The sequence below is a fragment of the Salvia miltiorrhiza genome, chromosome 2 (genome assembly GCF_028751815.1).
Source record: "Salvia miltiorrhiza cultivar Shanhuang (shh) chromosome 2, IMPLAD_Smil_shh, whole genome shotgun sequence".
Lineage (NCBI taxonomy): Eukaryota > Viridiplantae > Streptophyta > Magnoliopsida > Lamiales > Lamiaceae > Salvia > Salvia miltiorrhiza.
In genome coordinates, this window is record NC_080388.1 from 49,031,672 (window position 1) to 49,089,435 (window position 57,764).

The following is a 57,764-nucleotide window of genomic DNA, read 5'->3' on the forward strand; positions in this document are numbered from 1 at the left end:
ATTCCAAAGCCGAAATCAGTCACTGCTGATTACACATATTCTCTTAGACCTTAGGCAAACCTCTGTTTACCTAGAAGCCAAAGGTCAAACTTGCTTCAAAGAACTTGTTCTTTGTAGTATAGTTGGCACTCGTTCAAACCTTCCCCCCAAAAGAGTGTTTGAGTGATTCGGAGTTCAGGAAGGTACTCTGACTCTGAGTGAGAAGTCTTAGCACAGGTTGTGCTGAGCAAGAGAAATCCGACGCGAGTGAAGCGCGGGTACTGAAGAAGGGTTTTCTTTAGTGGTACGGTTGTGTGCACCCGGCAAGCACACGGTTTGGTTTGCAGTGCACCTGTTAAGCACTTGCGGAGTGGATTGTTGGTCTGATCAACTGACCGTGGATGTAGGAAAGGGTTTTTCCGAACCACATAAAAGTCTCTGTGTTGTTTACAGCTTTCAGTTTTATATTCTTACTTGTGTTATTTCAATTGATAAACTGAACACTGATTAACTGCAAAGAGAAACCTAAAGACCAACAACGTGCTCCACCGAGGCTATTGATCACTAAATTATTAGCAACAAAATACCGCAACTAACACGGTGCAATTGTAGCACAAATTGGTAACCAAGTATCATATCCACAGGGACTGACACAACGAAATCACTCTAGCTATCTCCTAAACAAACTATAACAGTAGACAGGCAAACGAAAGTAGAGATTGATTTACTTAAACTAAAACGCAAATAGCAATAAATAAAAGCACGTAGACGAATTCAAATATGAAAGACAACTGATCCTAGAGTAGTAAGTTTATTAACTAAATCTACGCAATCAATCTATTAATCCTATGTACCAGTTTAATCCAGTTATGATGATAGATCACTTAATTAATCAATTACTCTCGCTAGAGCAGCAACGATCGTAGATTAATAAATTCTCTATCTCCGTTAGGTCTCAAGAAAATCTACTAACTCCCAATAGCTCCTAAGAATAGCTCCATATGATCCACCTATCTCCGCTAGGTCTCAAGGTTAAAATCATATCATACATTCCTGAATCTGCTAAACAGTTATCTCCGCTAGGTCTCAAACCGAATAGCTAAACATGCAAACTATTGATCAGATAATTCACAAGAAATTAAGCACCAGGAATTATGAATCATAAACTGGAAGGCACAAAGGTATTAACAAATAAATCACATAAATTCAATCAACTATTTACAAACCCTAGAATTAGCGAAAGGAAACTAGCCAGACATGCTAAAATAAAACATAAACATAATTAAGAAGAAAGCAATTATAAAAACTAAATTGTATAAAAACCGAATAAGAACTATTGTAGCGGCTTGAATCTTCAGTCTTAATCCAAGCCTTGAAAACTAGAAAGCAATAAAATTCTAAAAGCTAGAAAACTGAAGTATGAATGTTCGGGTTCGGGCGTCCTTGAATAGGTCAAAAGAGGACCTATTTATAGTTTTCAGATTTCCTTCGATCACCATGGAAGTTGCCATGCAAAGTAGAATTCTAATGGTAATAGAATCGTGTAAAATAAGGCAACTCTCCAGCTGGATGCGCGCTCCGGAAAATACTCCTACTCTTGCCGAATTCGCAGCTCTCGCCAGAGGAACGGATGATTTCTCTGACCTCGCCAGCGAAATGGGTCGCCAGCGGAATGATGATTTCTCTGCTCTGTCTTCGCCATAGAAATGGTGATTTCTCTGACTTTTCACTTCCCTGACTATTGAGCGCTGGACTTTACTTCTCTGATGCTGGCACTTCTCTGCAGAAGAATGGGTGATTCCTCTGCTCTGGCTTCTTGATCTCGCTGCACTGGAACTTCGCTTTTCTGACGTTGGCGCTTCTCTGCTCTGGAGATGTCGATTCCTCTGCTCTGGTGAGTTGACTTCGCTGCTCTGGTCTTTGATTTCTCTGACGCCAGAGGAATGGTGATTTATCTGCTCTGGAGACCAGAACACCTAGAAAACGCCAAAATCATCCAAAATTCTCCAAAACTGCATTCTTCCATCTCGAAAGCCTAAATCTCCTGCAAAGCATAAAATACACCATAAAATGCACCAATTTTCAGAAGATTATCTTAAAATACGCACATACAAACCCTTAAAAATAGAGCAATTTAAGCATAAATTAGCTATTGCGAAACTAAGTTTAATTTCCGCTGCGTATGATATCAGTCTGACTGATCTATCTTCTGATAGTCAGGAAGAGTGTTATCATCTCTGTTTTAGCAAACTCGACTGAAGCCCTTACGTGCATCAGTTAAGTTCCAGCAACTTAACTGATAACTCCCTACTAAAGAGTTTTCAGTATCAGTCGTCAACCCTGTTTGGTCAAAACTGTTTTCAGTTGAACAGGTGTCTTTGTTTGCGTGTAAAGTTTCGTTTAGATCTCTGTCTGAGATCCCTCTGATTGAGGAGTTTTTAAAAATAGCCCATAGGTGTATTCCCCCCCATACACCTATTCGAGACCCTCAGGACCTAACATCTCCATATGTATTTTTATTTATCTTAAGTCTCTAAGCATTTTCATATTTATTCATTCTTATTTATCTAAATCATTTCATCCCATATTAATTTTTCACCAAAATAAAACATATATAAAAGGATGCTCTTACCCTCCAAAAAAAATCACAATTAACTGACAGAGTGATTGAGATTAATTCAATTTTAATTGCATTGTTAATTTAATTTGATCATATTTATTTGGTTAAATAAAAATTTTATTTTATTTAATTTAAAAAATAAATAATTATGATTAAATAAATTATTTCTTCAATTTGATTTGGCCATAAAATATGATATTTTATACAATTTTCTAAAGTAAAATTTGGATTCCATATTGAAATTTACTAATTGGAATACTAAATAAATTGATATAATTTAAACCTCAAATCAATTTTCTCTGAACTTGGTTAAACTTCAAACGGGATGATGCTCACAAGTCAATTTATGTTATTTCAAACTTCAGATGAGATGATGCTCGAAACTTAGTTATGATATTTCAAGTTCGAAATGAGATTATGCATAAAAGTCTGTCATGATTTCTCAAGCTCTATACGAGATGATGTTTAGAAATCATTTATGATCTTACAAGCTCTAAATGATATATATAATCTCACAAGCCAACTTTGATCTTTCAAGTTCCAAATGAAATGGGATTTAGAAGTCAATTATGATCTTTAAATCTCCATATAGTGATGCTCTAAAGATTCACGCATAAAAGTAAGATATCATATTTCAAGGTCCATACGAGATGAACCTCAAAAGTCAAATGTCGTCTTTCAAGCTATAGAAGACGATTCGGCCTTATAGGGTTCAAATGAGATGATGCTCAGATGCAGTTTTAAATTAATTCTTATTCGTCAAACAAATTGTACAAAATTAATAAATATTGTCTATGTACAATTCACAACAAATGTGGCACATCAATTTCTCCATCATACCCTTCATCAAATTTTGATTTTTTTTTTCTGAACTCTTTAATCTCACATCGATCTTTTTTACAACTTCATTAAATGAAAACTTATACAAAATGATACTTCTATTATCCTAACAAAAAATCACTCCCTCGGTCTCACAAAAACACGAACTATTTGCCGTTTTGAGACGTCTCACAAAAACATGAGCATTTCCAGTTTCTCAACTGAAGAATCAGTCTTAACTGATTCATCAATGCTGGCTACGTGAATTTAGCGGACTGATACTAAATTCAAGTATCAGTTGACATTCTTCCTTGTACTGAATCTCCAGAAGTTTAAAGGAAGCCACACACTCCAAGTACAACCGCATTAAATACAGAGATACAGAGCATCGTCTTTTCTCTGCAGAGCATTCATTTTTGGTGATTACTTTTCAGAAGCGCCTTACCTCCTGTACCTGAGACGCCGTTTCTCACCAAACAAGGAACCTCGAAGATTGAAACCTCAGCCCAAATTCAAATTACTCTCACAACGGATGAATTCTTGAAGACCATCTCAGCCAACGAATCTATTCAAGACCTCTCCTATAAATAGAGCTCGAGGATCACTCAAATCTTCACCGATTCAAAAGCACAAGCTGAAACGCTGCCGAAATTGCAACTCAGCCATTCAAAGCCTTCAAAGTTTGAATCGAAGAAGCGAATTCACAAAGCCAAAATCAGACTACTAATTACCTACATTCTCTTAGATCCTTAGGCAAATATTTGTAATATCCAAAGCCTAAGTTTCGATTACAGAGAGCCTGTTCTCTGTGATCTAGTTGGTATTTCGAACCTCCTTTCAACTGAGCGAAAAGAGTGTTTGAGTAGAGCGGAGTTCAGACCAGTGTTCTGACTCCAAGAGATCTTAGCCAACCGCTGCAAAGGCATTGTGGTGTCTTAGCGTGCTAAGAGTGAGCGAGAAATCCAACCCACTGTGTTGGTACTGAAAATTTGATTTTCAGCTGTAAGGTTTGCTGTGCACCCGTAAGCACAAGCCCAGAGTGTTTGTCAGTGTGATCAACTGACCGTGGACGTAGGAACTTGTTCCGAACCACGTAAAAACTCCTTTGTCTTTTATCGCTTTTAGTTCTTACTTTCTTCTGTGTGTACAAACCTATTTTTAACTGAAACTGATTAATCGCAAAGTGAAACCTTAACCTGACAACGAGTTTATCAAAGGCTTTTTCAAAAGAAAAGTTTTTTGCTGCCAGTGTTATTAGTCTAACTAATAAATCTTCGGATAATCAGTAAGATTCATAGCACTCATCTGTTTCTAAATCAAGACTGAAGCTCTACGTGAATATCTGTTAAAGTCTCGTGCTTAACTGATATCTCTTTACTGAAGTCATCTTCAGTATCAGTCTTCAACCTTTGTTTAACTGAAGTCTTCTCTTTCAGTTAACTTCAAAAGGTTATTCTGTTTTATGTTTTGAAAAATAGCCTATAGATGTATTCCCTCCTCCATACACCTATTCTAGACCTTCCGGGACCTAACAAACTACATTCCCGAATCGACTGCAGTGCGGCAAAATCGACGCTTTGTTGAAACTGCTCGTCTCTGTTGGAGACCTAATCCATCTAATGATTTTAGGTGTCAATTTCTCAGATGTAATGAATTTGGAATTTCTCAATAATCGTTGAATTCCATATGTAGATTTTTTTTTTAATTCGGCCATGTACAACACATGTCATCTCTCTCCCTCTCTCTCTCTCCGCCCGACTCGCGCGGTACCCTTTTTGCGGGCAACGCTACGCGACTCGCGTCTGCCCAACGAGTCGTGGTGTGAATGGTCTAATTGTACCTGTTTATTTGAGGATACTATGCAGTTTCGAATATAATTTTGAAGGTGTTTTTATATATTCTTTTTATTTAAAAAATTAAAAATACACTGCCTTTGTAGACGGAACCTAATTCCACGAATTTGCCGCAATATTCAAGAATCAAAGCTTCTGATTTAGCTTATAAAATTCATTTAATGACATATACTAATACCATAGATGTTTTTTTTTTTCCTTTCCAAAACAGAAAAATAATGAACCTATGATAGGAATGTAGGATAGGAGTTTAAAATGTGACGACCTATATATAAACTAACTCATCCAAAAATATATAAATGTGTGATAGATGATAATGACGTGAGATGTACTTGTCACCTTTCACTCTTATATATAGACTATATTCCTATTTTGTGAGGAGGGATTTCCGGCAACTTGATTGAAAAATCTTCAGTTCACGCGGCATTAACACATCATATCCTACTCAATACCCATTAACCAAAATAAAACTTATGATAATGATGTTGGTAAAACAAATAGAGTTAAAAATAAATTCTGGTCATGTTCTTTATATTTTCAATACTTTCAAGTTAAATTTGTTTACTAAATTCTTTGATCAATATAAAAACGTATTTAAATATACTTTTCTGTGAATTCAAACAAATACTATGTTTTTGTTTATATTATCTTTTGGAAATAGTATAAAATTTGGAAAGAATTTGGTCAGTGTCTAAGAGACTTTGATTAAATAGTTTGACACAAGGAGACTTTAAATATATACTTGCAAAATTACGTAACATACTATTTTTGTATTAAATTTAAACATGAGAATAATATGAATAAATGATATATGGAAGATTTCCAAGTCCGTTTTGCCAGACATATCTATATCTATATCTATCTATATATGAGTTTTCAACGGATAGTTTTACCCGTCAAATTTTTCTCTCCTTATATCACTTATTTTATCACACTCTCTTTCCTACTCCCCAACTTACACGTCTCTCAGTTCTCACAAATCACAATCTATAGTATTTTTTGATATCCACCAAATTTTTTCTCCCACTTTCTTTTTTTATTCTTTTTTAAAAATCATCAAATTCTCTTCATGAAAAATACTCCCTCCGTCCCATTAAAGTTGGCCACATTTCCTTTTTGAATGTCTCATTATTGTTGGCCACTTTCTAAATAAGGAAAAATTTAACTTAATTAGAGCTACTAATTAAGTTACTAAGTAAACCCTAATTTAACCTACTTAAGTCTAATTTTCCATCATTTACACTTAACCCTGGCCGCCCACTCTCTAGGCTCTCCTTCTTGCTTCTTCCCTGGCGGCCGATACCGCCGCCGGCCTCTCTCGCCTCTGCTCTCCCTCTCTCTCTCTCTCTCTCTCTCGTTGTGTACGCGCGCGCACACAAACGTCCCCTCTGCTCTCTCCCACTTTCTCTCCGTCGGACGATTCTCTCCTCTCTCTCGTCTGACCGCCGGCTTCCCCGTCTGAATTTGTCGTCGTCTCCGGTGAGCAAAGGTTTCGATTCGCGCGATTTAGTGGTGGTTCGCCCAGATCTGAGGTGGCACGACCCGATGGCCGATGTCTCTCTGTCTGCGCCGCGACCCCATGGTCGTCGTCCCTCTGTCTGCACCGCGACCCCATGGTCGCCGCCTCTCTGGTCTGCGCCGCGACCACCGCCGACCCTTTCCCCTCTCTGAGGGTGGCGCAATTTGGGGGTGATTCGCCTAGATCGAGGTGAGGCTGATGAGAAGCGAAGTTGTCGAACTGGTGAATGACGGTGGATTTCGGGAACGGCGGTGGTGGCTCTGCCATCGCCGATAAATCAGAGAGGGTGGCGCGATTTTCGGGGCTAGGGATTTCAGACGACTGGTTTGAGGGTGGTGGTTGTTGGCTACGGTGGTGGTGGTTGTTTTCATATTTGAGGGTGGTGCTCTTGAATCTGAGGGTGGTCGGTGGTGGTGGTGCTCCGGTCGCCGGCGGCAGTGAGTTGCTGGCAAATTTGTGGTGGTTGTTGGAGTTACTAATTAAGCAATTAAGATAAATAAAAGTCATTTAAAAATATGAACCACTTAATTAACTCATAACAATACATTTCTTAATCTCCGTGCCGAAAAGAATGTTGCCAACTTTAATGGGACGGATGAAGTATTTAATATGGATGTTAAATTAAAGATCATGACAAGATCTTTAATTTGATGTAAAAATTACATAAAATAAAATTAACTCAAAAAAGTTATTGTAGTTTGAAATCATAAAATTAATTTTTTTTTTTCTCTTCCCTTCCTTCTCTCTCCTCTCTCCTATCACCATTCTTCTTCTTTTTTCTTTTGTGGTTGTTTTATTATTCTTTTTTTAAACTAATTTTATTTTATATTTTTATTATATTAGCTCATTTCAAAGTTCTTTAATTTTAAAATATTATTTTTGAAGTAGAAGTTAAAATATTTTTAATATAAATTTATGGATGAATAATTAATTATATCATCTTAAATATTAAATTTTAGATATGATTTAGATTTATTAAATTTGTAGTTATGTTTGTATTTTTTTATATATATATATTTACTTATATTAACATATCTACTATTATTATTTTTAATTAAATTTTACGTTAGATTTACGTATATATTAAGCATCAAAATGACCATTGAAAAATTATTAATCGAAGAACCATTATTGATCCTATTTAGAAATACAAATAAAAAAGTAAATTGAACGGTTTAATTTTGAAGTAGCACGTCTATTTGAATTTAAATGATAATTATAGCATGTTCAACCCCATTTTTTCCCACTAATCGATTGATGAAAAAATTATTTGTCTATAAAACAATACAAATTTAAATTTAAATGCATATAAAGATAAATGTTGTCATATTTCAATGTGTTCCACTCATAATTATCTCTTTTACTTTTTTGAGAAACATATCCCAAAAAAAACAAGTACTATCTTTTTTATTTTATTAGTATAAATTATTTATTTCTTAAAATCTGTGTCCGACCCTTATGGCTTATTAATGTGGGAAGAAGGGAGTATAAAATTAAACTTAATCAATTGAGCAATTATTATTTATGAAAATAAATCCTATCTCTTTTTGCAAAATCAGAATTTTGAAAACTTTATTTGTAAATTTTTTATTTAAACAAAATGATCGGGTAAAGATAATTTAAATATGCATTCAAAAAATATATTAAACTATATAAAAATAGATGATTTTGTAGATCTTTTTTTTGATAAATTTATATATTGTACTCATTATCAATTAAAATTAATTAATTGATATTTCAAATATTGAAAATATAAAGTTAAAAATCCATATGTTTTCGTATTCATATTTTTTTTGAATAATTGATGTGAATTATTTCACTTTTAAAAATATGATTTATATTTATTTATATTTTGAATATATTAAATAGATATACTTTTTTATTTAAAATATCATTTAATTTTGATGTTGGTCGTGCATCGCACGGGCGTGTGTACTAGTAATATATAAAAGATGATTTTTTTCTCTCTCTTTTTTTTCCACTTTTTTTTCTCTCTCTTTTCTTCCATCAACCTTTTAAATATTTTTATCTCTATTTTTTAATACTCCCTCTGTCCCAGCTGAAATGTCCTGCTTTTCTTTTTGGGTTGTCCCACTTGAAATGTCATGTTTCCTTTTTTGGCAATACACTCTCTCTCTATACTTAATATTTAAATAATTTCCACCAACCCACTTTATCTACTTTATACACATTTCTTAATCTTCGTGCCGAAAAGAAACAGGACATTTCAGCTGGGACGGAGGGAGTATAATTTAATTTTTTTCTAAATATTGTCAAATTTAATTTATAAAAAAATATTTAATATGCATTTTAAATTTAAGTTCGTGATAAAATATTTAATATGGTATAAAAATCATAAAAATTAATTTAAAATGAATAAGTTATAAATTTTTAAAATATTTTATTTTCTCTCTCTTCGTTAAAATTTTAAAAATTTTATTTACGTTTGTGTATGAAAATATTTATTTATTTATTATGACATGTAATACTCTACAATAATAATGTTTAATTTAAATTTTCGTTATCAAATGATTTAAAATTATTTAATGACTATAATTATCATTATACTTTATACTCCCTCCGTCCCACGAATCTTGACACGTTTTCCTTTTTGGGCCGTCCCACGAGTCTTGACACGTTTCCTTTTTAGGTAATAATTATTACATTCTCTCTCTTACTTTATCACATTTATTATATTATCTCTCCTACTTTATCACTTTTATTACCTTCTCTCTCCTACTTTATCAATTTTATACTTTATTAATTACACACTTAAAACACTAATCTACAATTCCTTAATTCCCGTGCCGAACCCAAACGTGTCAAGACTCGCGGGACGGAGGGAGTACATAGTTTTAAAAAAATTACATTTTTAAATTTGGAATTTTATTGAGTACTTGATGTGGGTTATTTTATTTTTTTTAAATCATATTTTACATTTATTTATATTGTAATTTTATTTAATATTTATATTTATTTATTTAAACATATTTAATTTCAACGTTCGCCACGTTGGAAGGGCGTACTAATTATTTAAAAAGTGATTATTTATCATATGAAAAAAAACTGCAATTAAACAAATGCCACAAAATTCAACAATGATAATACCTTCCTCACATGTTTATGCATAAGATAGATAATTTTATTTGAATCGTAATTCGCACGCAAACTTAAATTTTACAAATCGCAACACTATTTTGCAACTTTTACAATATAAGAACAATTAAGTCCAAAAAATTATGTGAAATTGTTTCGCTATAAAATAAATCAAGATTTAAATTCAAACCCACATTTTAATATACTGATATTATTAGATCACTAATTTATAATTATATACTGCATCCGTCCACTAAAAGCTTACAATAAAATCCACAAAAGAGTATGGAGTACTATTTTTCTTTTGGACATGACCCTATTTTTCTTTTTAACTACAATCACTCATTTTTATATGACTCTACACTCAATTCAACAACAATCATTCATTTATATTTAACACATTTACCAATTATTTTCTAAAAATTCATGTTCACCAAAAATTGTATACTATGACGACCAGGGCCGGTCTTGATAAAAATGAGGCCCTGGGCGAAATTATAAAAATTGGCCCCTAATATATTATATTTTTCAATATATTGAAAAAGAAAAAATGTCCATTATTTATGAAAAAAAATTGGTTCTCTAATTTTTTACTTGCAAAATCATCTATAACATTGTTCAAATCTATGTTATTTAAAATCTCTTTTTCGATACAGAATATTGTCAAACCATTCAATCTTTCTTGGGATATTAACGATCTCAAATACGTTTTCAACAATTTTAAGTTTTAGTAAATGTTTTTGGGGAGTTCTAAAATGGTTTAGAAAAGTAAATTCAAAAGACTATATACCTTCTCCATTCTTATTTTTTTGAGAAATTGACCAATGATTTGGAGAAGAAGAAGAGTTCCCCCCCCCCCCCAAAAGATACGTTAAAGGAGACGAGATCTTATACATTTAGATAGTTTATGATTAAATTAATGGTATTTAACAATAAATTATGTTTGATCGAAAATCAATAAACCAAATATTTTTTTACTATAATTAATAAAATATGTAATTAATGGGATATATTAAAAAAATTGGGCCCTTAAATTTTGGGGGCCTTGGGCCGTCACCCAAGCCGGCCCTGCCCCTGATGACAACTGTATCATCTTGTTGGATGATTGTATTACTTGAATTCAAATTTTTTGAGAAATAATTTTTTTTTTCTTTTCAAATACAACATACTGTATAAGTAAGTAAATGATTTAATATGTTTAATACAATGTTCTCATGAAACAAAGTGATATGAAAGTTAAAATGTGTATATTCTAGGTAACTCAATTTCAATTCACAAAACTGTAAGTCAATCGGGCCGTGTAATAATTTGCATAAAATTAAATTCAAATATTTGAAACGTGAGCGACCCAAATTGAACAAATTTCCTCAACCCCAATTCCCGAAGCTGCTTCTCTCATGCATCTCACAAAAGTTCTAATTCCTTTTCCCAAAGCAAAAAACTTTTCTTACTTATAAACCGTACCTCAAGAGAATCGAATCAGATTCTCAAAATGTTACACACAAAATAAATAATACATGTAAATATTAATTTCAATGCTACAAGTCAATTCATGCAGGCGTAACCTTGTTGCTCCCATAAATCAGTTATATTCTCAGCGAAATATTATTTTAATTTTTTTTTCAAACTTAGTTTTAATTAGAGAGAGAGAGAGAAACGCGTTTTGAGGGGTTTCATGATGACAGAAAAGCACCAGCTGTTTTTTTTTCTGCAAAGGATTAAAAGAATATAATAAATCAATAGTACTATGTTTAGACAACATTGTGCGTACTAAAAAATATTTATTGTTTTTTAGGGAGTATATTTTTATTTAATGTATATTGTGTGATGGATTATGTTCAGACAACTGAGAAGCACACTCCCCATAAGCATCCTGCAAAATCCTGGAAGCATCCTAAGTTACTCTCTCTCTCTAGAATTGCATTATTCTATACTATTATAATATTCAGATATAATGCCATGAATTATAGCCCATTACTATTAAGTACTCGGTCTAAGATATGAACCCTAAATCTCATTAAAATATATCCCACCCCATGTGACCAAATGACTCCATTGTCCACTTATGGTAATTTTTTCTTTTTACCAAGTCTTGTTCCAGGTGTGTTTTTCTATGATTCTAGATTTCTTATTTACTTCAATTACTACACATGATTTATATAAAATAATAATGTCCCCATTGTGTGCCATAAATTTTTCGATTAAATATGCTAGCTATATTGATTTAGTGGTAAAGAATAATGAATGGTGTCAAAAATCTCAATTTTGAGTGCGATTTTTAAATTTATTTTTTCATCGATAATATTACTGTAACGATCATATTATATATGTTCCTATAAGTGTAATAAACTAACGAGTTGAGATGCGACGAACAAATTGAACTTGTCCTCTAATAAGCATCCCATTTATGAATTCTATAGAAAATTGATGATGCCCAACTTTCTATTTTACCCCAATCTTCAGTGTAAATTGTTTAATTGCTCAATTTTTCAAGCAAATATTTGACGTGATGGGATAGATAAATAACAAAAAAATATATAATTGAATATTTAAATAATTAGATAATCAAACAATTTAAAATTTATCTTCACTCGTCCTTGAAATATCTTACTCAAATTAGTGGTCACAAATTTTAAAAAGATTTAATTATGTATTTACATTTTAGTAAAATTAAGTTGGGATAGTTGGTGTTTATACGGGGTAATAATTAGTGAAATTGTATTCAAAAAATGAGTAGAAAGATGTTTTGTGAACGGATAAAAAAATTAAAAAAAATGTTTTATAAATAGAGAGTAAATTAATTGTATATAAATTAAACTTTCAACAAATTCTCATTTTGCACACGAACTTTAAATTTTTTATTAAAATTACTTAATTATTAATTTTTTTCATCGTGGTGACATGAGATAAACATACTCGCTTAGCACGAATATACTTGCGTAATATAAATATGACTGTGTGAAATAAAATGAACGTCGTATTGTAAAATTAGATTAAAATGACGTCGTTTTAGGCCCAAAATTTGACCGGCAAGTGAGCGAATATGCAAAATGAGAAAAAAATAATAATTAAATAATTTTAATAAAGATTTCAAAATTCACTTGCTATCAGTTTGAGGGAGTCTCTTGGGGGTGGGTGTTTAAATGGAGTCGTGTCCTTAATGCTGACGAGTCTTTGGAATTTTTGGAACTTTGGAATTGCATTTGCAGGTTGGAGTTCGATCACAATCGACCAGATTCTCGAATTTGGGTGACTTCAAAAGATGGAATGTTTCATCCAAGGGACCTGTACTTCGCCATTGCAAATACATCAACAAGTGAGGAACAAGCTACAGATCATTGGCCAAGTTTGTGGTGGAAAGCCATTCCGTTGAAGGTTTCGGCTTTTGTTTGGAAAGCATTGCTTGATAGATTGCCAACGAAGGATAATTTGATTAAAAGAGGAATTTTACACTCGCAAGAAGACGGTGTCTGTTCTTTGTGCTGGGTTCAAGATGAATCTTCGTGCCATGTCCTTCTTATCTGCTACGAGGCACTCCTTGTATGGTCTAAGGTTTGTGGTTGGATTGATTGTTCTTTACTTTATGCGGCTACTTTGAAGGAACATTTCGAGGAGTTTGTGAGCTTTGGTGTTGGGAAAGTAAAGAAGAAAATTCTTGGCCTTATTTGGCAATGTGTTGTGTGGAGAATTTGGAAGGCGAGAAATGAGAAGATTTTCAAAAACTCAATACCGATCGCGGAGAACATCGTGGAGAGTATTAAGTTCTGCTCATGGAAATGGTTGAAGGCGCACTACCCATCTTCCTTTTATGCCTCTCTGCATGAGTGGAGTTCACATCCTATCCTTTGTATGCCGACTAATCTTTAGTCTCCTCTTTCTTTTGCTCCCTGTTTTGTTGTTTTCATTTCTCTGGTGTTGTATTTTTGAGTACTTCTAGTACTCTTCCATTGGAATGAGAATTTCTTTTACTTTTCAAAAAAAAAAAACTCTTATTTTTATTTACTTTTGTGGTGTATGATTTTTGACGACAGCATACTCTTATTTAAGAGATGTAAAGAGTAAAAGCTACTCGGTCTAAGGTGGGTAGCTTGTTCTCTAAGTCAAGAGGCCTTTAATGGTGAAAATTAATTAATTTAATTTTGCTAATATAAAGTAGTTAGGGGCTTCCGTGCTGGTTTGTGAATGCTGCATATGCTTCCACAGCCAAAAGTCTGCCCTTTTTCTGAGCAAAACTCTGTTGGCCTTTGAAAAATTCGGCATTTCTCAGCTGGCTCACCATGTTAGTAATTGCTCTAATTTGCTTCAATTGTTTCTCTTTTCACACCTCAAAAGTTCCAAAGGGAATATACCATTAATTAATGACTTTCTAAAATCAATCCCACTACTCCCATATACCATTTTGATTTTCAAATCCCAGAATAGTATTTTACCTTTCATTTTTACCATAACATTAACTCATAAGAGATAATAGCTTCTAAACTATTGAACTTGACCATAATCTAATTTTTACACGAGCCAACTTAAAAATTGTCCCACAATTATTGAAATTTTAATTTAATTTAATTTCAATAAAAATGTTGAAATCCGTCAATAATTTATTCAACAAAACACAACTAATATATCAGTAATTTACAAATGGCGTTTTAATTTGGCAAGTAAAAATTGTCAGCTGATTTGACTAGCTTAAATTTTCAAACAACTGTACCAGCATTAAATAGGGTTAGGACTTCAATTTGTTAGTAAGTTCAGATAATTTTTTAAATTTAATTATTACTATCAGACATATTTTTAAATTAATATACAAAATCAAAATATAATTCCATAATTTAAATGCTATCACCCTGATTAATAAAAGTAGGATTTCTTAGCAGTTACAGTTACAGTAGTAGTAGGCTAGAAAAGTCATTATCATGTGAAGTAAGTACGAAGCCTCTTCTCATTTTCATTCCTTTTATTAATCTCAGAATTAACACTGGCAAATATCTGTCAGCCATGTCACAATTAACTAAACCTTGACCAAAAACTATACATTATTTTTTTTTTCCTTAAAAAAATAATCTATAAATATCACCAATTCCCCCCCTCCTCCACAACATCATTATCCCATTTCAAGCAGCAAAACAAGGAAAAATACAAGAAAAAAGAAACCCACACATAGACACAACCTTAATTTATCAGAAATGGTCAAGACAGAATCCAAGATTTCATCACCATCATCGTCGTCGTCGTCGCCGCGGCGAAACCCAACCTCCCAATGCAAGAAGAGATTCAAAGGAGTGAGAATGAGAAGCTGGGGATCATGGGTTTCCGAGATCAGAGCGCCCAATCAGAAAACGAGAATCTGGCTGGGGTCCTACTCGACGGCGGAGGCGGCGGCGCGAGCCTACGACGCCGCGCTCCTCTGCCTCAAGGGCTCCTCCGCCAACCTCAACTTCCCGACCTCCTCGCACCAGAATCTGATCAATGTCGACAAAGACACGATCATGTCGCCCAAGTCCATACAAAGAGTCGCGGCGGCCGCGGCCAATGCCCAACTTCTAGAAGCTTCCAGAAACCCTAACCCTCCGTCGCCGATGTCCACGTCTTCTACCTCGAGCTCGTCGCCCTCGCTGTCGTCTTCTTCTCCCAACTCTTGCTTTCGGATCGAAGACGACCACATCTCGCTGTCGGAGGCCGCCGCCGGCGACTACGAGGTGCAGTTCGAGGAGCCGAGCATGGCGGCGTGGTACAACTTTGATTCCCCCAAGTACAATGAGATGCTTAATGGGGTGTTTTTTGATCCTTTGATGATGGAGGATTATTCGTATGAAGATGGCGATATTCGTTTGTGGAGCTTCTGTTGAAGATTTGGAGGGAAAAAAAAAATTGTTTATGTTGTTTACTATATATACTGCTTATTTATTTGTTCATTCATTGGATGATCTTCAGTTTATTTCATGAAGACATTACTGACTTAGGCTGGGAATTATACATATATATATTTTTGTAATTTATTGAATTGAGTATTTGGGTTTCAATTCGCAGGAGAGTGACATAATTCGATGCACTCTTTTAAGTGAATTTGACTGTATACTTTTGTATTTAATTGAATTTCATATCATATACATATATATGTGGGCTATATGTTGCTTGTAACTCTACATAAATATTGAAAGAAGTTGTGTTTTCTTGTGGCAATAGTTTTTTGTTTGTGATTCATATGTGGTAATAGAATCTATCAGCAGTCGTGCAGTAAAATAATTTGCGGTCGAGATATATATATGCTACCATGTTTCGATCTTTTGGTCATGTCTTACAATTATTTTAAAAATTTAATTTAAATGCACCGAGAAATCAACCGGAGATGATAAATTACGCACTTGAACAATATTTATATATGGATTAAATAACTTGTTGTGACCAAATCGAGTTTAATTTATGAGATTTTTTGTATCTAGTTTATGTAAAATAAATTAAAAACTATAGAAACGACACAAGAGTTATTTCATGTATCACATGATTTTAACACGTTTGTGTGACCAATGTCAATATCTGATCCGAAGCCGGTTTTGCACATGGTGCTGTCTATTTTTAGAGAAGTTGAAAGTGCATGGTTCCATTTCTTTTCTCTTACAATGGACTTGGTCATTTCAAAAACTAAAAAATAAAAAATAAAATTGTTGCAGGTTTCCCAAAATTTTAAATTGACCAATTTTTATCGTATTGTATTAATTGCTAGTTGGTATATAGATTTGGTAGAAGAAAGAGTGTGCACCCTAGCTACACTTTATTTCAATAGTATCCATATTCTAATCGATAATATCACCAACTTTGGATAACATATATGAAATGTTTTTGAGGCTTTTATCAAAGTAGATTTTTGAGAGGGCGATGATATGATATATGCAGTGAACATGGGATAGAGCCCACACAAGCATATTATTGGAAATTTATTCTTTGCAAACATATCATGTGCAGTGGAGCATCTATTCATCAAGAAAAGAAATACATTGTTCTTTTATATGAGTCTAGGCTTGTGATTACCATGTGTGTATCTTTGTCTTTGGGGAATCCTAAGCAGCTCTTGTGTTGTGACACATGACATCTTTTATTTCCTACTCGATCTGCAATCTAATCGACGGACATCGTGGTATTAATTCAATCTAGACTTCAATTCAACAATCATAATTGTTTGTTTATAGTCCATATGCTTTGTACATGAGTCGTATATATTGATATTCATTTGTATTATTACATGTCATATATATGAATCCAACAACTTAATTTTAAGATAAAATAGAGATGACTTGCAGATATAATTAATCTTTGCAATAATCGTCACATCTTTCGGTTTGTAGTAAGATAAATATATTCGAATTTCATTAATGAAAAATATGTAATTAAATATAAAAAATAGAAAACAACAAAGATACATACAACCAATACTTTCGAGCATATCCAAGGTGGAGAACAACCGTAACGAAAGTAATCGAGGATGGAGGGGTGGGGATGGACTACATAAAAAATCATGTCTTCATGGGTACATAGACCCCTTTTTTCATATGAAATTTTTTTACTACATTTTATAACTATTCAATTTTGTTTTTAGAGACCTCCTTACTGCACAAAAAAAATATACAAAGTGGCCTAAGTCACTCATATATTCAAGGGGTACTAAGTGGTTCAAATATATATCACTTAACATCGAGGTACACTACTTCGGTTAGGCCTAGTGCAACCCCTCAAACTCACTCACCTGTTTTCCATTATTTAGACTTGGGTACAATGCTTGACAGCCTTGAAAAGCCCCGAAATAAAAGTCACACTCATTTTAATAATTGATTTTAGTTGACCTTTTCTGATATACCTTCTATCATAGTTTACGGTCGGATCCCCTATCTTATTGAAGGGTGCACGGTGGTATTGGCCATGATTTTCAGTCGCAAAATTGTCACTCTGTCAATAAGGGGTCCGAGTCCAGTCGAGAGGCATAGCCTTTGAACAAGTGCTACATTGTAGACAACAAAAAAATGAAACATGTAAAAGCTTCGATTTGGAAATTTATGAATATTTGAAGAGTTCGGGCTGCCGAGAACCAAGTTCTATCAGAGTGGTAGCTTCAATGAGATTCCTCATTTCAGCATTAATCCATGCCACATGAGAAGGTTCCATCAGAGCAAAAAGGATGAAGCACTAATGATTGTTACTCCGGTCAGTGCACGGAGATTTCATTTGTTGGTATTGCACCCAAATTTACTAGTGATCCAGTCTCCATGATGTCAGCCTACAATTTCACGTTCTTGTGGTGTCTATGATTGAGTCATTTTCGTAGACATGAAAATCCATACTTGCTTCGCACCAAGCGTCTAGCATACTGCAGAGCCAATGCCTGCATAAACATAAAGAAAGGGCAGAGTACCAAGGAAAATAGTTACAAGAGAATAGACTTATGAAATAATGATACATGTTCTATTCCTTTGAATTTCATTGTAATTTACAGTGGCCATGATGTTTGTGCAAATATCTAGATGCCCCTTACTATCTTAGATGAAAATATGTCATAAAGGCAAAAATAGACGTCTTTCTTGATATTAATCACTATGGGATTAACCATGAAGGGTTCGTCTTCGAAGATTAACTTGTTCTGTGCAATATCAAATGTGGTTGACTGTTGTAGCAAGTGTGAGCTCCTTTTAACCTTTTTCAGAATCTTCAATCTTTTCTTCCTCTTGTAGATGTGCTTGATTGTACTTGATAGTGTGGTCATTTGATGTTTGAGTTATAGCCATTCTCGAATTTGATTTTATACCTTTTTCGTTGCTAGACACTTAAAGAAAATGTGTTCATGTATCCAACTCTATGTTGCAAAGCCAATAGAGGCGACAAATATTGAGGAGCTCAAGCTTATCAACTGTTTTCATCGACCTTAAAGGGAGAGGGGGAGAGATGTGGGGGTTTTCATATTATTTTATGCAAAAAATATTTTCTCACCTTTAGGTCTTAGAAAATCATAAACCTGTATTTTATTTTCAATCAAATCATAAAGATTCCGCTAGAATCTTTATCGATGCTTCATATCTCTGCTAAATACAAGCAAATCATCAGTAAAAGCAAGATGTTTTATTTTCAAAGTTTTACAGCGGGGTGATAATTAAATTCTCTTTCACTCGTCTTTATTTGTAGCAATCGTGGCAGATACTTCATACAACAAAGGAATAATGTGGGTGACATTGGATCCCCTTCTCTAAGTCCTCTGATCTTTCCTTGTATTAGTTCATGGTGGCTCTCATTTATTGCAATCGTGAAGGAAGTCGACGTGACACATGTCATAATCCCTTGAATGAAGGTCGGGTGGAACTTTAGACCTCTTAAGACTTCATTAAGAAATTGCCAGAATATTGAATCTTAGGCCTTTTGGAGGTCTATTTTGAGCATGCTCCTTGGGAAGACTATTTCCCTTTCATACTTTTGTTATTAATTCTTGTGCCAAAAAATATTTTCAGTGATGTTTTTTCTTTGATTGTGCTGGATTGATAAAAAAAATTAAGCACTAGAGTCATCATTTATTTGTGATTATTTTGTACAAAACACTTGTGCACGCAATAGGGCGGAAGCCGCTCGCTGTGAGGTTGCGTTGCTTCTTTGGGATGGGCGCTATAATGCTATGATTTAATTCTTTCAGAATAAAACTATAGTAAAAAAAATTCCAAAACAACCACAGTCACATCCTCCTTGACAAAAGTCCAGTTCTTTTTGAAAAAAAGCTGAGTTGAACCCATTGGGACCAGGCGCCTTTTCCCCATCAATGTCTAAAGTGTTTTTTTTGGTCTATTCTTCCGTAACCTCTTTAATCATGTCCGTACTATCTTCGAGACTCAAAGTATGTCCTTCTTCAAAGGCCTTATGGTCCGCGGGATTTTCTAGAATAAAAACTCCAAAGAGAGTTTTTATAGAATTGTAAGAATTTCATAACAATCTCATCTGCATCATGTGTTTCCATGCCATTTCTTTTGCACAAAATCAAAATGATATTTAGCGTTCTTGTCCAAGTGAGTTAAATGATGACATTTGGCTTTTTGAAGAAAGAAGTCATTTTCAGCCGCATCCAAAAACATTGTCTTCTTCCTCACTATCTTTTCTTCTTCTATGAAATCGATATTTGTAGGGTCTTTGTCACATTTTCCTTGAATGTCTTTTAGGTCAGGCTGTGCTTTCTCAGCTTTCTCCTCTATGAGATTAAATTATTTTTTGTTGAATGCTTTCAACGCAACTTCTAAGTTTTTGTATTTTTTTGCCAAATCCCATTGTGTCTTTCGCGTTGCAACCGTAGTCTAGTTCTCTTGCAAAACTTTATCAAAATCATGGTGTTTCATCCAGTAATTAAAGAATTTGAAAGGCTTTTGAACTTTAGATTTTTATCAAAAGCAAGGAAATAAAGGCCGAGTGGTTTGCATGAATCCCCCTTGTGAGGAAACTTGTTCGGCATGAATATCCTTGATTTGTCCATGCGTTGTTGATCTTTACATAGTCGACTTTGAATAGCACTTAGTTTTTGTCCATGTGAAGAAACAACCCGTTGAGATGGTGACTATGAGGCAAATCGAGGCGTATGCGTTGGCGAAGTTAGTGTACTTATTCTCTGGTGGTACCTCTTTCGGAGGAATTTCATCACATTATTGAAATCTCTAGCAACGAGAGTAGGTCGAGTTTGAGGTATATTCAAAATTTTCGACGATTGAAATGTGACTTTTCATTGTTGGCAGAAAACTTGTTTGTGAAATTAGGGCATCGTGAAAAAATTCACTCAACATTTTTTTTATCGTTGGAATTTTTTGGATGTGTCTATTTTACTACTCCCTCCGTCCCAATAAAAGTGGCCACATTTCCTTTTTGGGTGTCCCATTAAAAGTGGCTACTTTCTAAAAATGGCAAAAGTTTACTTTAATTAAGTCAATAATTACTCACTAATTTGGTCAACAATTGTAGGCCACTTTCTAAAAATGTCAAAATTACTCACTAATTTGGTCAACAATTGTAGGCCACTTTCTAAAAATTACTCACTAATTTTGGTGGGTCACACTCAATTAAAACATAACAATCACCTTCTTAATCTCCGTGCCCAAAAAAAAATGGCCACTTTTATTGGGACGGAGGGAGTACAAATTAAAAATTAGTATTATTATTTTTATAGTAATAATAATAATAATAATAATTTTCTAAGACCAATATTGAATCAGAATGGATTGTAGCAATCAATCCTAAATTACTCACAAATAGCTTTCAGTCTTTTGACAGCCATAATAAGGAGCCTAGTTAGTTCAATGTTTCGGTTATAAAATTCTAAAAGTGGGCTTTATGGATAACAAACTCAGAGGCCCAATTAGATTGTAAATGATATTTCATCTAACAACATCTAAATTAAGTCAGAAGCAAACGAAACTTATACATAAACTTTTACTCCCTCCGTCCCAATAAAAGTGGCCACATTTCCTTTTTGGGTGTCCCATTAAAAGTGGCTACTTTCTAAAAATGACAAAAGTTAACTTTAATTAAGTCAACAATTACTCACTAATTTGGTCAACAATTGTAGGCCACTTTCTAAAAATGCCAAAATTACTCACTAATTTGGTCAACAATTGTAGGCCACTTTCTAAAAATTACTCACTAATTTTGGTGGGTCACACTCAATTAAAACATAACAATCCCTTCCTTAGAGGGTGTTTGGCTGAGCTTATAAGCTCCTTAAAACAGCTTATAAGTTGTTTAGGAGCTTATAAGCTCTTGGAAAGTGTTTGGCAAATTAAGCTCTCTAAGAGCTTATAAGATGTAAAAATAAGCTCTAAGAGCTTATAAGCTCTAAAAAATAAAAGTTCCCCCACCCCAACTTATTTTTTGAGAGAGCTTATAAGCTGCATTAAATTTACTAAAATGACCTTGACATATTTTTGTATTTTCAATTATGCCCTTTCAATTTTCATTTCAGATTTCTCTACCATTTCTCAAATTCGTTTCATCTCTCCCCCCCCCTTTCTCACCTTCTCTCACTGGAATTAGGGTTTATCTACTTCAATCTCGCAGCAGAGAGTATCGCGTGTCGCGCCAGTTTGGAGATGTAAAAGGTTGATTTTCCGCCTTGATTCGTTTTCCTTTTGATTTATACTGAATCAACCTATCTATTTTTCAGATTTCTTACCAATTCGACAGCCATCGTTTGATCGGTACTTGTCGCCGGCGATCTCCTGGTAAGTATGCCTATCTTATGCCATAGCATCGTGTATTATGTGATTTGTTGTTATGGCAAACTTTGCGCATCGTGTATTTTCTGGGCTGGGAGCATTTCTCTGAAGGATTTCTTACTGGTTTTGTGACTTATAATTTGGCTATTGGAAATAAATTTCTGAACCTCTTCTGTTCTATTTGAAATTCAGTTTAGCCTGCATTTAGATCCAACCAGTCCATAATCTTTTTATCTTTTTTTGGGTGGAGGTGGGTGGGAGAGGAGATTCTTTATTATACTGAATAAATTTTAGGTTTATGGTAGTTTATGGATGAATTAATATTTATGGCTTCACAGACTAGGTTAGATGGATGTAGGATGTATTTGGTCGAGTTCAAGTATTGGGTCTCTACTCTGTCCTCAATTGAATTATGTGTTGTGCACTGAATTTGGATAATCGAATGATCGTGTTGAAGAATCAGTCCAAGAATGGGATATGATCATGTCTGTGTTGAGTGAATATATATGCTTATCTGAAATTGCTAGTTTTAATTATAGCATCTATAAATCGTGCTAGTGTAGGACTCTATCAAAATAAGCAAAATTCCCATTTTGGCATTTCCTTTGTTTTTAAATCATTTGACTAATTTTGGGTGGTTAGATGAGTTGCAACTTGCATGTGATGTGTTGACCAACAGTTAGTAATAGGGTTAGGACAACAAACTGTGAGCTAGCTGCTCAATGCTATTTTATTGATGACTAATACTACTTCCACCCCACTTAAAACATTTTACTTCTTTTTGGATACGATTAGTATGATGTAGGTAATTTAGGTATAAGGTTACTTGTTTAAATAATATTTTTTACCTCATAAAGAACTAATCAATCAAAGTAAGGAGCTTATTACTTAACTTTCTTTGTTATACAACCCTTCCATTTTCTGATTTACTTTATAATTGAACAGCAGAAAGAAGAGGGTAAAAAGAATCTGTCAATCAACAGATGATTATATATAAAAATGCCTCAGTTAATGATATTAGCCAAGATATTTGGATGCCTAATCTTTCCAAGATATTTGAGGTGGAACATAAGCTTTCTTCTTAATTTTTCATCCTTTCTGGTTGCTGGGTTTTGAGTTTACTAGAAGAAAATATTGAGAATTCCTAACTAATAGCACATAGCAGCATCTTGTTTTATGTTGAAGTATATCTTTTGCCTTTTATCTATTAGCAGTTCATCGATATATAATTGATGAGTGAGCAAGTGTAATGTAGATGTTTCATATACTTGAGTATCTTACAGCAAGTGTAATCTTACAGCAACGGTTAGACTTGAGTATCTTTCTTTAAATTTTTAGTATAATCTCCCCCCTCTCATCAACAACAGTTCGGCAGAATTAATTACAAAATGTTTATACTTGCTTGCACCTTGCGAAAATCTTGTATATTGTATATTGTATATTGTATATTGTGGGTGCAGTTTATATTCAGCTCTCAATTTTATTCATTTTCTATATGCTTAGATGGAGAATCGTGATCAAGGAAATAAAGGAATAGTTGGTAAGATCAATAAAATGACTGATGGGTCATCTTCTGCTAAGTGGAATGACTACTTGAACCGTATATTTATTCAATTGTGTGTAGAAGAAATTGGGAAAGGCAATAGACCAAATAGTCACTTCAATGTGAATGGCTGGAATAATATTGTTAGAAAGTTTAATGAAATAACTGGTAAAAACCTTGTTTACAAGCAAATTCGAAATCATTGGGATGCAATGAAGAAAGAATGGTTATCATTTAAGAAACTAATGCACAGTGAGACTGGAATTGGTTGGAATCCTTTGAAGAACTCACTTGATGCTTCGGAGGAGTGGTGGAGCAGGAAAATAAGAGTAAGTATCTACATTAAATTCTTAACGACTATTATTTTATTTTAGTTAGTAGATCTTGGATTGATTTGACATACTTGATGTTGTAGGAAAATGTTGATTTTAAGAAGTTCAAGAACAAAGATTTATCATTAGTATGGTTCGAATATGATAAACTATTCAGTGATGTTGCTGCTACTGGAGAAAGAGCACGAGCTCCTAGTCAAAGATCTGAAAATGAGTTTGATGTTGAGAATGAGATCTTAGGGGTGGATAGTGAGGCAAAAGAAGTTGAAGACCACGTGGAGATTGGGGATAGTGAGGATGTTGGACTAGGTGGGAATGATATAAATTTTGAAACTCAAGAAACAAGTAGTATGGTTGGAAAAAGTATGTTTCCATCTCTAGACTCCGTGAAAAGAAAATATTGTGGGGAAAACAGCAAAAGCAAAAAGATCTCTGGAGCAGCTTCATTGAAAGAAGATATATCTTCGCTGCTCTATTTTATGGAAAAGAAGAGCACTGCCACTTCTTCTAAACAAGAGCAGATAACCATTAAGAATGCTATGGAGATGCTAAACAATATCCCCGGATTATCTCCTATGAGTGAACTTTGGAACTATGCTTGCAACTTTTTGAGCAGACAAGACATGCGAGAAGTGTTTGCTAGTCAACCGTCAAATGAAGCACGCTTATCTTGGCTTGAGTTTAATTACGATCTATTCAAGAAGAATTTGTAGTTATGAACATATGATCCATTTGCATACTTGGGAGTTTTTTGTTATTGGTAGTTTATGCTTATTGTGTGTTTATCTTGTCACCTGTTACATTTTACTTATTATCTTAAATAGTACTATTGGACTATTGCTTATTATCTTGTGATATTTAAATAGTACTATTGCTACAACAGTTCTTGTTTTGTGGTTGTCAAGAGAAACTGTTCATGTATGAACTACCATCATGTGGGATTCAGTGGAGTTGTCAATGTCTTATATGTATATATTCACTTATTGTTTGATCTAAAATTGATATGCACCTGTTTTTATGTTTTAGGTTACACTATGGAAAAACCATGGGATATTTCGAATTGTTCTTCTATACTTCCAACTATCTCACTTGATGAAAAGGTTGATGAGGATGAACATGAAGTTCAAGACTCGGATCGGTTGGTCTTATGTCAACTAACTGCCAAGAGCATCTTTGCATATTATGAAAACTACATACATAAGACTCCATGCCGAACATCCATTCGAACAGGTCATAAATTCATAGAGGAGATCCTGAATGGAAGTGAAATAAGATGTTATCAAGCTTTTCGTTTAGGAAAATCTGTGTTTTTGGACTTATGCTACGAATTGAACCACAAGTATGATTTGGAGCCCACCAGAGGAATGTCTACTTATGAAGAGGTGGGCATTTTCTTAATGACATGTGCCCATGGTGTTGATAATAGATTGTTGCAAGAAATATTCAACCATTCTGGTGAGACTATCTCAAGACACTTCCACAGGACCCTAAAGGCTATTGCTAAATTAGCCAATGATATTATTGCACCGCATCCTGAGTATAACAAGGGAAAAGGGTATCATAAGCCTCAACACCAACGATACATGCCATTCTTTAAAGTGAGTTTACTTTTTTAATGTGTATATAATTATAAATGTATAGTTTAAATTGATTATAAACTCTTTTATGATTTTCAGGATTGTATTGGAGCAATTGATGGTACACATGTAAAGGCTCGATTACCACAAGGACAAGCAATACCATACATTGGACGAAAAGGGTACGCCACTCAAAACATTCTTGCAGTGGTAGATTTCAATATGTGTTTTACATTCGCTTGGGCTGGATGGGAAGGAGCTGCACATGATAATAGGATTTTTGGTGAAGCTATTCGTAATCCTGAACTTAATTTTCCTATTCCAAAAGGAGAAAAATATTACTTGGTTGATGCTGGATATACACATATGCCGGGATATATGGGTCCTTATAGAGGTGAGAATATAAGATATCATCTTGATGATTTTCGTCGGGCTAGGACAAAGCAATTACATCAACCGAGAAACTTAAAGGAAAGGTTCAATTATTACCACTCTTCGTGTAGAAATTGTGTTGAACGAACTTTTGGAGTTTGGAAATCAAGATGGAATATTTTGGCTGACATGCCTTATTTTCACATTGACACCCAAAGAGAAATTGTGTTAGCAACTATGGCTATCCACAATTACATAAGAAAGAAGAATATTCCGGATAATGCATTTCAGGTAGCAGAGGATGAAAATTATGAGCCAAATAATGATCGCGTTGTTGAAGCATTTGTTGAGCCTTCGGTTGTAGAAGATGCAGGTGGATCTAAGAATTCCAGTTGGATAGCCATGCGAGATTCAATTGCTATGGAGATTGCTAGTCAAAATTGAAAAAATTTAAATTGTAAGAAGTTTCAAATATTATTGCTTTATTTTGATGTTGGATGATATCTATAGATGCTATGTTTTTTTTCGTTATATATGGAAAGACCAAATATAATTATGGTAATATATTGGGGTTTATTTTTTAATTTCTTAATTATTTTATCACAAATTATGTCTTTAGTGTTTTTTAAATTTAATATTTTTATGTAATGTACTTGGCCACTTTTGAAATGTTAGATATAAATAGAGTGAAGCAGTTGTAATACGAATTAAAAATAAGAGCGAATTAATTATTAAATAATATTTGGATGTATATTCGTTCCTTTTTGGCAATACATAAAATGAATTTAAATAATAAATACCTTATTCTAATTTAAAGATGTTAAAACTGAATTCCTATATTATTAGAATAAATAAGGTATTGAATTCAAATAATAAATACCTTATTCTAATTTATATTTAGAAGTTTGGTTATATATTAGTTAAAAAAAAGAACGCTAAAACTGATTTTAATTAAAGAATAGAAGTTTGGTCATAATACCTATACAGTAAGAATGTTCATCTATTAAATATCCATAAAATTGATTTTAATTAAGATCGGCAATAATTACTATTAGAGGATGTTTAAAATAGCACTCTAATTGAAAGCTCCATAAACAATGTCCTTTTTGGTCATTACACATATATAAAGAGCTTATAATGCCAAACACTCCATCATCTTATAAGTTATTTCAAACATCTTATAAGCTCAATTATCCAAACACTTTTATAGCTTATAAGCTCTTAAGTAAAACAACTTATAAGCTCTTGAGCTTATAAGCTCTTAAAAATAAGCTTAGCCAAACACCCTCTTAATCTCCGTGCCCAAAAAAAAGTGGCCACTTTTATTGGGACGGAGGGAGCACAAAATTAATCCTTCCTTCTTAACCAAGAAAATTACGTAAAAGATTAAATTGAAAAGGAGACAAGACAAGGGCAAGGTTGAACACTTTCATTCCGGTGGAGGGTATTATTGGAAACTTCCAATATAAACAAAATGAAATATTTTTGCCCTCTCTCTCGACTGAAATAACACTGCAAATTTCGCACCGCCGCTTTGAGAAAAATCTACCCGGCGCTTCATCGGAGGAGAGATGGCTTTCACGAAAGAGCAGCTCCTTGCACGTTTACAGGTTCATTTTTATTCTTCTAATTATCACTCACATTCTTCAATTATTGCAATAGAGAACTTGTTTTTTGGCCAGTTTATGATGCAGACGATATGGACATTGAAATGGATTTTGTTGTTGTTGCGTATGCTTATGCTCGCGCGGAAATATTTATAGCTAATTGAGGGCATGCTTGATCTTGTTTGTATGTTTTTTTGGTTAATGTAGCGTCGTGGTAGAATCAGCTGGATTTATTTACTTGAGCTGATTAATTATTTCAAGGGCAGCCGTTGAGCTGGTTGATTAATTTAATTGATCTAATTGGATTAATCAAGTTGAGGATACTTGATATTTGAATGAAATGAAACCATTTGCTAATTTTGCTAACTTAGTCTATGAAGGCTACTTTATGCAAAAATACGTTAGTTATCAGAAACTGAACACTTTCAAAGACATGAATTTGCGATAGTAAGGTTTGGTGCGCGTATTTTCTGTATTATGATGTAATTTCTCCAAGTGTATAGAGTTGTGAAATGGTGTATTTTGCTCCAGTTTTAACTACTTAAACAGTTGCATATAACCTGTAGGGTCATTATTTGTGTTTATTCTGGAAATGCTGCTTTGAAGTTGGGAACCTTGTGATGTTATTGGGTCCAGTTTTCCATTAGTTAAATCCAGCCTATATTTGTCAAAGTATACTGGGTAATTTGTAATCTCTTTGCTGATTTATCCACAGGAGCTTCAAATAGGTTTCTCCCAGTACGAGCATCCTGTTGTATTGACAGTGGAAGCTCAGGTAATAGACTGTTGAAGCTATTTCTTTATTTGTTTAGTTTTCCTAATTTGAAGTGCCCTCGTTGTTTGCATCAGGCGAAGTATGTTGGGAACATGAAAGGTGCACTGAGCAAGAATTTGTTCTTGAAGGTTAGATAGAGATAGATGCTTAATTGTTTGTTCTTGCTTATGTATCTCAAAGTCCATCAATGTCAGCTCTCTGTTTTAAACAGGACAAGAAACAAAGATATTATATTGTTTCTGCTTTGGCGGACACAAAGGTAGATCTCAAAGGTATATATGCTTTTTTCATTGATCTTCTATCTGTTTCTCATAATTATGTTATGTCGTTCCACTGAAGGACTTCTACTACAAAAGTTTGGAGTTTCTGAAGAAAAGGAACTTTGTAATGTCAATTTACTAATTATGTTGGACTCTCAATTTGAATTATGCAGTTCTGTCTCAGAGACTTGGTCTGGGAAAAGGAGGTGTTAGAATGGCTCCAGAAGAAGCGCTTTCGGAGATTCTTCATGTATGTGACTATTTTTGTTTGATATACTATTTTTTTTTGTATTAACACATAAATGAGCATTTAGTACTTTTTGTATGTGAGTACCAGTGCGTACAAGGGAAGCAAATGGAGTCGTGATTAACTATTCTACATTTTATTATGTAAATTAAAGGGGCATGTTGCACCAAAAGAGATTGTAAATGTTACAAATTTAGCTATTATGCAGTGATTTCAAGAAGAATATATAGAATATCCTCAAACAAAGAAGAAGAAGAATATATAGAAGAGAAATCTTATTAGGTAGTCATGTTTAAATACTAGATTTTTTTAAAGTAACTTCTAATTTTATTTTTTAAATACAATATATTTCTTAAAATTATTATTAATTTCCCCCACGGACATATATTTCTTGCAATGTCACTGAGTAGGATATTCACCTAATTCTGTAGATGTTGTTACTGATTCTAATTATAATTGGGCTTAATATCTCTATGATTTTATTTAATTCATTGTAGGTGCCCCTAGGTTGTGTTACTCCCTTTGCTCTTGTGAATGAATCAGCAAGGTACATTTCCTTTTGGTCTTCTGGGCTCAGCAATGCATGATAAGTTTTTGCTGGCCTCTCTCTGGAATATGAAATTGCATATTAAAATAGTTCCTTTTTACTTTTGTGAAGGCATGTTTCTTTGTTGTTAGATAAAGGATTTAAAAGTCAAGAATGCTGTTTCTTCCATCCATTGTCTAATGACATGTCAATTGGTAAGTTATCGTTATATTTAGATTTTTTTGAGTTGAATAATGTTCTGGCCTATACACATTGAATTTTGAGAACTGGATTACCAAAAGAGGGATTGTCTAGAGAATATTCATACATGCAGTATGTCGGAGTGTTTGGCTGGAAAGAATAGGAGAATATTTGAGGAATTGAGTCTTGATAGTTTAAGGAAGAGGCTGATGATCAAATTTGTGATGTGGGGTGTTAAAGCGAGGATTTTTATGCATATGATATCTGTACGGTCTGGAGTGTAATGCTTGTATAATATGTTAGGTTATGCTAAATTAGTTTCGGACACATCTTACCCCGTTGATGTAATTCTGCGTAATACTAATAATAAAAAATTCTGTTTTAGAAATATTCCACACTTTCGATGAAGACAAATTAGTACCAAATATGTTAGATTCCAAATCTAGGACCCGCCAACTTTTCTGGAACCAAAAAGTTGAGTTGGCATTTGGCAATCAGGAATCTGCATGGAAATTGTGCTCGAATAAAATTCTATTGCATTTCTGCATATTTTCGGTTGCAAACAGGACTTTTTCAGTCCTGGAAAAGTGGGCCCGTCCTGTAAACTAAGTGAATTTATTGGCCACTACTAATCTATCATTATTGAAAGTGTGTGCTATATATGATAAACACATGCATACTTTGAGCTAGAAAGTGATATAAACATAGGCGAGACCTTCACCAGCATAGGCTTCAGTCTCCTTCAATGTGCTTATCCAAAATAAGTCATTAGCACTATGAAAACATCTTCGGCCTAAAATTTCGATAGTCCTTAATAGTCGATCTCAAGATCTTGTCTCTTACACTATTTATCTTCTCAACAGCTCTTAATGCTCATGATCTTGACAAGTTTCTGAATTCAATTGGAAAACCACCTGCCTATGTTGATCTGGAGGTAATATTAAGTTAATTCGTAATTAGCTTACTTTCTCAGCATTATACTCAAATTTGAACTTTGGAGCTATTTTCACAGGCTACCCCTACTGTAGGGAAGGATCAACCTCCAGATCTAGCTAGTCTTGTCCCATCTGATGCATCAGTCTCAGCAGACCCTCCAGTAAAACAGGAATCTTCTCAAGGTCCAAATAAAAATCATATCTCTGCAGATAACCAACCAGTAATTACTGCAGGTATATTTCGTGCTGCTCCTTTTCTTTTCAGTTAAAATATACAGTATGATTTCAACTTCTTCTTTTTCCCCCTCAATGCGACTGATGTACTAAGGTTTAAGTGGATTACTTACACTTCACTCTCATGGATCAGGTTAATATATTTTGTACACATCTTAGCAATACGCATGGACTAAAGCTTATAGGGTAAAGGTGCAAATTAGTCCCTAAAGTAGACCCCCCTAGAGCGTTTAGCCCCCTACACTCGACTTTGGTGCAAATACCTCCCCTATAGTACATGAAAAATATGCAAATAACCCCACCTACTAACGGACCTTTGACGCCGTTTACTTAATTTTTTTTTTTTTTTTTGAAATGGGTCTCTCTCTCTCTCTCTCACACACACACACACACACACACTTCAACGAATTGCAACGGTGGATGGGAGCTTCAAGCGGCGGCGACTGTTGTTGGCCATCAAAGGCAGAGGAGGGTGAGTGTAAAAGGGCGACGGAGGACGGTCTACGGGAAATTGACGAAGAAGGTACTTCAAGCACATTCCGACCAAACACCGCCGCTGCTGCTCCGACGCCGGCGCTGCCTCAATTGACCGCTCTGTGACTGGCTTTTAAAGCTGAGAATTGAATCCCGGACGCAGAAATCTTCATCAATGCGGTGCTGACCTCGATTCGTCGCCGTCGGGTGATCTTCGTCTCCTTCCTGTTCATCATTCGAAGACGCTAGCGATACGTCGTCGTCGTCGCTGAACTCGAAGACGTCTTTGGTTTGATGACAGGCGGCAGCCGGCAGTATGGACCTTCAGTCGAGAAGGGTCTGCCGGCGGGGAGATTAACAAGGGCAGGGGGAAGGGTCTGCTGGGGCGGTTTGGGGTGGGGGTGTGAACTGACGTGTGTGTGTGTGTGAGAGAGAGAGAGACCCATTTCAAAAAAAAAAAAAAAATTTAAGTAAACGGCGTCAAAGGTCCGTTAGTAGGTGGGGTTATTTGCATATTTTTCATGTACTATAGGGGAGGTATTTGCACCAAAGTCGAGTGTGGGGGGCTAAACGCTCTAGGGGGGTCTACTTTAGGGACTAATCTGCACCTTTACCCAAGCTTATATCAAGAACCTTTTTGCAATAACAAACAGATTCACTTAATAATTAATATATTAGGCTGCGTAAGGGGTTTTATTTTTCTATTTTTATTAGTGAGTCAATATTAGTGTGTTTTTTGATGGGAAGCTGTTGATCTTTGATTAGTCAATGTGAATGAATGACTGGATGAATAATTTCCTTTTAGACCGCAAGGGGAAATTTTTTTCTTTCTTTCTTATTTTTCTTATTTCCCCCTTAAATAGCTGTGGATCATGGATGAAGCGTGAAATTTGACATTGATTCTTAATTTTTCATAGGGGCGAAACCTGCAAAACCATCTAGTGCTTCTACAAAGGAGAAACCATCTGGTGCTGTGAATATGTCAATCACTTATGCTGACCCTGATAAATTTGTTGAAGAGATTCTGGAAAAGACTAGAACCAGAGTTCTCTCAGAGGTCAATTATAATTGTCTTCTGAATCTGTTAGGTCAGGGACTCGTCTATGAGATCTAACCATATTCCTGTACAGATAAAAGAGGACGAGAACATAGAGAAATATCGGGAGCAACTTGCAACTATAGTTTCGAACAATATAAGCAAACAACTTAGCATAGAGTTGAAGAATCTTGCTGTGAGTCTCAAATTTCCTTAGCATCCTATTACGTATAGATTATATATTTCTAACATATTTGCACTGATACCTTTCAAAGCGTAAGAGATTCAATTAATTTTTACTTGCATGCAAATTGTTGCAGATAATATTCAAGAACACGGCATATACAGAAGGCTTCAAAGCTGGTATTCATTATCAGCCGAAGAGAATGTAAAATCATCCACATTCATAGAAAATGCATAGAAACAGAGGAAAAAGTAACTGGTGAAATATGAACAGAATTGGTTGGTTGCATTTTTTCATATGCAATTCGGTTGAATGATGTGATTCTTTAATCCGACATATGATGACTTTTCTTAATTATAAGTTTCCTGTTGAATTCCTATGCCTTCTATAATACTTCATCACTGCTGATCTTGAACACCAGAACCATGGTAAATATCATTTGTCTTCTGTCTTTTGCTGCGTGCTCTACAGTATATTACACCTCCAAGATTCAGCAGCTGAAAACAGGTAGATGTAACTAATTACACGACAGTAGAATCGGGACAGCTTGATGTTATTATTGTTTTCAACTTGATATGCATTTACACATTATAGAATTTGTACAATTATTATTGCAGTCCATAGTTAGTTTTATTCGGTTCAGTTCTCACCATGGCGATGTCCGGCCCCATCTCCACGTGGACGAAGTGGCCGATATCTGGAGCGGAACGGCCACATGTCTGCCATCCTCCTCAGCCGTGGGCACCTCCTGTCTTCAACATGGATTTGGTGGGATTCATCTTCACAAGTTTGATTCGGAATCTCGAGTTCATGGCGGCATACGGGGCAAGAATTATGGAGCCTCAGCCATGGAACAATGCAGTCAGAATGGAAGATATGTTTGCATGGTAACTCTCTTGCTTCCGTCCCTATTTTTAATTCTTCCTTGCAAACGGGGCATTCAGTGTCTGTCTCCAGATGTGTTTGTGCAATTTTAATTGTCGGAATAGCATCAATAGCCGAATCTGGAGCCGGTGGCGGTCCGGGCCTGTCGTTCTGAGTTATCTCCTCGATCAGCCCTTGCAGTCCTGGCCCAGTGAAGTAGTTCCTAGGGTCTACACCCGGTGGGAGTAGCCTCTCTCTTGGCCTGTTTCTGTTTGCAGGGATATGGCCCGTGGGCCGGAGAACAATCCAGGTTCTCCCACTGTCTGGACCCCAATCGTCGTCGTCATCCTCCTCACCCAACGAAGGACCCCTTCTCCGGAACCAGCTTTCGTTTCCTCCCTCTTCTGGCTCCCTATGACGCCGTCTTCTCCGGCCATGAGCCCGTGTTTGACCCATAATTGAGGCCCGATCACTCGGGCCATCAGTTCTAGTGTGGTTGAATCCAAGTGGACGATCAAGCATGAGGGCCAATGCTTCAAGAATTCGGGCCTCCGGGGAGGGATCGAATGCGGTGAATTCAAGAACAGGTTGCGGTCTCGCCATGTCGATTTCGTATAGAAATTGGCCAAGGCACCGGGGGCAGATGATGCTGGACGGATCTTCGGACGCTATCCGAACTGTCCGATGACACTGGTAACACCAGTAGAGGGTGGAGCTCCCATTGCCGTTGGCTCTTGGAGGGCTCAAAGACATGGTTGTCTGTAAATATTATGCAGAAATGGGAAATGAAGTTGAAATTTCTGAAATTAGAAAGATAAATGAAAAAGGAGATGCATGAGTTAAATATATGGGTCAATAATCAGTTGTGTTGTATGTAGGGGAAAAGGATGGCTTATTAAAAGTTGCATGAAGAGATTCCCACTTTGTTTCTGCTTCTTTAGAAAGAAAAGCATTACACAGAAAATGGAAGTCCTCTCGTTTCAAACACATCAATTATTTTGCTTTGAAGCGTAAACAAATCGATTTGGTCGAGATTTAATGGAAATTAAGATAATATTCGCTTAACTTGATTACTGTTACTTCTTGACAAAAACTTGGGTGCCAACCCTTAATTAGGTAACTAATCTATATAATAATTAATACATAAAGGAGTTTTTTTTTCTCTCTTTTTTTTTCTTTCTCTTCTCTTCTTTTTTATTTTGATTTTTTCTAAAATTGATTTATGAAAAAAAAAAATCAATACATCTTATATTTATATTTGTGACAAGACTTTTTGTGTATGAAAATATTCATTTATCTATTATGACGTATAATACTTTATAATAATAACTAGTATGTGCCCGCTCGTGCGATGCACGATCATCATCGAAATTGAACGATAATTTAAATAAATAAATAAAAATGTTAAACATAATATATATATATATATATATATATACATATATATAAGTAAATATAAACATAAATGATCTCAATAAAAAAATAAATTATTCACAATATAATCTCAATAAAAATATCAATCTGAAAACATTCGAATTTTCAATTATTGAAATAGCAATTAATTGATTTAATTGATAATGTGTATAAATTTATAAATAAATAAATTATGAAATATCAAAAGCAAGTATAGATGATAATGAGTATCATTATAGATCATATAATATTCTAAGATGTACAAAACTATTTATTTACATATAGTATAACTGTAGTTTAATATAGTTTTCGAATGCATATTTATGAGGTCATTTTGTTTATGCTCAAATTTTAAAATAAAGTTACAATGTATACATTTTTTTTTTCAATTGGAAAGTGAAAAAATAAAGGGTTTAACATGAGATATGTGTCGTTCATTTTCCAAAATAAAATATATACAATTTCAGTAAATTTAAATAAATGTGCTACTAAAAAATTAAACTCTTCAATTTACTTTTATTTTTTATTTTTAAAGAAAATCGATAATGTTCTCTAATTACTGATTTTCCAATGAGTAATTTTGAAGCTTAAAAATTCGATTTTTAAGATATACTATATATTAGTTATTTATCTACAAATTTATATTAACATAAAGTTGACCTTTAAAAAAATATTTTTAAGCTAAAGATTTCTAAAATGAACAAATATAAGTTTCATCATTGTAATTGCATTAAACTGATATAATAAAAATATAAATAGTAAAATATAAAAAATACTGATCTATAGTAAAAACATAAAAAATAAAATAAAAAAATATGGAAAAAGGAATGAAAGAACCGTGAATTTTAAAAAATGAGAAATGAGAGAGGAGATGATAGAGGAGAGAAGAGAGAGAGAGAAAAAAAAATAATTTGGTGACTTTAAACTATAATAACTTATTGGTTTTAAATTTATTTTTTATAATTTTTACATCAAATTAAAGATATCGTCATTATCTTTAATTTAACATCCATATTAAATATTTTTTTATAAATTAAAGTTGATGAATTTAAAAGAAAATCAAATTGAATAAATATATTTGAATAGTGTTTTCTAATATTTTGTTGAATTAGTGTGAACGTGTGAAATGAGTTAGTGGTGTTAATAATTTTTTTTAACCTTCATATTAAAAGTATTATCAAAATTGTCATTCAAATCAATTTCAAATTGATTTGAAATCAATTTCTAATTGAAAACTGTTGTTTTAATATAGTATAGATAATGATACTCATACTCATTATCATCTATACTTGCTTTTGATATTTCATAATTTATTTATTTATAAATTTATACACATTATCAATTATAGATCATATAATATTCTAAGATGTACAAAACTATTTATTTACATATAGTATAACTGTAGTTTAATATAGTTTTCGAATGCATATTTATGAGGTCATTTTGTTTATGCTCAAATTTTAAAATAAAGTTACAATGTATACATTTTTTTTTTCAATTGGAAAGTGAAAAAATAAAGGGTTTAACATGAGATATGTGTCGTTCATTTTCCAAAATAAAATGTATACAATTTCAGTAAATTTAAATAAATGTGCTACTAAAAAATTAAACTCTTCAATTTACTTTTATTTTTTATTTTTAAAGAAAATCGATAATGGTTCTCTAATTACTGATTTTCCAATGAGTAATTTTGAAGCTTAAAAATTCGATTTTTAAGATATACTATATACTAGTTATTTATCTACAAATTTATATTAACATAAAGTTGACCTTTAAAAAAATATTTTTAAGCTAAAGATTTCTAAAATGAACAAATATAAGTTTCATCATTGTAATTGCATTAAACTGATATAATAAAAATATAAATAGTAAAATATAAAAAATACTGATCTATAGTAAAAACATAAAAAATAAAATAAAAAAATATGGAAAAAGGAATGAAAGAACCGTGAATTTTAAAAAATGAGAAATGAGAGAGGAGATGATAGAGGAGAGAAGAGAGAGGAGAGAGAAAAAAATAATTTGGTGACTTTAAACTATAATAACTTATTGGTTTTAAATTTATTTTTTATAATTTTAACATCAAATTAAAGATATCGTCATTATCTTTAATTTAACATCCATATTAAATATTTTTTTATAAATTAAAGTTGATGAATTTAAAAGAAAATCAAATTGAATAAATATATTTGAATAGTGTTTTCTAAGTAATTAATATATTTTGTTGAATTAGTGTGAACGTGTGAAATGAGTTAGTGGTGTTAATAATTTTTTTTAACCTTCATATTAAAAGTATTATCAAAATTGCCATTCAAATCAATTTCAAATTGATTTGAAATCAATTTCTAATTGAAAACTGCTGTTTTAATATAGTATAGATGTGTTGTGCTATTTTTCATTCTCAAATCATTTTTATTTATTTAATAATTACAATTATCAATACATTTTATACGAAGTTGAAAAATTACGTTTTCAAAATCAGATTTTTATTGAGTAATTGATGTGGATTATTTTATTTTTAAAACATATTTTGCATTTGCTTATATTTTGATTTTATTTAATATTTATATTTATTTATTTAAATATATCGTTTAATTTCGATGTTCGTCGTGCATCCCAGGAGATGACGTATTAGTTATAATTATTAAAAGGGGTTAACTAGCGGATCAATGAGGGCTTAGTAATTTATACTTAGGGTTTACAATTTATTAATTATTTTTGAATTGGGTTTTTAAATCTATGATACAGTTTATTAATCTATAATAGGGGTTTACTAATCAATAATAAGGATTTAATTAAGTTTTACTAATCAACTAAATTAAGTTTTACTTATCAACTAAATTTACAATTAACAAACCTACAATTGCATCATATTATATTGGGCTTACTTCAATAAGATCATGGATCTAGTACATGTCCAGGTATATTATAAATTTGAGTGATTCTATTCATGGCCCCGTTTGACTCTTTACAGCCCCTTTTTGAAATATTAATAATAATTAATTAAAAATTTATTATTTTATCTTGTACATAACCCTAAAATTAAATTCCTTATAATTAATTCATCATTTTAATTTCTTTCGAATCACAAGTTTTCGAGAATACCGATATCATCTTTTGAGGAGTGTTGAATGATGTGCTATTGTTACTTGTGAGCTATCTTTGGCAACATTTCAGTATGTTTCCAGTTGAGGTGATCAATTCATGGATGAAAGGGAAGGGAAAGGCTTTTGCGTTTCTTTGAAGTTTCCTAATTTTTCTTATACCTTTGTTAAGCATAGGTTTTTTTATTATATCCGGCTCTTGTTACTGAGTCAAAGTTGTCATAGCTTTTTCAATATACTTCAAATCTATTTTGTTTGAGACAGTTCTTGGAGAATAAGGTGTTCAGAAAATCGAAAAAAAATTACAGGAAGAGAGAGTTTGAAATCCATCATCCTTAAGAGAGTAATGAGTTATACCTTTTATTCGGTCATATGATAAAATAGTAAATTTTTAATTATTATTTTAGATAAATAGTTACAATTATTATTTTAGATAAATGACTGTAAAGAGTAAAATGGGGGACATAAATAGAATCACCCTATAAATTTTTCACAAAAGTTTGTAATTCGACTTAATAGCAAATTAAAATTTCAAGTTAATAGTCCAATAGAAAATAGAGTTATAGGATTGGGCCTGCATCTTTAGCCCATTTTAGACATACTAAAATATCGTATGTAGTCCATTAAGTGTCATTTAATAAGAGATGGAAATTAGGAATCTTACCTTTTTTTTCTTGCGCTCTACTTTTTGTCTGTTGAGATGTCAATATTTTTCTATCTTGAATGATCCATCAAGATTATATTATCGTATTGAGTCCTTAAACCGACATTTTTAATATTTATTTAAAATCCCTAGTTCCTGCATTTAATAGTTGTCTTCACTTAATGAATTTTCTCTTTTTCATTCGCTTTCAATAACATGAATATGTAAACTATAATGCCAAAAAATTATATTCACAAACCCCAAGAAAATTTTCTAAACAAAAACCCAATAGTCGAATGCAACAAAATAAAAGTTTAAAGGCTTTAATGCAACATAACTAAAACGTGACATTGTATAGAATAATTAATACTATATAGAGCTACCGGAAAATTATTTAGATTGAGAATTTATTTTTTTCGTTGTAAAACAGGATTTGAATGATTAATAGCAATACTTTTCCCCCTAAAATAAAAGAACAAAGGTCCGCAAGATCAAAGCTTGATAATTTAATTAGGGGTAGTTTGCTTTGCATGATTAATATCAAGTAAAACTAATTTGGATGATATAAATAATCAAGGGCATTGTGATATCCAAAAGTTGCAATCCATCAAAATAAATAAGGGATTAATTTTAATTATTATTTTTATTTATCAAGATTAATCTTTTAAAATAAACGCATTTTCAAAGAAGTTGTGTCAAAAAATTAAATGCTCCGTTGCGGAGGCAGACTATTTATTCTTCAATAATTCCAATAAAAAATAAATGTTATACCAGACTTCTCAAATCTTAGTGAAGCACAGGAACTGGACATGTATTAATTAATGGGATTTGGTCAATGGTGTCTGTGTTATATTATCAGAAATCTAACGGTTGCATGCGAGAAAATCATCACATGCTTGTGCAGTACAACATATTGGCATTAATGTTTGTGTCAAATTCTCAACAACTCTTTTATACATTATATTATTTCAATCAATTGCTTTTCACCACCGCTATCACATACATATATATGGAGCGGAGAAATTCTACAGAGAAGTAAATGTTTGCAAATAAAGGAAAAATAATTTCAATAGTTGATTTTATCTAATCTAATGGTCAATGTTCGTTCGTTTAATGTTCAACGAGAATTGTGTTGAACTTCTACAGGGTTCAACCCCCAAACGTTCAACAAAATTATTAGTATGTTCAACCACATATACTAACATGTTCAATATTTCTTCATTCTCTATTTATATATCATTCTCCATGAAAACTAACCATGTATGGAGCTATTCAAATAAGTTCATATATATGTTGTATAAATTGGAAATTTTTTAATTATAAAAAAATCTATGATGAATTCATCACTTTATTGAATAATTTTTTTCTAACGTGGAATGATGGTTTAGTTTCATATTTTATAAATATACATGATATATTATTTTTTATATTGGGACAATGACTCCAAATATGTACATAATAAAGTACTCCATCCGTCCTAAATGAAATATCTTGTTTTTTTTTTTTGACACGGTTATTTAGAAAAAATGTTAATTATATTATTAAATGGTGTGGTGTAGAGTTGAAAATGTGATGTGGGCCCTAAAAATTATACTTTTTGAGGATAATTTTTTCCACAAAAGGAAACAAGACATTTAAGTGGGATAACTTAAAAAGAAAAAAAAAACAATACATTTTATTTGGGACAGAGGGAGTAATTCTTATACTAGGAATCCGAAGGTAAAGAGTAAAAACAATATGGATATTCTTGCCTAGTTTTGCAACATATTATAGGTTACAAAGAAAAGCCGAAAGCATTTTCTATAACGAAAAAAATCGAATGTAAGTTTGCATAAATGCTTTGTGCTTGAGAACTTTCTAATTGCACTCTAACACGCACTTAAAAAGTAAGATGCACATGCTGTAATAAATACAATTAAAGGCCAATAAATAGTAGTAATTGTTAAATTTTGGTGTCGTATTATATTTATAATCAATATTTACAAATACTCCCTCCGTCCCACGAAGCGTGACCCATTTTTCTTTTTGGGTTGTTCCACGAAGCTTGACCTGTTTCTAAAAATGGCAAAAAATTTATCATTTATTCACCTTTTCACTTTTTCACCTACCACAATTAACACACAAAATATCAATTTCTTAATTTTCGTGCCGAAAAGAAATGGGTCACGCTTCATGGGACGGAGGGAGTATATCCAATCACAAAAATGATTATAAAAAAAATACTCCATAATCCATATTGCGTCGCGAAGGTAATCATAATTGTTGATAATTAATAATGAATTGCGAAAGTTGATGCAAAATATGATGATTATGGGCGCCCCATTCTCCAATTTTACTTTCACGAAAATAAATGTATTAATTTCATTGCTGAGTTTCAACACTTATCTGCTTTGAACAGTCAAAAGTTGCATGATTGGACTTACTTTGAATTAGTTAAATATAGTCCAATCATAAGGCGTGGCAATTTTGACGTGGATTAATTAGTTTCAGTTTCAGTTATACTACTTAAATTTCTCATGCGTATACACAAATTACTATTTTCCACAGATGTTCACATAGTGTAGATCATTCATGTATGTAAATATACTATTAGAGTGTGTGATAAAATATTTTATTAAAATGTGTGAGTAATTGAACGTTTATATAAAAAAATCTTATATATATTAATTATTAATTATACATAGTTTACGATAATAGACCGATAAAAATTAATAAGCCGCATGAAAGTTGGGTGGTCCATGTGGTACACTTATGTGTGATATTTCTATTCGTATAAATTTAAATGCATAAATTGCCATTACAAGCAACCAGGGGGCTTAGCCCACTGGCCACCAGGTCCTCACTTAAGTGAAGTGACCCGGGTTCGATCCCTCTTGGGAGCGAATTGGAGATTGGAGATATAAGGTGGATTTGGTGAATGGGAGAGATAAGGTGGTTCTTGGAGTGGATGGGGAACTAACTACTAACATCTAACATGACTTTGCCCGATCAAAAAAAAAAAAATTGCCATTACAAGCTAACTTCTATGAAAATTAATAGTATCATTACTATGATCCTACCTATACAAAACAACAATAAAAGTCAAAATAAAGATTTAATGATACAATCATGTAAACCTAAAAATATACTGGTAATCTTAGGTAGGTAGAAGTTCAAGAAGATGATTTTCGTGACACCTTCATTAAATAAAATCAAAATCTATTAGACCGACTTTTGTGATAAAAGTCAAAAAGAGGGACTGTGTTAGGTGACTTACCTCCTCCATTAACAAATCATTTGATCCACAAATTTCATCTATATTCATTCATTTTCTTTGCCCTAAGCCTAAGGTTTCTTGTTTCCCACTTTTATTAAGTCAAATTCATAAACTTTAGGACTCTTCAAATATTTGAAAATCTTTTTTCAAATATATAATTAATGACATATGAAAATAAAAGTCAATTTAGTTGTTTGCATTTACTGAGCCGCTTGGTAATCAGACTGGAGCATGGAGACAACATAAATGAGAGTTATAATTCATTTTCAGAGTCTTCTTAAAATAAACAATTAAATTAATAGAATAAATGAAATAATCTTTTTGTTTGAATCTTGGGTTTTTTTGTGTGTAAATATACAAACTTTCAGCGTTTTCTAATTTTTTTTTAATATTGTCTTTTTTAAAGTTTAATAATGTTGACAATTCCAAGTGGATTAATAATTCCACGTAATAAATTTCTGGCATTCCACGTCAACTTTCGGGCGCCGGAAAATTTTTACGTTACAGGACACAATTAAAAAAATATTGATAGGTTGGGTACCAATTAGATATTATCGAAAAGTAAAAACATAATCGATAATTTGACCAAACGATGAGACAGAAAATGACATTTACCCTATAATTTATAAGCCCAAAAAGTGGGTCGAAAGAGTATGCCTGATGGTAAACTTTTATATATTCTCTCATCAAATCAAAACTTATATATAAAGGAAGTGAATAATTTTTCTTTTATGACTTTTATATTATTGTATGGAATTTTTTTTTTTAAAAGTAAAAAAATTTACATTGAATACAAAGTAAAAATCAAAAGTTTAATATAATATTTTACCATGAAATTCTAAAACAAAACATACTTTCGAATTTAGAGGGATGAGTGTATATCAAGTAGTGGGCATAAAAATATAAAATGATATGGTGAAAAAGTTGATAGCTAAAAGTCAGGAATTTGTATTTTACAAAAAGGATTGACGTTAACGCGACAAATCAACAGTGAGATAAAAGAAAAAAAAAAGAAACAAAGTTAGATAGTCTGAGTTTTTCTAGAAATTAACTGTAAAAGCTAAATTTTGTTCCCTCCAATTCGGGATGCGCATCGGTTAAACTCCAAATCAAATTGAATTCAAGTTTTTCGCATCGAACCGACCTAACCATGCATACTTTTGGATAGATCGAAAAATCAATTGGTTTGGAGCGATATAGGGTTGGGATATATTTAGATACCCTTCTTTTAGATAATATGTAAATTTAAATTTAAACCACACATTTTTATTTATGTTGACGTACGAAAACATAATATGACAGATGCCTTTAAAAAATACATTAGAATATTATTATCTCTTAAAAATCTAATGATTTAGGATTTTTCGTAATATTTTTAATATTTTTACATGTTTTTAGTATGCATAATGTCAAATATAAATTTTCATGATGTTACATACAAAAATGCATAGTATCGTATATAAATATGCGTGAATAATTTTTAATCTATTATTGTGTTTTAGGGCTCATTTTATCTCTTTCTACTGTAATTTGTTTATCTGTTGTTGTTGTTGCATCTGAGTGTGGAGGGTATAAGTAGGCGATGGTGGGAACATGGTGCTGTTGATGTTGGCCGAAACGGAAATTATCTTTAGATATATCACATACTTGCGCATTTAAGTTATACAATCCTTAATCTTAAATCTAAATAGCTGTATATTTCATTATATTCTCTCACCCAACTTGACGTTGTTTTTCTCTTTCTCTATCACAAATAGGAAGTGCATCATGCAAATCCTATTTAAAGATCTAAATCTAGATAACATATTGTACTGTTTATATGGACACATAAAATCATGACACATGACATAGATATTCAAAGATAAAAAATGCGAAGGGGTATTATAAAAATCATACGCTAGGAGGCCACGGTCATGCTCGCGCCGACTAGTAGTATCAACCAATTTCATTTTCATATGTGTTTAACCACACACGCGCGCGCAATATGCATATATTTTTAAATCACATATACCGTACCAGTGAGCGCTCGCGCCCCATGGGCGCGACAATGCTGAGTGCAACTGGTGTTAGAGTATGCATATTTGTGTTTAACAATATGCATTATGTTCACCATTATGCATATTAGAAGTGTGTTAATAAACTTAAATTATGCGCATCTTTGGCGAGGGAGCGGTTGTGCACTTGATGCGCGACCGCGTCACCGCGGCCCTCTGGCGCTAGCATAAGGTTATATTTTTACGTGACAATTTTACGCATCCTTGTTTTTTGTTTTGGAATAACTCTACCATATGTATTTACATGTACAAAATGTGTGGTCCATATTTAGATTTATAACTACCCAAATAAGGGGTTCTACGAAATCTCAACCATATATATATGGGTAGTTTTTTTTTTATGATGATATGATTATGTTATAGTTAAAATGATGACTATTTTCGTGAAAAATTATAATAACGAATAAGTAAATATAAATCTACAAATAAGCTTATTATAATAAAATAATAGTGTATTAAGTTAATATGATGAAATTTTGGTCTCTTCTAGGATTCAAACTCAAGTTTGAACGACTATTCATGCATTATAAGCGGCTTATTCATAGATTATTTTGGATTATTCTTAAATTTATACTGCCTTATTTGTTATTTTCTTTTTACACTATAAATTTGAATAAATTAATATCAGCATATGATTTGAATATCTGACATTCAAATTCAATTTCATTTCTTACCATATTTGATCATTTTCACTAAATCATCTCATATATATATATATATATATATATATATATATATATATATATATATATATATATATATAGGGGATGGCTACAGTAAAAACACTTTTTAAAATATAAATATAAACGTTTTTTAATGTACGAATTTTATCCAACAGGATTACGAATTCATCCAACATGGTTACGAATTGTGAAAAATAAATTTTTGCTACCTTTGGGATTCGAAACCAGGACCACGAATTCATCCAAAAGGGTTACGAATCAACCGTAGATCTTGATGATCTAAATTTATATTTTATACACTTAAGAGTGTTTTTATTCTAGCCCTCCCCTATATATATATATATATATATATATATATATAGAGAGAGAGAGAGAGAGAGAGAGAGAGAGAAGCAATCCAAGCCATTTATTTCACTCAATCAAACGGCTAGTATGCAATCTGTAATATTGCCTTCTAAATATTAGAAAGACTGGTTTAGACATTTAAGCATATATAGAATCGTTACTATAACCGAAAATTTGGCAATCTAATCTTCTTAGTTATGGAAGATATTTAAAGATATCTTTGAAAACATATTATTACACAGAAATAATACTAATTAATATGAAAACTCGGACGGAGACATTCGAAAGCGAGACATTCGATGACACTCATTTTCTTTATGTTTTGCATTTATAGGTCCTTTTTTTCCTTATGTACTGTAGTATATAGATCCAAAATCTTAATCACACATTTTGTTCATGTGGCACACTAAAAATGCAACACATGGTAAAACCTTCTAGTGCCAAACACGTGGAGGGGTAAAATAAGAAAAGTAATTTCAAGCAAAAAAATGTGTAGGTGTATCATTCACGCTAGTACCAACACCACCACTGGGAATGTTTCAATTCTTTGAACTAATTCACAAATCATCCACAAGACTTTTATCTCTAAGGGTGTCAAAACGAGTCGGATCGGGTATTATACCTGCACGAAATTCACTGCATTTTACTACCCGCAAATCACTATCGGATACTAACATACCCGTTGCGGGTACTCGTGACGGGTATTCATGTACCCGAAAACCTGCTAATTTTAAAAAAATAAAATTTGCTAATTAAAACAAATGAAAAATCATTTCCATTTAAACAATTATCCATGAAACATTAAAAAATTTATGACCAATTCAATCTTAATTCTCAAGTTTTAAAAGAATAAATCAAAAAAATATCATTCAAAACATACAATAAAGCAATCAAACATTCTGAATTCTAAATTTCGAATCAAACAAACGATATGAAACAAATTAATTGTTGTGTACTTGAGTTTCGATTTCTGAAGTGTGTGTGTGTTGGGTCCCGGAAGATCTAGAATAGGTGTATGGGTAGGGGAGAATACACCTAAAGGCAGTTTTTCAAAATCAAACACAATACAACCTTTAACAGTTAACTGATACTGAAAAGTATGACTGATGAACCAGTTAACGAAAGGTTGAAGACTGATACTGAAAACACTTCAGTAAAGATATCAGTTAAAGTCAAGACTTTAACTGATACACTCGTAGAGCTTCAGTCTTGGATTGAACAAAGAAGTGTTATGAATCTTACTGACAATCCGAAGAATTATCAGTTAGACTAATAACACACGCAACGGAAAACTTTGTCTTTTGAAAAAGCCTTTTTGAAACACGTTGTCAGGTTAATGTTTCACTTTGCGATTAGTCAGTTTCAGTTAAGAATATTTGTGCACTGATAAGAAAGTAGAACTGAAAGCGATAAAAGACAAAGGGATTTTAACGTGGTTTGGAATCCAATTCCTACATCCACGGTCAGTAGATCACACTGACAAACACTCTGGGCTTATACTTATGTAGTGGGCAAAATTTGTCAACATGACCCGTATCCAATCAGCACTCCAGGCTGGCTCAGCAAGCCAAGCAACCTGGTCAATCCAACCCAATTAATCTTTCAAGTTGGACCAATGAGCTAAACAGCCCGGTCAATCCAGCCCGACAAACTTCAAGTCCAACTTGTCTCAATAGTCCGGTTGGATAAATCGCACTTGGCCCAAACTCATCAAGTTAGCTCGCCAATCTGGCACGACCCTAAAGGGCCCAGTCAGTCAAGCATATTGGTCCATCTAGCCCAAGAAGCTATAGATCAACTTGAATCGATAACCAGGCTGGAGGTATCACATCCGGCCCAAGGGTTACCGCCCACCTTGTTGACGAAGTCACATGACCTAGCCATCAACCCTAAAAAATATCTTTCGCCAAGCTGACACAGTCAAAGGATGAATCTTTATGATCCCGTCCAAATCGCAACAACTTGGAAGTGGAAAGCGTGGACGGATAAGGTCAGCTTGTAAAACCCTAGCGGCTGGCTGCCCTTTATATAGACAGACTGACTAGGTTACAAAGGACACGAAAAAATCTTACTTGCTATCGACTCCTTGAATTCTCTCTACTCCGCCGCCTAGCCAACTTGGCCTATCTCCGCCTCCCATATTCCATTATCACAACACACTGTCACCGTTTCCACCCTCCGACGCCGCTTACAGCCTGGAGTCACCGCATACTCCAGCCTGTCTTTCTCTCTATTTCAATTCGCTTATCATTCTATTTTGCTATTCCGATACTGACTTGAGCGTCGGAGGCTCTACGGTCGACACCCCCACCCGGTGCTCAACCTAGGGCTCTTACGTGTTCTTGTGTTGACAGGTTGCTAGTGCCCAATCTATCCGGACGTGCAGACGTCAACTTCAATTGTAGATTTTAGCCTCTACAATTTGGCGCCCACGGTGGGGCCCTAGCAATCAAGTGAATCAACGCACTTTCCGTATATCTCTACAAGCATCAATCATGTCTAACGGTCGCGACGGATCTGAAACTCCTGATGCACCCCACGTGGTTGCTCAAACTACTCAGGCTGACCTAGCCGCCCAGATCACCGCACTGACTGAACAGATGAATCAGGAACGGGAGAGGTGCAAGAAGTTGGAAAAGGAGAACGCCAACTTGTATAACCGTCTCGAAGCCATGGAGCCTATCGAGATCATCGAACCTCCCGGCTTCCGAGCCCAAGTGTCTTCCATGCAACCCCTGGGAGATACACCGATCACTCGCAAGGACGGATCCAACCATCTCATGACGGATCCGTCATCTTCGGTAAGAAACCGCAATGTCGTTAGTAACCTGACTGATCCAGGCCGTGCTACTTTGAATGCAGGAACACTCCGACAGGATGGAACAACCACCATCGGAGGACAACTCGCCCGAACCAACTTCACCACCCCGGGCATAGCAATGAGCAATGCCGTCATAGGAGGCACACAACCTACTATACTGGGGCCCAACCTGGCGGTCGCGCCAAGCCAACCCAATCAACAGGCGGACGGACCCAGTCAGAGGGAGATCGCCCAAGAACAGTTGTTTGGGAATGAATTCGCCCAACCAACCGCGATTGGCCCGTATGCAATCAGAGACGAGGTCCTGGCAAGAAAGTTGGCCGAAATGGAGGCCCTGATCCAGCGAATCCTGGTGTCCCGGCACCCATCCACAAAAGCTCAGAGAATTGCTACGCCGACTCGCCGTTTGTGGATGAAATTGCTCTAGTTGAAATGCCCGTCAAGTTCAACTTTCCAATCATGCAAATGTTTGATGGAACAACGGATCCGACCGACCACATAGCTCAATACAAGCAACGGATGTTCACTGCAGCAATTCCTCGTGAATTGAGGCAGGCCTGCATGTGTAAGGGGTTCGGTTCTAGTTTGACAGGACCGGCCCTCCAGTGGTACACTAACCTTTCCAATTATTCTATTTTAAGTTTTGCTCAACTAACCGATATATTTGTGCAGCAATATGCTAGTAGCAGGAAACTTGAAAAGATATCAGAGGATCTTTACGCCGTGATCCAACGACGTGACGAGTCCCTTCGAGACTACATACGTCGATTTAACAAGGAGAAGGTGTCCATTACAAATTGCAGCACCCAGACAGCGATCACTGCCTTTCGAAAGGGTCTCCTGCCCGACTCGGACCTCTACAAAGACCTCACCAAATACCCTTGTAGAACAATGGAAGATGTCCTCGCCAAGGCATGGGCACAAATCAAGTGGGAGGAAGATCAATACAGCCATCACCGATCTTCACCAAGCAGACACACTGGATGAAAAGAGAGATACGGCAAGACTACAGCTTGCATCCTACCAGCAGAGTGTCGCCAGACACTACAACCGGCATGTTCGCACTCGGACGTTCAAGCTGGGCGATTGGTTACCCCGACGTGTATTCCAAAACACCAAGGAGATCGGAGCTTGCAAGCTGGGTCCAACCTGGGAAGGTCCATACTTGATCACCAAGGTGTTCGGCAATGGCGCTTACAAGCTGCAGGACAAAGATGGGCGCGACATCAGCAACAGCTGGAACGCCATCCATCTTCGGTCTTATCATTTCTAAACTTTCCATTCGATTATTTATTTTTTTCGTTAAGTTTATAATTTTTTCCACACTGTTACTAACAATTTTACCCAGGCCAAGTCGGAACTACATCGGACTTGATCCCGTCAAAGGGTATGTAGGCAACTCTACGGAGCATGGCTCTACGGAGCTCAGTCCGACCCAAGAACTACATTTGGCTTGATCCTCGCAAGAGGTATGTAGGCAACTCTCCGGAGTGCAGCCACCAACCTCAAATCTACATGTCTCAGCCTGCGAGATACAAGCCGCTAATGATGACTCATCTACACGGACAACGTCAACCTGGATCTATAAGGAAGAAATCATCATCACAACATAGAGTCCAAGACCTTTGATCTCTAGCCATCCAGTCAAAGGAACCACCCAGCTTGGAACAATCAACGAGATAGCCACAATTGGTAGAAATCAGTACGACCCAAATCTAATGAATTCCAACTTGCTTCGACTTCAATTATTGTGTTTGGACAATTCAGAGCCAACAACTCTACAATTAGAAGATTTTGATTGGTAAAAATACTCCCAAGTCGACATGTTGCATGAAACTATATAATCAGTTAGCACTCCAAGGTGGGACACAACTCGCCCAAGTCAAACGCAAATGACAAGTTGGCTAATATCAGTCGGTTCCAACTTGGACAACCAAACGAAATCAAAGTCCAGCCTGACCTTGTTCAAATACAATAAATTTTCCAACATTGGGTCCAGGCTGGTGCAACAAAATGAAGACAAAAGAAAAAAAAAATAGCTGCAACTTCAGCAAATTCAGATGCTACACAACTATTGCACCATTTTCAAATTACATACAGAAATTGGAGACCTCGGTAAGGCACGGTGCCAATAAATGAACAACGAAATGTAAAAACAAGCAAAGTCAATTGTATGCTTGTCCGCCGCCAGCCTCTGTAGATTACAGCAAAGAACCACTGGATTCAACCCCCTAGCTCGGCAAACTCCACGCCGCCGCCGCGCGCCTCGCCTTTCCATCCACCAACAACAAGAATCAAAGCTCTCAAACTTATCCCAAATTACAAAAACTCCAACATTCAGCTCAAATTCAAACTCTAAAAATAGGCCTCTAGAGGTGTTTGAACTATGGTCAAGGAATAAATGTATGCAGCGCATTTGCCAAATGCACCATCAAACTATTTTTACAATCTTTTATCTCCGCAAATGATTCAAGGCACACAGTCGCGGCGAAGATGCGACAAACCAAGTCGTCGACCCCTGACAAACATGGTTTTCGTACCTCAATATCGCATGAATTGTTGTCATTTTCCCCCATGAATTGATTGCTAATATGTGTTTGTATCCCAATTTTGAGTTTTGTTGAGTTTTAATTCCTTGGTGTAGTTTTGGAGTGATTTCAGGGAAAATCAAGAATTAATTGGAGGATTTTGAAGACATGAGATCGAAGTACGTCTCGAGAGGAATCCGTGAGCGCAAACGGCGACCAAATCCGAGTCCGGACGAGGGAGAACGGAGCAAAACGAGCGGACTGTGCAAAACGCCCAGTACCCCGCGGTCACCACCCGCGGCCGCGGGGTAAGACCGCGGGTCAGCTGTTCCCGACTCAGGAGACACCCGCGGTCACCAACCGTGGCCGCGGGGCGGGACCGCGGGTCCCCTGAGCATCCCCCACGTTTGAAGGCCGCGGACGCGGGCCGTGACCGCGGGAAAAGGGCGGGGCTCCCCCAAATGGACCCCAAACGCGATTTTAGCCTCAAAACTCCATTTTTCTCTTCCTTTCCCCATTCATTCACCACACACACCCACTTCATCTTCCCCAACTCTCCAATCCCAAACCCTAGCCTCCATTCTCTACCATTTTTTCTCTCTTCCACACACAAAAACAACACCAAAATCAAATAAAGAAGGGGAAGACTTGGAAAGGAGCTCATCAAGACTACATGATTGAAGATCAAGATTATAGGATTTGTCTATGAATCTCTATCTCTCTATATCTTTATTTATGTTTTCTTATGACTTGAGATTTGCTTTTATTATGAATATGCTTGGCTAAAATCTCTTATCTTAGGGATTAGATTAGATGGATTTGTAATGGATTGATTTCTTTGTTCAATATATATCTTGATTGTGCTTATTATTATCTTTTCAAGTCCTAGATTTATCTCTTGTATGATTGGTTGGCCACCTTTTGTGCATTTCTAATTTGTGATTTGAATCGGGAGAGGATAATTACAATAGATTAGGAGTTTGATACATATCATCTCAATAAACCGGGAGGTTGAGAGGTGGGTGAGGGCTTGTTGATCTTTTGTGCTCTTGGGAGTTATAGGTTAGAAATTGACCGGGGACGGCAATTATGACCCGTAATCTACTGTTTTAGTCGTCCGGGAGGGGGCTAAAACTAGTGGGGAGATCGCCCTAGATAAGTAGGTCATATCAAGATTTATATTGATTTAGATTGAAGTTCATTACGATCCATCGAAATCTAGTCCCTAGGATAACTTTCCTTCGAGTCATTCCCCAATTTATTAACTAAGTTTATTTTGTTGTTATTTTATTTACTTGCTTTATTTAGCTTTGTTTTAGTTATCAACACCTCTTGAACTTTGGTTGTCTAAATAGATTAAAAACAACTTATTAATAGTGTAAAGAAGTTTAAATTCACCAATCCTTGTGGAATACGACCTTGCTTCCCTTATATTGCAACTACACCGTATACTTGCGGCGTGGTGAAAATATTAGCGAACAACCCCTACCGCTGCCTGTGAGAATTCCGGCAGAGGGCAAAAATCCGATTAGACCTCCGTCGTTCCTCAGCTCGTCTCTATCACCTCGAAAATCAAGAATGGCGGCCAACAACACCACATCGTCGCCGTGTGACTCACCCTCCACCCATGACTACACATTGCCGCAACATACCTGTTGAGAAATCTAGATCCGATGACACTCACCTCTAAATTTTGGAAAAAATGGGAAAAAATTGGTCAAAGAACCAAGTTGGAGGCACCGCACATAAGCCCTAAGATCCACAGGTGGCAACCTCCACTGTCTCTCCTCGACGACGGCGAGAAGTGACCGCCGCCACTTCCTTCTGTCTTCCGGCGACAGCCGCAAATCGCGGCCGTCACCTACATCCTCTCGATCGAGCAGCGGCGAACGCCGCCGTCATTGCTCGTCGGGCTCGCCGCTCTCGTTCCTTCCTTCTCGACCTGCCTTCCAAACTCTGGCAACGTCACGTGCAAAATACTCAAAGAGAGAGAGGGAGCCGCCCTTTCAAGCTTCGACCTTCGATGAAATCGCCGCCCGGTCTCTCCCCTCCCTCTCGACTCTCCTTTCAACCTCAGTCACCATCAGCGTCTATTGAGCGATGACACCACTTTGAAACCCGGATCCCTAATTCGCGCGACCATCGCGACGCCATCTGGGAGCCCTAGGCCCCAAATCGCAGCCACCGCTGCCCTTTCTCACTCTTCCTTTCTACCTCGCACAAATCTCTCTCGAACAAGCACAAATTTCAAAATCACGTACAGACCTCTCCTCATTCGATTACCCGACGAAGGGCGTTGCCTCCGACCACCACTCACCCAACAGCCCCAGGCTGCGCCTGAAAATCCCAAGGCGCACCAAACTTCGCCTCCTTCGAAGTATCCAGCAGAGGGCGCCGCCTCTTGGCCGACTCTTACTCCACAGAAACACTAGACATCACTCGCCGCTCGATCTCCCTTGATCTGGCGATTTGAATGCTTCAGCCAGACACGAAGAGAGAGGCGCGAGGAAGAATATGATGGAGAGAAATTTGGGAAAGAGAAATTAAATATCCCCTTCACTCTTCTTTGAAACCAAACGAAATGACTCATTTCCTCTTTTTTCGAACCAGGCTGGAAGAGTTAATTAATCAATTGGGTTCAATACGTTGAGTACAGCCGGCTGGAACAACTAATTATTTCGACAAATGGGTTAGGCTGGAGTAGTTTAAAAATTCGCCTAATTCGAAACTCCAAGCTGGAGCAACAAATCATTTTGACAAACGAGCCAGGCTGGAGCATAGCCTATTTGAATCGTCCCTCCTCTTTTCGCGAGCCAAGCTGGAATCAGCCCATTGGAAAATTGAATTCAACGGATTGCTTACAGGCTGGAGCAAATAGTTATGTCGACAATGAGCCAAGCTGGGGCCGTCTAAAAAAAAAAAATCCAAGCTGGAAGATATTCACCTATTTCAAATTATCAAGCTCCAAATTTCAATAGAACAAGGGGAAAAGAAACCCCTAAGCTGGTGAAGCGCTCCAAAGCTCTACAAGCTGTATTTCGAAGAAAAAAAAAACTTCACAATTGATCAATCACTCCAAGCTTATGAAGTACCAAATCCCACGTTGGCAAACCGATCCAACTTGACTCACATATTTACAAGCTGGCATTTAAAAATCCGAAATTGTCCACGCCGTCTACTTTGAAAGACTGACGTGAAACATCATTTTGAAAGACTGACGTGAATTTTTCTACAAACCGATTGGTTATACCAACTGAGACAACCCGACGTTCCGAGACATTCACCTCTACGGAATAGCTATAATGACTCTCCAATTAGAAAATTCTAATTGTAGAGTGGGGGGCTAACTGTAGTGGGCAAAATTTGTCAACATGACCCGTATCCAATCAGCACTCCAGGCTGGCTCAGCAAGCCAAGCAACCTGGTCAATCCAACCCAATTAATCTTTCAAGTTGGACCAATGAGCTAAACAGCCCGGTCAATCCAGCCCGACAAACTTCAAGTCCAACTTATCTCAATAGTCCGGTTGGATAAATCGCACTTGGCCCAAACCCATCAAGTTAGCTCGCCAATCTGGCACGACCCTAAAGGGCCCAGTCAGTCAAGCATATTGGTCCATCTAGCCCAAGAAGCTATAGATCAACTTGAATCGATAACCAGGCTGGAGGTATCACATCCGGCCCAAGGGTTACCGCCCACCTTGTTGACGAAGTCACATGACCTAGCCATCAACCCTAAAAAATATCTTTCGCCAAGCTGACACAGTCAAAGGATGAATCTTTATGATCCCGTCCAAATCGCAACAACTTGGAAGTGGAAAGCGTGGACGGATAAGGTCAGCTTGTAAAACCCTAGCGGCTGGCTGCCCTTTATATAGACAGACTGACTAGGTTACAAAGGACACGAAAAAATCTTACTTGCTATCGACTCCTTGAATTCTCTCTACTCCGCCGCCTAGCCAACTTGGCCTATCTCCGCCTCCCATATTCCATTATCACAACACACTGTCACCGTTTCCACCCTCCGACGCCGCTTACAGCCTGGAGTCACCGCATACTCCAGCCTGTCTTTCTCTCTATTTCAATTCGCTTATCATTCTATTTTGCTATTCCGATACTGACTTGAGCGTCAGAGGCTCTACGGTCGACACCCCCACCCGGTGCTCAACCTAGGGCTCTTACGTGTTCTTGTGTTGACAGGTTGCTAGTGCCCAATCTATCCGGACGTGCAGACGTCAACTTCAATTGTAGATTTTAGCCTCTACAACTTACGGGTGCACAACAAACCTTGAACTGAAAACACACGTTTCAGCACCAACACACTGGGTTGGATTTCTCATACACACTTAGCGCGCACTGGGCACTAAGATCTCTTGGAGTCAGAACACTGGTCTGAACTCCACACAACTCAAACACTCTTTTCGCTCAGTTAAAAGGAGGTTCGAAAACTACCAACTAGATCACAGAGAACATGCTCTTTGTAATAAGTAACTTAGGCTTTGAATAAACAATATTTGCCTAAGGTTCTAAGAGAATATATGTAATCAGGAATGGACTGATTTTGGCTTTGTGATTCTCTTATTCGATTCAAACTTTGGAAGGCTTTGATTGGCTGAGTTGTAATTTCGGCAGCGTTTCAGCTTGTGTATTTGAATCGGTGAAGATTGAAGTGATCATCGAGCTCTATTTATAGGAGAGGTCTTGAATAGATCCGTTGGCGGAGATGTTCTTCAAGAATTCATCCGTTGGAGAGTAATTCGAATTTTGCTGAGACTTCAATCTTCGAGGTTCCTTGTTTGGCGAGAAACGGCTACTCAAGTACAGGAGGTAAGGTGCATCTGAAAAGGTAATCACCAAAAAAGAATACTTTGCAGAGAAAGGACGATCCTCTATATCTATGCATTTAATGCGGCTGTACTTTGATTGTGTGGCTTCCTTTTAACGTTGGAGTTTCAGTCCGAGGAAGAATGTCAACTGATACTTGACTTTAGTATCAGTCCGCTGATTCCACGTAGCCAGCATTAGATGAATCAGTCATAACTGATTCTTCAGTTGAGAAACTCGTTCTAGTTAAATATCAGTATTTGACTCTGCCTTTAATCGTGAACATCAGTCGAGTTCTTCAGTCTTCAGTCCTTCGTTCTTCATTCTTCATTCCTCCGGTCTTCAATCTTCAGAATACTAGCTAAACTAGAAAAAGAACTCCAACACTTGAGTTCAAACAGTTCTAGTCTATTACAAAGAAAACTTAAGGATTTTGGTATCATCAAAACTAGGACTAGGATATTTCATTAAGTTCCCAACAGTGTGCGGTTTGAGTTTGTTTGAAAGGGCGACAACTTACGAAAATCCATTATCGACAAATGCCACCACACCTTATGGGTGGGCCATCTAGGTGAGGAGCACATTGCAGTCATGGTTCAATGATCTTACTATTGGCCCCAAAAGTGCAATGTCCTTGTTTGTCAACAGGACAAAGCGGATAGTCCAAAGAAGGCTGGCTTGCTCGAGCCCCTCCCAATCCCTGCGCGACCATAGGAGAGTGTGTCGATGAATTTTAAAAACGATCTATCAAAGGTGGGAGAATTGGATGTCGTTTGTTTGTTGTGATAGACCGATTTTCAAAATACGTAACTTTCATACTAGCCCCCAAAATAATCTCCTCAGAAGGGGCATCTCAACTATTCTACAAGAATATCGTCAAACAGTAAACAGTAAGGAGTTAATGCCTAAGGCTAAAGGTCTTGGGTTCGAGTCCCCTGTGATGCGGCCTTTTAATTTCTTTATTTAATATTGTAAATTTATCAAAAAGAATATCGTCAAACTTTGGGGACTACCGAAGGACATTGTAAGCGACCAGCATTCCCGGTTCACTTGCAATTTTTGGACCGAACTCTTTAGGCTCCTCGATTCCAAGTTAAACATGAGCTCCTATTATTTTTGATATGCTTCTAATTATTTTTATAAATAAAATAAGTAATAACATTACCTCTTAATTATGTTTGAGCAACTAAATCGTACTAATTTCAACATTTTGGTTCACCATCATCCTCTACCATGATTAGTGGTGGATCCAGGAATTCCGAGAGCGGTAGCCCCGAGATAAGTTTCCTTGGACAATCCATACTTTCCGTCCACCAAGATTATGTCACAATTACTATATTGGACGTCCGTCAAGATTATTTCATTTTTCTTTTAAGGTAATGGTCCCACCATCCTCTTTAATATTTTATCCTTACTAACACTCTTTATTTACAAAATAATCAATCCAAAATTCAATCTCAACCACACATCTCATAAAGTGGTGGGACTCTTTCTCCACTACATCAAAATCATCACCAATTTTATTAAATCCCGTGTCCAAACAATTTGACATAATCTTGGCATACAGATGGAGTATTTTTTTTTTGTAAAAAGACAAATATAATAATAACAACAACAACAACAACAACAACAACAACAACAACAACAACAACAACAACAATAATAATAATAATAATAATAATTCCATAAATTAAATAGATCCAATACACTATAAATAACATGTGAATATATACTTGACAAGATAGTTATTTTCTATTTAAAAAAGTAATGACAATTAATTTCGATGTATACTTATCAATTGAAAATGTTCCAAAATCTTCTCGTTGTCAACTCGAAAATATCATTATCAATGTATACAACTAAATTATCATTCATTCACTCATTTTTCATACGATTTCACAAATCATTCTTCACAATCTTTATTGTAGAAAACACTCTTTCAACAAAAGTAGTGACTGAGCAAAATAAATGTCAACTCAATCATTTTCATAAATTAATTTAAGAATTAAATAATTCACTTTTAACCATTTCTTTAGCAAAGCTTTTTCAAATTGTTAATTGCAACAATGCTTTAAATGTTTCAAAAGCTGGGAGACGATCACTTATGTTCCTTCTCTTTCTTAATTCAATTTCGTATAGATAAATTGAAAAATAGGGGGTGGGCTTCAGCCCACCCTTGTCTGCACGTGGATCCACTCCTGATCACGATCAACAATTTCAGATAATTGAACTCTATTCAAATACTCCCTCCATCCCACGAATCTTGACACGTTTTCCTTTTTGGGCCGTCTCACGAATCTTGACACATTTCTAAATAAGATAACTTATCTCTCCTACTTTATCACTTTTATTACATTCTCTCTCATACTTTATCACTTTATACTTTATTAACTACACATTTAAAACACTAATCTATAATTTCCTTAATTCCCGTGCCGAAACCAAACGTGTCAAGATTCGTGAGACGGATGAAGTATAAATTTATTTTTAAAATTTTTAATTATAATTTATAAATTGAAAATCCACGGGTGGCCGACTAATCTTAAATACTCTCTCTGTCCCATTATAAATGTCTCACTTTTTATAACGAAATGTCTCATTCATTTTTTGGCAATATATTCTCTCTCTATATCTAATATATTTAAATAATTTTTACCAATTCACTTTATCTACTTTCTACACATTTCTTAATTTTCGTGTCCAAAAGTAATGAGACAATTGTAATGAGACGGAGGGAGTAAAAGGAAATGAATTCGTGTATGCTGGCATATTACGCAATGAACATTGAATTTTTAGCTTTAGGGATGGAGCCACAGAGGTCTGAGG

At 35.0% G+C, this 57,764-nt stretch overlaps 5 protein-coding genes across 5 annotated transcripts; 4 read left to right on the forward strand and 1 right to left on the reverse strand.

The window, feature by feature from the left end:
* Positions 1 to 7,016: 7,016 nt before the first annotated feature.
* On the forward strand, positions 7,017 to 13,753 carry LOC131009651 (uncharacterized). The gene is made up of 2 exons (XM_057937062.1): positions 7,017 to 7,249; positions 13,096 to 13,753. Exons 1-2 carry the CDS (start codon positions 7,017 to 7,019, stop codon positions 13,751 to 13,753), a joined length of 891 nt encoding a protein of 296 aa, XP_057793045.1.
* A 316-nt stretch (positions 13,754 to 14,069) lies between these two features.
* Positions 14,070 to 16,063, forward strand: LOC131011904 (ethylene-responsive transcription factor ERF014-like). Its single transcript, XM_057939803.1, has one exon. The coding sequence runs from the start codon at positions 15,067 to 15,069 to the stop codon at positions 15,727 to 15,729; it is 663 nt and encodes a 220-aa protein (XP_057795786.1). The 5' UTR covers positions 14,070 to 15,066; the 3' UTR covers positions 15,730 to 16,063.
* Positions 16,064 to 21,580: 5,517 nt separating this feature from the next.
* Positions 21,581 to 26,431, forward strand: LOC131011905 (uncharacterized). Its single transcript, XM_057939804.1, has 4 exons — positions 21,581 to 21,977; positions 22,050 to 22,107; positions 25,003 to 25,574; positions 25,653 to 26,431. The coding sequence occupies exons 1-4, from the start codon at positions 21,825 to 21,827 to the stop codon at positions 26,367 to 26,369; spliced, it is 1,500 nt and encodes a 499-aa protein (XP_057795787.1). The 5' UTR covers positions 21,581 to 21,824; the 3' UTR covers positions 26,370 to 26,431.
* Positions 26,432 to 27,297: 866 nt separating this feature from the next.
* On the forward strand, positions 27,298 to 32,781 carry LOC131011907 (uncharacterized). The gene is made up of 12 exons (XM_057939806.1): positions 27,298 to 27,535; positions 28,248 to 28,307; positions 28,382 to 28,435; positions 28,519 to 28,579; positions 28,741 to 28,817; positions 29,312 to 29,361; positions 29,473 to 29,555; positions 30,405 to 30,475; positions 30,554 to 30,710; positions 32,102 to 32,241; positions 32,315 to 32,416; positions 32,541 to 32,781. The coding sequence occupies exons 1-12, from the start codon at positions 27,497 to 27,499 to the stop codon at positions 32,610 to 32,612; spliced, it is 966 nt and encodes a 321-aa protein (XP_057795789.1). The 5' UTR covers positions 27,298 to 27,496; the 3' UTR covers positions 32,613 to 32,781.
* On the reverse strand, positions 32,664 to 34,245 carry LOC131011906 (E3 ubiquitin-protein ligase RZF1-like). The gene is made up of 2 exons (XM_057939805.1): positions 33,055 to 34,245; positions 32,664 to 32,901 (listed from the first exon to the last, which is right to left on the reverse strand). Exons 1-2 carry the CDS (start codon positions 34,019 to 34,021, stop codon positions 32,870 to 32,872), a joined length of 999 nt encoding a protein of 332 aa, XP_057795788.1. The 5' UTR covers positions 34,022 to 34,245; the 3' UTR covers positions 32,664 to 32,869.
* Positions 34,246 to 57,764: the final 23,519 nt, after the last annotated feature.

Excerpts from the sequence above, each read along its gene's own strand:
- LOC131011907 (XM_057939806.1), top strand. The coding sequence starts at position 27,497 with ATGGCTTTCACGAAAGAGCAGCTCCTTGCACGTTTACAG. Across the intron at positions 27,536-28,247 it reads AGCTCCTTGCACGTTTACAG|GAGCTTCAAATAGGTTTCTC; the intron begins GTTCATTTTTAT and ends ATTTATCCACAG. Across the intron at positions 32,417-32,540 it reads TAGAGTTGAAGAATCTTGCT|ATAATATTCAAGAACACGGC; the intron begins GTGAGTCTCAAA and ends AAATTGTTGCAG.
- LOC131011904 (XM_057939803.1), top strand. The coding sequence starts at position 15,067 with ATGGTCAAGACAGAATCCAAGATTTCATCACCATCATCGTCGTCGTCG.
- LOC131009651 (XM_057937062.1), top strand. The coding sequence starts at position 7,017 with ATGACGGTGGATTTCGGGAACGGCGGTGGTGGCTCTGCCATCGCCGAT. Across the intron at positions 7,250-13,095 it reads GAGTTGCTGGCAAATTTGTG|GTTGGAGTTCGATCACAATC; the intron begins GTGGTTGTTGGA and ends TTGCATTTGCAG.
- LOC131011905 (XM_057939804.1), top strand. The coding sequence starts at position 21,825 with ATGCCCTTTCAATTTTCATTTCAGATTTCTCTACCATTTCTCAAATTC. Across the intron at positions 21,978-22,049 it reads TGTCGCGCCAGTTTGGAGAT|ATTTCTTACCAATTCGACAG; the intron begins GTAAAAGGTTGA and ends TCTATTTTTCAG. Across the intron at positions 25,575-25,652 it reads GATACATGCCATTCTTTAAA|GATTGTATTGGAGCAATTGA; the intron begins GTGAGTTTACTT and ends TATGATTTTCAG.
- LOC131011906 (XM_057939805.1), bottom strand. The coding sequence starts at position 34,021 with ATGTCTTTGAGCCCTCCAAGAGCCAACGGCAATGGGAGCTCCACCCTC. Across the intron at positions 32,902-33,054 it reads TGGGGCCGGACATCGCCATG|CTGCTGAATCTTGGAGGTGT; the intron begins GTGAGAACTGAA and ends ACCTGTTTTCAG.